Below are 72,089 nucleotides of genomic sequence, written 5' to 3'. Positions count from 1 at the left end.
TTAGATACAAGTAAGTAAAAAAAAGTCATAAAATGGGTAATTATGCATTTCGTAGAATGGACAGGCAGCTCTGATTGGACGAGAGCTGCAGATTTAGGCCTCCTTCATATATCCGTGTTTCTGGTATGTGTAGTGTTCACATGCACCGGAGACATGTAGACCAATTAAAATCAATGGGGTTGCTCACACATTCGTGTTTTGACATGTGCTGTGTGTCCGTGTGGAGCATACATGTGTCTCTGTGCCCCGCACGGCGACATGTCCATTTTTTGGCCGTCAGCATGGATGTCATACAGACCGCACACTGATGTGATCCATGTGACATCAGTGTGAAACGTACCGGAGGACACCCATTCATTGAAATTAAATGTAATTGCATACTTACCTGTCTCCAGCGCTGCTTTCACACTTGCTTCCCCCGCTCATTATGCCTCATGAATATTCACTGCACTAACTGCGGACCCGGAAGCAAGTGTGACAGCAGCGCGAGAGACAGGTAAGTATACAAGCACACGCTGTCCGTCTGCTATTCGGATGTCGCACGGATAGCACAGACATAGACACACGGACGGCCACCAGGGACCATCACACATGTGCACAGACGTATGAAGGGGGCCTTACCGGTCGGTATTTTAATGACAACTTGTTTTCACCACTTACTCACCCATTTTAGGCCCCTTTCACACATCAGTATTTTGCCGTCAGTCCCAATCCGTTTTCTCAACGGATCGACGGATCGGTCGCAGATTGTGGCTAAACTGATGCGACAGATCCGTTTTTCGACAGATCTGACTAACTGAGGGCTAAATAATAATTGGAGCATGCTCAGTTAAAAGAACGGAATCGGTCTCTGGATTCAGTAATTTGACAGATAACGACGGATCCAGCCCCCATAGGCTTCCATTCGACCAAACGACGGATGGCGACGGATCCATCGCTGTCCGTTTTTTCAACATACACAAAAAACGTTACTGTGGACGTCGTCTCCATCCGACGGACAAACATTTTTCGACAGATCCGTCGAACGATGGATGAAACGTGAGGCCATCCGTCGCTAATAAAAGTCAATGAGAAAAAAACAGATCCAGCGGCATTAGTCGCCGGATCGTTTTTTTTCATAATTATACAGATTGTGACTGACGGCAAAAAACTGATGTGTGAAAAAGGCCCTACTGGGAGCAGTTTACAGAATCTCCAAAAGTCTTGGTCTAGGGGAAAATATTATTAACTTTTATGTAATACTCAGTTTTACTTTAGAAAGAAAATTGTAGTCCCAATGTTTGGAAAATCCAGAATTTTGTAAGCTCCCATTTGGCTGAGATGTTTCTGTGCCGCCCCTGCAGTGGTCGAACCGCTTGGATCCGGGGGGGTCTCGTGGCTGTGGCTCAACGGTCTCCGGACCATGGGGCTCGCAGACACTCTCAAACAGAAAAGGGGGGGATATATTTACAGGGGAGAGAGTTCTTGACACCACCTGTGGTGTGCGGTAACAGGGAGTACCGCCGCTGCCGATGGGAGTACCTGGGGGCAATGGAGTGGGGCAGCCAGATGACATTTCCCTCCATGGGTAGGGGAAGGCCCCGGGACTTTAAATGCTGGAGTCGCTGAGGCAGGGGAGCACAGGGCTAGTGGGCAGCAGGGGAGGACCATGTAATCACTCAGACAGCACCGGTGATGAAAAGCAGATGCTGACAACAAGGTGAACCAAGTCTCTGGGTGCCACTGCCCCCTTGGGGGAGCCCGTTCAGGTGTCCGTCCCCTACAGTACTGCCGGGTGATCCGGAGCCTGCCTCCGTGCACAAATTATAAGTGTTCTGGTGGCCCGTTGGCATAAAGCTGTCCGGGCCCCGCTCCCTACTGTTGGTAGAGGAGCTTGCTCTCAAGGGCTCACACTTGGGATTTCTGTGGGCTGCGTGGGTTGGAAAGTCCTATTCCCCCTGATATCTGCGCTTTGTGGAGACAGTCCATAAAGTCACTGTCCTCTTTAGGTTAATTGCCGGGCCGCCTGAAGCTACTCCCTGACCTAGGGTCCAGTACCCCGCCGTGCTTTCAGTACCGGACCAGCTATTGGACCCGAGCTGCTGACTGTCCTCCAAGACTAAGTCTAGGCACCCAGTCCCAATACCCCGCGACCGTGTTTCCGACTCCTCCGGGCCCAGACGACCACCTGCTACCCAACCTTTAACTCCCCGGGAGCCACACACTCCCCTAGTTCCTTACTGTTCGAGGGCTACTTCTGTTCTCTTTGCTCCCCTGGAGCTTACTACTCTGTCACCTCCCACCAGTCTGCCTAACCCCTAGCTGGGCAGCCCTATTCCAGCTCAGCAGCCCATGATAAAGAGCGTGTGTGACGCCCTGGCCTATCAGGTCGTTACAGGGTATTGTGCAATCTGCCCTTCTGTGCAATATCTACCTCCCCCTTGGTTACGGGTCCCTAACTATTGGTGTTGCCAAGACCAGCTAATCAAAATCCTAGGAACAATCTGCATCACACCCACCACACACACCAGTGGACGGCCTGAGTGGAATAGGGTCGCCGACTTGGGGGGTTGGTTAAGGGGGGGGTCAGGACTGTCAGGACACAGTCAGTGTAGTGTTGGAGGAGAGAGAGAGAGAGGAGGTCAGGAGTTGGGCTCCTTGGAACTACTAGGTAGCAGACGTTGGTCTGGCCCTGGTAGGAGCTGGAACCCCGGCCGCAGGGGATCGTGACAAGGAGCACGGACTGTCAAGGAGGACAACCGGCGGTATTGTACCATCACCAGGCAGGGGCCAGGGTACGACGGGGTACGTGGACCCTAGATCAGGGAGTAGCTTCAGGCGTCCTGACAATTTACCCGACGAAGACGGAGCCTTCAAGATCCGTTCTCCACCCGCTCCAAAATCGGGGTATTAGCGGAACGAAGGGGATAGGACTTTCCACAACACGGTCCAGAAAATCCCAAGTGTGAACCCTGAGAGCAAGCTCCCTCAGTTAGCCACACTGGGGAGCGGGACCCGATAGTTTCAAGCTAAAGGGACCAACTAGAAGACAAGGTGCCATGGGAAAAGGTCATAGACTAACAGGCAACACCAACAGAAACGGGACCCAGGCGTGTTCCCCCCTCAGCGGCAGCAGTGTCCAGAACTTTGGTTTACTACATTTGTCGGTGTCAGCGTTATTGGACTGAGTGAGTACGCAAGTGACCCCTACATCCCAAACGGCACATCCCCATCACCATCACCGAGTTCCGGGGCATTCCCCCTACCCGTGGAGCGGTTTAATACCTGGCTGCCCACACCATCGCCACCGGGAACTCCCAGTCGCAGCGGTGGTACTCCACCTTACTACACACCACGGGTGGCGTCACGAACTTTACACACCATCCCTTGTAAATATTCCCCCTTCGTTTGAGGAGCCGCATAATGACCACCCCACCGGACGGTCCGGAGCCCTTTCGAGCCACCGTGGATCCGGATCCGAGCAGCCCGGCGGCTGACGCGGGGGCGGCACACATGCAGTACTCTGTGACGCCCTGACTAGTCCACGGGCGTCACATTTCCATCTGCAAGTGCTTGAGTTTGTAAATGTGAAAACTTGTACTCAGTGGAAAAACAAGTTTATGGAGGCCAGAAACAATAATGAAGAAACCTAATGAACTACGATAATGTTCTCCTCCACCGGTCCCATCACCTTGGAAGAGGGATCACCTGGCTGGCTAGAGAGATTGTCATTTCAAGAACCATTTTAGAACATCTTAGAAACATTTCTCCCATGTTAGAGTTGAAAGTTTATTTCTGGGCTCATTGCCAAAGAAGGTTAAAGTAATCCAAAAATATTCTTCAGCTTCATAAACAGTAAGAAACTCAAAATTGATAGCATTGGCCCCCCTCAAAAAAAAGTCTGATGAAATGGAGGCAGAGGATGAAAGAAAAGCCAATCTACTAATCACACCTGACCCTAGGTTTCCCTAGTGCTGCACCCTAAATAGGGAACGAATGGGATGAGCTCTTCGTCAACCCCACCAAACGATATAGATGATACAAGGAGGACACACAGGGGGAAAACATGAACTACTTATCTACAGATGACACAGGCAGGAGTTCAGCAAAGTTTTCAGCAATAATACCAAAGAGGAGAACAAGCCACCTGCTTGCAACCTCAGCTTAAAGGAACTGAAAGTATCACCAGCACCAGTCCAAGCAAGGAAGGGGTATTTAAGCACTAAGAGAATACTGATGATCAGCAGCTGGGTGGAAGGCGAGCTCCTACTGGGTCCAAAAGGGAGAGATGAATCCAGCAGGAAAGCTGCTATACCAATGAATACTGATAGCAGGAACAATGGAAAGTCATTCTGTGCAGCCAAACGCTGTGACCTTCTATGACCAGAAACCACATGACTGGCTGTCACCCGTGACACACCTGTGACAGGTGGAGTGGGGAAGGAACTTTTCCCTTTTATGAGGCAATTAGTCTCTGTCTCAAGGGGGTTTTGCCTTCCTCTTTTGTAATATGTTACCATAGGTTGTAGGTACAATTTGATGGACTTGTGTATTGTTTAAGTTATTTCCAGGTGAATTGGCCATCAAGGAATATAAATGTAGAGTCAGTAGGGTCATGGAAATGGTCACGTGCCCCAAGAGATATGAATATGAAACCTTAAGAAAATGATTCATGAATTTATTTATTTTTATGAGTTATTTGTGATAGTCTTGGCATTGTCAGACATATTTCAATGGTGGAGATGTAGAGATAAATACAATGGAAGCTGAGCCATTTCACCATGCCTTTATCTAAGGCTTTGACAAGTATCACACATCATTTTCTCAAAACGTGGGAGTTGGCGGATCGCCCTTCCCATAATTTATAAAAGTGTTACGGTCTGTCTGATAGAGATATAACTGTGTCAGGGTCAAGATGAAAGATTATAAACAGAGAAGAGTTAAAACTTAGTCAGGGTCAAGACGAAAACCTGGAGAAATAGTGAAGAAATAAGCCAGAGTGCCGGAACGTCAACCTGCGCGAAAGAATATAACAACACCGGTGATGCCCCCTTTGGTAAAATCCGATCTTCTATCTAAGATACCACCGTGTGTTCAAAGCAAATTAGTCTTTAAACAAACTACATTTAAATATGAAAATACGACCCCCGTTGGGGTATTACTAGAAGAAGCCGGGTATTCCACCAGTAGAGTACACCATGTGTTATTCATTTATTTCACAAGATAAATGAACTTAAATAATAACCATCATTTTAATTTTTATTTTATAACTCAATAATACAGAAGAAAAGAAGCAGCTTTGTAATATATCGTATCAGAGAAATCTGCTTCATCACCTCCTGTATTCTTTCAAATCTGGAAAGCGAAGGATTTTCTTCAGCTCACCTGCCGCCCGGGCTGCTGATCCTTGCGGGTGCCTGGAATCTACCGGTAAGTCCCAACCTGTTGGAAGTAGTGGAAGGAAGGAAAAAGATCCGGCACAACCTCTTCTAAGATAAAATCATCCAAACTTTATTTGTGAATATTAAAAAGTTCCATCCGTGAAACCAAAGGAGTTACTCCATGGAAACTTTACGCGTTTCGGACTACCGTATTAAAACAAAAAAGAGTTATGATTAAGGACTCTTTTTTGTTTTAATACGGTAGTCCGAAACGCGTAAAGGTTCCATGGAGTAACTCCTTTGGTTTCACGGATGGAACTTTTTAATATTCACAAATAAAGTTTGGATGATTTTATCTTAGAAGAGGTTGTGCCGGATCTTTTTCCTTCCTTCCACTCCATTCTTTCAAATCTGCATTCATTGAAGACAGGTTTTTAACATTGAATTAAGAAGTTTGAGAATGAAAGATCAGTCTTGGAGTAGAAAAAAAGCAGATTTATTTAATAAAGTATATTACAACGCTTCTTATTTTTATGTATACTATTGAATTATAAAAAAAAAAGACAACTGTGATCACATTTTTACACCATATTCCTGCACCCAATCTACACCTCCTGGCAAAAAAACGCATGCGGTAGTGATGCAATGTTTTTTGCCAGGAGGGGAAGATTGCGTGCAGAAATATGGTGAAAAAGTGTCAGAAACCAAATCTGAATCTCTTGACAAAAAAAACCCCGCTGTTTTCTGCAAGGAGATGCAGGTCAATCAATTCACTGAGTTTGCTAAGGTCACCTGAGGTCAAGTTACCTGCGGTCATAGGTGGAGGACTGTGGGAACCTCCAGCTGTGACTGCAAATAACCTGAGTTGTGTCACCGCTCATCACACAGCTCAGTCTCTGCCTCAAGCTCACAGCGGGTAGTCATGTTCTATTGTTGTCATGTTGATTTTTTTCTTTGAATTTATGTCTTTTTCAGTGAATCATTTTGAATACAGTGTAGGGACTCATAAGCATGAAGACCCTTGACGTTTGGGTTACGAGCTTATGTATTTTGGCCAAAATATGGACCAATACCTCACATTTATTATCATTTTACTGTATATCATTTTTTATTGCACAATTTTCTGGGTGTCTGTCCTGTGTGCTAGTGAACTTATAGTGCTGGGCACCCACCTGATCTAATAGAAGGGCGTCATCAATAGGCTGTAAGCCGGACACTGTGCATTGCACATATCTGTGTGACTGGTCCCCTATGTTAAAACCTATTAGTGTGCAAGTTTAATACCAGCAGCCACCCCCTCCATGATTTGGTAGGTTGAGAGTGGCTGTTTCATCGGCATTCCGCACCTGTGTTACCTATACCTTTATCATGGGGGGCCGGCTGCATCCTGCTAGTGCATTTGCCATTTTTGACCTGAGTTGTCTGGTGGCTTTTTTGTGGTGAGTTTTTTTAAAAATTTTTTCCCTGAATTCACTGAGTTTACTAAGGTCACCTGAAGTTAAGTTACCTGCGGTCATAGGTGGAGGACCGTGGGAACCTCCAGCTGTGACCGCAAATAACCTGAGTTATGTCACCACTCATCACACAGCTCAGTCTCTGCCTCAAGCTCACAGTGGGTAGTCATGTTCTATGGCCACCCCTTGTCACTTCAGATGTAGGAGAGCTGGAATTGTTGTGGGACCTCATGTGGATTATATTGGACCTGGGTGTTTTGGGGGTTCATAAATTGGTGGAAAATGGTATTTTTTGTATTTTATTTCAAATAAAGGATTTTTTTGGTGTTTGCGTTTATTTCTTTTCACTTACAGATTAGTAATGGGGGGGATCTTATAGACGCCTGCTATTACTAATCTAGGGCATAGTGGCAGCTGTGGGCTGTTATTAACCCCTTATTACTCTGATTGCCACCGCACCAGGGCAAATGGGAAGAGCTGAATTAAGTGGCGGGGTTGTCACATCTAATGGGTGCGACAATTCTTGGAATTTGGGGTTGGGTGAGGGCTTGTTTTTTTTTCTCATCCATTGTTTTTATTGATATTACTTTGAGGTAGATACAATGTTTTGATTCCTGTTACTGTTACATTTTATTGTTGTTGTGGTGGCTGAAAAACGGCAATTTTTCTTTCGCTACGCTATTTTACCTATCGGATTAAGTTACCGTATATATTATTTGATATTTTGATCCAACTTTTTCAAATCCAGCAATACCAAACATATGTTTTTTTATTTTTTTAATGAGAGAAAAGGGAGATTTGAATTTTTATTGCTTTAATTTTTCCATAACAGTTTTTTTTACTTTTCACTGTATTTGTTAGTCCCATTTGGGGACTTGAATCTGTGATCATCTGATTGCTTGTGCTATATACAGCAATTCTAGAGTATTAGTATAGTAGAAATGATGGTCTCCTATGAATACCGGCCACAAAATGGTTTTCACAGAAGTACTGTCATTACAGCAGACTCCCACCTGTCATGGAAACACATCAGCATCCCAAAATCACGTCACGGTAGTGCCGATGGGCTGAAAAACACATACATCATCTGCCAGAAAAGATGAGGGCTCGGCTTGCAAGCCCCTATGAAAGTCAGGGAGCTGGAATATGACATACCGGTACATCATATGCCGGTAAGGGTTTAAAAAAGATCATGTCTAGCCTGGTGAGGTTCAGGTTTAGGCTACATGACAATGGCTATTTTTGGAAAATCACTATTTTATGATTTTAGTCTCATTATTGAGTAATCTCTCTGTTATTCTTCTAGAGTTGTATGAATAAATTGACAATTGGGCGTTACCAGCTAGGGCATGTCCTTACGCAATCTGACTATCCGGCTCTGCACACACCTACTGGCACGGATTCGTCAGAGTCTTCACACCACAGAGCCGGACAACCAACCTGAGGCTTCTGGATTGTTGAGCCAGAGCCGGGCGTCGGCTGATTTTGGTTCACTGATCTTTACCTCTGCAGGAGTTAATTCCTGCAGACTTGTGAGCAGAACCTAAGTGCTCAAGTTGTTAATTACCTTGTGCAGCTGTCTCCTCCCTATTTTAGGCATGACTTTCTTCCTGTATGCACTGATGATAGGTTTAGCAAAAGCTCCAGCGATCCCGGTCTTGGTGATTCACCTGTTAATAGTGATCTTTGTTTCAATATTGAGTAGTGGGAATGTAACCCTGTTGTGTGTTACTTTCTTCCCTTTTTCTTTGTTCCCCTGTACACATATCTCTACTGTGTGTTTTCATTGCTGTATGTATGAGTTTCCTTTCTCCCTTGTCCATGTCATTTTGTGGGGCTTTATTACTGTGTTCTCTGACCCACCCCAAGCGTGTGGGAGAGGGGGAGTAAGATCAGGATTTGGACAGCAGTTAGGGTCACGCTGGGAGATCGGACCTGGCTACCATCATGCCTACCATCGAGATCAGTGACAGTGCAAGGTCTCAAGTCTGAGGGCCAGCCTAGGGGCCCCTGTCTTGTTATTACATACCCTCCGACACAATGACCACGTCCAATCCATGTGGCCAGTTTCAGCCTGTGTAGGGAGGGACACATCTTTGCCTAGGGGAATGACCATTCCACACCCAGTTGCCATTTTTTTTTTCATAAATTTCTGAAGAATGGCACAAAGGAGAACTCTTAAAAAGATGTTGTAGAATAATTATATTCTGGGGAATACAAGTATCTACTATCACAAACTTGTCAGGAGAGTTGACAAGTTCCCTTTAAATGAGAATAACTTTTCTGGAAAAGCTTTGCATAAAGAATTTCGGCTTTTTTGGGGGGGTTTGTCAAAGACAAGAAAAACTCTGGGGTGAGCGTCTAGAAGATTCCAGGATAACATCCACAGGTCACAAGGAAAACACAAAACTTAATAAAAACAAACATTCCTTCCGATAAACTCTGTTAAAGCCTCTTATATGTTCACACGTTCATAAAAATTGGCCCAAGATGAGTTATTTTTCTTGGGCTAAACTTTATTCCCACATTCTTCACTTTGTAAAGGAAGAGATCGTAAATAAAGATATGAGGCGGATCAGGTAGCGGGTCATTGTGTAAAATATACATAATACTCCGCAACAGAAAATACCAACCTCAAAAGCGCCAAACACAACCTCAAGCCGTTTCCTTCAAGTAAGTTTTTGAAAAAATAAACAAAAATAAATGTTGTGCTTGTTTATAATTTTATTATTTTTTAATATTCTCAGAGTGATTCTAAGGATAGAAAACTGTTGGAAATGCCACCAGGTTATCATCATTTTAGTGGATCATGACACGGAAATTACAACATCCAAGCACAAGTCACGAGAAGTGGCGGCATGAAACAGTTGGGTGTTTACGTAACTTGTATCTGTTTCGATGTTTCTGGAATTACAATTAATTTATATGGGAGTTACAGAAACAGTGTAGCAAAGACAGCTTAAGTAAGCCCATAGCTCACGATCCTGTGGCAAGAAACTGGATGCTGTTACTCCTGTTTTCGGCATGAACAGCTAAAATGAAGGAAGTAGCAACTTCCAGACTGTTTCACTCCTGTGCCAGGTATCTCAGGTTCCGCTTCCTTCCCCTGGATTCACTGCCCTCTGCTGTACTCCACAACAGGTTTTGCAAGATGACTGGATCTATGACATCATCTATCTAGACCTATTTAATGCCCATTTAGACGTAATCTTGTGCCTTGGGATTGTGTCATGTTCATTTCCTTGTCTTTAGAGACCAGTGACAGCGTTTGGACTGGAGCCTCTCAGTTGGCTCTCTACATTTAAATGGTTTCGTTTCTCTTAGTACTGAAATGGTTAATGTCATTTTTTTACTTGCAGCTTTTCCAAGCAGTTCCTTGCTGAGTGTTTCAGCTGCACTTACTTTGTACTCCTGCCCTTCAGGTTCAAATAGTGATTATACCCAGCAATCCCTGATGAAGATACAAAGTCATTTGTTCTCTGGCCACCTTGGAGGAAGGTTCTGCTGTGAACATTTCCTGTTCTCAGGCTTTATCCTTTTGGTTGCTTTTTCCCACTGTTTGTAATTACTTACCTTGTGTCTTGCTAGTGCAGTGGTGAGGTCTAGTGAACCCCACCTGCCCTTCACTAGTCAGAGCATCTATCGGGTCTTCTGAAGGTCTCAGATTCCTGCTCAGCGACAGTTGTGGAGACTGTATATAGACTGGCTAGGAGAGGGGGGACAGCTGCAGATGAGGAAAGGAGATGTCCCACCAACCCCTTTCACTAGTTCCAGGGCCTCAAACTATTATTGTGTCCCCTATTTTTTGTTGTGTATCAGATGCATGTATGTCTGAGCACCCCATGTCACGCTTGATACACCAGGCAAGCGAAGCAGATTGAATCTCTAGACCTCTGTGTTTTGTGTGTTCCATCTTCTGTCTTTTGTGCATACTGCTTTTTACTTGTTTCCGTCTTCACTGCTTTTTACTTTTATTCTTCCAGCTGCTCTAGAGATTCCTGAGTGTGTCAAGTCCTAGCTGGCCGAATGCTTTCCTGCTTGCTGCATCAATGCCCGGGGTCCGGGTGGTGTGCCCACCTCGACATGAGGCTTAGGGGTACTTTGCACGTTGCGACATCGCTGGCATCGGCTAGCGATGCCGAGCGCGATAGTCCCCGCCCCTGTCGCACATGCGGTATCTTGTGATAGCTGCCGTAGTGAACATTATCGCTACGGCAGCTTCACACGCACTTACCTGCCCTGCGACGTCGCTCTGGCCGGCGACCCGCCTCCTTCCTAAGGGGGCGGGTTGTGCGGCGTCACAGCGACGTCACACGGCAGGCGGCCAATAGAAGCGAAAGGGTGGAGATGAGCGGGATGTAAACATCCCGCCCCCCTCCTTCCTTCCGCATAGCTGGTGGAGGCAGGTAAGGAGATGTTCCTCGCTCCTGCGGCTTCATACACAGCGATGTGTGCTGCCGCAGGAACGAGGAACAACATCGTATCTCCTATTGGTGCGACATTATGAAAATGACCGACACTACACAGATCACCGATTTACGACGCTTTTGCGATCGTTTATCGGTGCATCTAGGCTTTACATGTTGCAACGTCGTTACCGGCGCCGGATGTGCGTCACTTTCGATTTGACCCCGGCAATATCGCAGTAGAGATGTCGCAACGTGCAAAGTACCCCTTAGAGGACCATCCTCACCTGGTGAGTCAAGCATAGACATTAGTAAGATGCAAGTATCACAAATTAAAGTTATCTAATCTTCCCATCGAGCTGTCCAAAAGAAAAGTGGCCAATGCAGAGTTTGTGGGCTTCTTCAGTCTCAGAAGTTAAGTACTGTCATTGGAACTGATGGCTTACCATCGGAGATTATGCAAACCTTAACTTTTAATCTGGAAAACAAGGACCTTTTAAAAGGAATCTTTTACTAGGTTTTGGCTACCTCATCTGAGAGCAGCAAGACGTAGTAAAAGAGGCCCTGATTCCAAAGATGTATCACTTAGTTTGCTGGATGGAGCAGTTGTGACACAATCGGTTTTTAGATATAGCATGTAGCAGGGCTGAGATACTTAATCCCACCCACAACACAGCTCTCTGTGTACGTTGTCTATAAACAGTATTCTGTTCATCAGAAGAGGGGTGTGGTCAGTGTACCATGTGGGTGAGCTATAATCTCCTGGTGATAAAATAATCATTGCATGAACACATCAGCACACAGCCTAATAAGTTACACCGCTCTGAAATCTGTGACTCAGACTCTAAATTATGCTGACCTCAGATTACATGCCGACAGATTCCCTTTAACATACTGTATGACTTTAAAAATATTAAAGAGTAATTAAACTTTTTGAATACTTTTCTCCAGGATGGAAAATAATTTTGGAAATGACCTTATTAGGAAATTTTGATTTCATTCCAGTTAGAAAAATGCATCTAAGTGTCTTATGAACCCCTGATTTTCTCAAGACTATTTGACTTATTTTACCTGCATTGAATCATTGCATCAGATTGTACTCCTTTGGAGTACAAATGATGGAAGTTAAAGGGTCAGCACCTACGTCTCACCAGATCTGGGGACAAAAAGCTGCAGGAGATTGTCTGATAAACACAACAGTCAGAGAAGAAGGCTGGTGCTGACCCATCACTGCCATCATCTGTACTCCAAATAAGCATGTTCTGATATCACTGCAGCTGAAGGCAAATAGACTGGGAAAAAGCCAGGGTTTGGAAGATACTTACAATTTTTTCACAGGAATGAAGACAAATCCCCTAATAAAGCAATTTTCAAAGTTTTATAACTTTTTGTTCTGGACAAAATAATATTAATAATTATACTAATAGTTTAAAGTTTCATAATTGTAGTGTATACGGGTTTGTATTCATGATTTTTTTTAAAGTTTTGTAAATTTTTTCTTTATTCTAACGCACTTTCTTGTGTCACCCACCAGCCCACCTGCCAATTTGCAAAGTTTATTAACTTTTCATGCTGGACAAAACAAAAAAAATAAAATAATGGAAAGTTTCATAATTGTAGTGTATAGGGAGTTTGTGTTTATTTATTGATTTTTTTATTTATTTGTTTATTTTTTTTAAGTTTTGTACATTTTGCTGTAATTACTATAACATGCTTCCTTGTGTCACCCACCACCCTGCAAATTTGCAAAGTTTAATAACTTTTTGTGCTGGACAAAATTATAATAATAATGTAAAGTTTCATAATTGTAGTGTATTGAGGTTTGTATCCATGATTTTTTTAAGTTTTATTCAATTTTCTTTAATTATTCTAACACGCTACCTTGTGTCACCCACCACCAATTTGCAAAGTTTAATAACTTTACGTGCTGGGCAAGATTACAAAAATAAAATAAATAAATAATAATAGTGTAAAGTTTCATAACTGTAGTGTATAGGGGTATTGTATTCATGTTTTTTTTTAATAACGTTTTGTTCATTTTTCTTTAATAATTCTAACACGCTTCCTTGTGTCACCCACCAGCCCACCCCGCCAATTTGCAAAGTTTTGAAACTTTTCTTGCGGTACAAAATTACTAAAAAATAAAAATAATAATAATATAAAGTTTCATAATTGTAGTGTATAGGGGTTTGTATTCACATTTTTTAAAAAAAGTTTTGTACATTTTTCTTTAATTATTCTAACACGTTTCCTTTTGTCACCCACTGACAATTTGCAAAGTTTAATAACTTTTCGTGCTGGACAAAATTGCAAAAATAATAATTATATTAATGTAAAGTTTCATAATTGTAATGTATAGGAGTTTGTATTCATGTTTTTTGTACATTTTTCTTTCATTATTCTAATGCACTTTCTTGTGTCACCCACCACCCCTCCTCGCCAATTTGAAAAGTTTAATAACTTTTTCTGCTGGACAAACTAAAAAATAATAAAAAATAATTATTATAATAATAATAATGTAAAGTTTCATAATTATAGTGTATGGGGTTTGTATTCATGTTATTTTACATTTTGTACATTTTTCTATAATTAATCTAACATGCTTACTTGTGTCACCCACCACCCCACCTCGGCAATTTGCAAAGTTTAATAACTTTTTATGCTGGACACAATAATAATAACGACAACAACAACAATAATAGTAATAATAATAACAAGTTTTATAATATAGTGTATAGGAGTTTGTATTCATGTTTTTTTAAGTTTTTATACACTTTTCTTTAATTATTATAACTTGCTTCCTTGTGTCACCCACCGCCAACTTGCAAAGTTTAATAACTTTTTGTGCTGGACAAAATTACAAAAAAATATATAAATAATAATAATAATATAAAGTTTCATAATTGTAGTGTATGGGGGGTTTGTATTCATATTTATTTTTACGTTTTGTACATTTTTCCTTAATTATTCTACCACGCTTCCTTGTGTCACCCCCCCCACCCGGCCTCGCAGTATTTCTGTGGTTTCATCACAATTTATTATTGGATTCTAGTTATGGCTCAGCTTCCCATCCACATAAACATCTGAGACAAAAATCTTTTTGTACTGGCGAAGAACTCTTAACACAAACGTCTTCTTTAGTGTAATCTGGCGTCTTTTTATAAGTTTTATTTTACTTTGCGGTTGCCGGTTTCTTATTTTACTGATGAGTAAATATTTTGTGGCACCTCTCGGAGCCTGAGTCGTAGTGTTTGCATTCCTGGAGATGATGTGGAATGAAGTTTTTTTTTGCTCAGAGAATCAGTGTCTATATTACTGGCAGTGCTGAGCATCCGTGCCTTTTATTCAGTGCCAGATACACTCCTCTGCGTCCAGCTCTCACTTTAATACTTATAATAACAGGGATTTTGCTGAGTGATTTCGGCTTTTATAACTTGTTGATTTCCTGACTCATGATACTTGGTTCAAATGCGTGAAAATCAAGTCAGGTTTTTGAAGTTTTTTTTTTCTATATGTTTTGTCTATAGATCACACAGAAGATTGTGGCTTTGTGCTGGATTCTCTAGACATAAATACCCCTGATATTTTTCTGACGTGAACTCCTTTGACGCGTGGCAGCGACAATGTTTTTCTTTAATTTTCTTAATTATTTTCTTTATTTCTCATTTTAGAGTAATAAATTGAAAACTAAGAACTGACTCATATACTGAAGGAAAATGGCATAATTAAACTTAAAACTTAAATAAACAGGGAAAAATAGGTAAAAAAAATTATATAAACAAATGGAATAAAATTTGATTAATTTTATCTTTTTTCTCTTCTGGGCCTAAAAGGAGTTGTCTCAATTTCTTAAAGGGAATCTGTCAGCAGGTTTCGGCTATGTAATCTACGGGGAGCATGAAGTAGGGGCTGTGACACTGACTACAGTGATGTGTCACGTCTGTGTGCTGTAGTTTCAATACAATAAATGTTTTATCACCAGGAGATTATTACTGCCAGGACTAAAGTGCATGTGAGCCCTAATCCAGCCACGCCCCTGCCCCTGCTTAGCAGCTTGCTGTCAATATACAATGTACACTCCCTGACAGAAGTTCTGTTGCTTATCCATGTTATGTAAATAAAAGCTTATAACCTGAGTTTAAATTCATCCATTGGTTTTATAAATTACTCTTTTGAAAGCTGAAACCCTCCCAAAGTTGGTTTAGGTTATGAAAATAAAGTTGCTGCAAAGCTGAAATATTGATCATTTAATGAACACAGAAAGGTCAGATTTTGGCAAGACAAAAGTTTTGTCGCCTTGTCATATAATGCACCCAGTCCTAGTTTACGTCCTCACCTGTGCTCACTAAATGATCGGTTAATTAGTGGGTGTGTATAAAAAGAAATCCAACACCCCAGACCTGCAACTTGACCTCTGACAACATGCCAAAAATCCACCCTGCGACCAAAGCCTTGATTATCAAGTGGCTGAAGACCAGATCCACTGCAGAGGTGGGTGGCACCTTTAATGTGTCTCAGCATCAAGTACAAAGAATTAAAAAAAGATTTGAAGAGACTGGAGATGTTTTTGACAAGCCCAGGTCCGGCAGACCCCGCAAGACAACTGCTCAGATGGAACGTTTGTTGGTTAGAAAATCCAAAGCCAGCCCCTCTTCCACTGCAGCAGAGCTCCAACAGGCCTGGTCACCTCAAGTCCCTGTGTCAACTAGAACAGTTTGTAGGATTCTGTCTTGAAATGACCTCCATGGTTGAATCAGTGCCCAGAAGCCAGCACTAAACAAAAGGCAATTAAAAACCGTGTGGCATTTGCTAAGTCCCACAGCCTGCTAAATAAATGGATGCTGGAAAAGTGGCAGAAGGTGGATTTCTCTGATGAATCTTCAGTTGAATTACACCCCAGCTGCCGCAAATACTGCAGGAGACCTACTGGAGCACGCATGGATCCAAAATACACCCAGAAAACAGTTAAGTTTGGTGGTGGAAAGATCATGGTCTGGGGTTACATTCAGTATGGGGGTGTGCAAAACATTTGCAAGATGGAAGGCAATATCAATAGCCTAAAATATCAAGAAGTATTAGCTACCTCTTACATTTCCAATTATAAAAGGGGTCAAATTCTGCAGCAGGATGGTGCTCCATCTCATACATCCATCTCTACAACAAAGTTCCTCCTGACAAAGAAGATCAAGGTCCTCAAGGACTGGCCAGCCCAGTCACCAGACATGAACATCATTGAGCATGTTTGGAGTAGGATGAAAGAGGAAGCTTGGAAGACAAAACCAAAGATTCTAGATGAACTCTGGGAGGCATGTAAGATGCAATCTCTGCTATTCCTGATGACTTCATCAATAAATTGTATGAATCATTGTTGAACCGCTGGATGCAGTCCTTCAAGCTCATGGAAGTCACACAAAATAATAAATATGGCTCTAATAGCCCCACAACTTCATTCACCAATGTTATGCAACATATCTTTGTATTATAAGTTCATTATTTGTTTGAATTTCACATTACTTTCTGTGGGTGACAACATTTTTGTCTTGCCAAAATCTGACCTTTCTGTGTCCATTAAATGATCAATATTTCAGCTTTGCAGCAACTTTATTTTCAAAACCTAAATCAAATTTATGAGGGTTTCAGCTTTCAAAAGAGTAATTTATAAAACCAATGGATGAATTTAAAGTCCGGTTATAAGCTTTTATTTACATAACATGGATAAGTGACAGAACTTCTGTCAGAGAGTGTACACAGAAAGCTGTGTTGTGGGCAGGATTATCTTTCTGAGCTTTGATACATGCAAAAACTTTGTGTCACAACTACTGTACCCAGTAAACTAAGTGATACATTAATGGAATCTGGATCTGTACCCCAAAGTTATGCTGCTCTCAGAGTAGGTACATTTTAAATGGGTAAAATTGTAATGTGATTATAAAAAAAGCAACTTTGCAAATTACCTCTTATTTAAAATGAGCGTTTAAATGAAGAGCAGTGGTATAGAGGAGCCATGATGATTTTTACCCTGCTGGAGCCATATGCAGCCTTAAAGGGATTTTCTCATCTTATTATATGGATAAAATTGATTACTGCTTGTAAAAACTGTGTAATATACTTAATTAAAATTCTTCTTTGGAGGGATTTTATAGTCTATATTTTCCTGCTCATTGTCTACATTAGCAGTCACCTCTAAAATCTATCAGCGGTGGCCGGAATTAAAGAGGATGTACAGGACTACTTTATTTTTTTGTTTTACTATGAGCCTGGGACCTAACAGTTTTTAACTACCTGCCTGTTCTACCTGGCACTGCCTCAGAGCACTCATGGACCGCTCCTGCTGGCGATTCTGCTGCTTCACGTCAATAGAGCAGCTCTTCCTCTTCCGAGCTGTTTTATTCATGGACATGACTGCCAACGACATGCTGAGTGACAGCCGGATCCCCACAGTTAGGAACACTGTAAGAGTTATTAATCTATGCATTAATCAAATGCGTCTTCATCAGGATAAAAGCCAAGTCCGCCTTGAAACATGTAGATTAGAAAACATCACAGTATTTTGAAGATTTTTGGGACCTATCTCGTCTGGTTATTCACGGTAGCGCAGAGGATCCACTTAGCACTCCATCGAGCACCCCTTTTCTTTTTGGTCACTAGGGAATGTGGGACTTCCAACTCAAAAAGGAGGTGAGCGAACCTTTGGAAGTCTGGCTTGACAGGCATATTCAAACCTTAAAAAAAATTAATTTGTAACCTTTGTTATATACAGCATCTATGTCCCTGATGAAGGCTCTTACCTGAGTCGAAACGTTGGACAATTTTTCTTTGTGAACCTTTTTGGATTCATTTCATTTTTGCAAACTGTTTATTAACTAAAGACACAAGCACTGCTCGTATAAAGCGCTATCGCTTGTTTTCTCATCTAAAGCGTGCCGAAGTTCTATATTTCTGGTTTGTGACCCGGACATGATCCAAACCTGAGTGAAATCTGTAATTGTTCACTTTATAGCTCTATCCACATGCCAACCATAAGCAGAACACTTCCGGGGGTGAGTTAAATTTTTTTCTCAATTTTTTTGTGTGTGCACACTATATCTGATCACGCTGACTTTACCCGCAGTGCGAGCCAATCACACACTGCAAGCGGCTCAAACAGGGCTGAGTGTCACTCATACTCAAGCACAGCGCTGCTCGCTTGAGTGGTTTGCACTAGTATCTTATTTGAACTTCAAACCCGAACTTTGGGTTTTTTTGAAAATTGGTTTCCGAACCCAAACTTCGAACATCGAATCTCAGGGTCTCTCATCTCTACTTGTAGTAAGAATAAGACGCTACTGGAAATATAATCAATGTACAATAACATCTCAGAAAGCCTTGTAGTTGTTGAGTCACACACTCGACATCATCACCGCCTCTACCACAACAAGCTGGGGGTACAGCAAATGTTATTTTCACATTGGGTATTATTGTAACGTCATATGCGTTTGATTTTGGGAAATTACAATGACACAGCGCATGAATCCCAGCAATAGAAAAACCATTGTTTTACTTAGCTTTTTTCCAGTCTCAAGTCAAAACCACAGGTAGTTAATGGCCTGGAATCCTATACCCATTATCCGAATGGCATAGAACTATATATCACATTAACAAAGGCGGAGGATGGGGGAAGGGCGCGAGAACGCTGGGCTGTTGTTCTCAGAGAGAGTTCTGAGCCTGACGAAGAGCAGAGGAAGAAATCTGCCGAGGTCTTGATGACAGCTGCAGTGACGAGGGCTGGCATGGTGTATCTCATAATGAAAATCGAGTTGGAGCGGGGAGGGTAACATAAACACATTCTGAATTCCCCAGGACGCCTTCAGACTACATCAGCTTGAAATTACACAGCAAAGTCTCATGATATAAACTGTGAACAGGAGAATAGTGTAAAAGCCATCTCAACACTCTGCAAAGATTTACAGCTCTTTTTTACCATAAAGAGATCAATAATCGAACCATTAAAAAAAAAAAAAAGAGGGCACACCTTGAAGGCCATGTTCACCTTTGCACTTTTTTTTTAACATTCACTTGCTTCCTAATGGCAAGATAAAAAAAAAAATGTGTGAACCGGTTATTTACAAAAACAAAAAAACTATAATAACTACAAACAGCAAAAACACTAACGACAACAAAAAGAAACGTTCCAATGCGAGTTAACAGTCCCATGAATGAAAAAAAAGAGGGCACACCTTGAAGGCCATGTTCACCTTTGCACTTTTTTTTAACATTCACTTGCTTCCTAATGGCAAAATAAAAAAAAAAATAAAATGTATGAACCAGTTATTCACAAAAACAACAAAAACTACAATAACTACAAACAAGAAAAACAATAACGACAACAAAAATGTGAGTTAACAGTCCCATGAAAGAAAAAATAGGACAGCATGCGGATGTCATCTGTGTCCTGTCTGTTACTGTTTGATGATGTGCAGGAGAAGCTATGGATTTTCTTTTTTCAAACGAGAAAAACAGATGGATTGTAAAAATGGACATGGGCAAAAATGGATTCAGCACATTAGCAAAAAGAATGGACCATTTTTCTCGTATGAGATACAAAAACCTGATGTGTGAAACCGGCCTCAGTCCCTGATGTAGCTGATGGATAGAAATATTTCTGAGCTCTGCTCCTGGCTCTGATGGCTCTCTGCTTCCCTCCTCTCAGTTTTACAGATAGCAGAAGGCATTGCAAGAAATTTGTTGTCATGCGCTGTCCGTATCCGCACCCGCAGATGACAGCAATGGCGTCATACCCTTTTCACATTGCAGACTCCAAAAGGCAACCTGGTTTCTTTTAAAAGCTCAGCTCTACCGGGCATCGGCTGAGTTGTGTCCACTACTCCCAGCCATGCAATAGTTAATCCTTCTCTGAGTAATTTGGGACTCTTCTAAGAGTCAGGATGCTGATTACCATCCAAAGCTGGCTTCTCCCTACTTAAGGCTGGGGAGTTTGTTAGGAGATCGCCGAAGATAGCATCTGCTCATGCTCTTGTGAATATCCAGTGTCCATGGCGATCTTCTTTTGGTGATGTGTGATCTATTGCTAGTGTGGTGTGGAAGTTTCCCTTGGAGTGCCTTACTTCATACCTTATATTTTATTCCTCCTGTGCCTTTATTGTCTTCCCTTTGTGGTTATTTGCAGAGTGAATGAGTTTCGGTTCTTCCCCCTGTCTGTGTCTTTTTGGGAGATGGGTTCTCTTGGTGTCTCCTGCCCAGCATGGGGGTGAGAGGAGGTGCAGGAGGTTAGGTCAGGGCATAAATAGGAGACAGGGGCATGCTAGTGGCCCAGACCTCACTACCCTTAAGTATACCTCTGGGTTGAGGGTCAGCACAAGGATCCCAGTCTTAGGGCCAGTTCAGGTCTCCCAGCTAAGCTAGCCCATCTGTGACATCTGCACACTGCAGATTAGAGTGCGAAGAGGGGGGGAGTATCTATGTTCTCAAGGAAGGTAGAGAAAACAAGAATGTAGATAAGGAAGAAAAATGAAGAAGTATATGACCACTCCCATATTTTTTTCTATTTGACGGCGGAGTGGTATATAGGGGTGAAACTATAATAGGTACATTCCACAACTAATCCCGTATAAATACGTCCCCCTTTTATTCGGAGTGTCCGCGCGACCCCCGGGTCCAGAGAACCCCTCGAGCCGCACCGTAGATCCAGATCCAAGCAGCACCGGCTGCTGGCACGGGGGCGGCACACCCCGAAACCTGGCGTCACGAACAGGATTCTTACCCATTCACTTACCCAGTGGGAGTGCGCCTTGTTCTGGACTGTCAGCGGTACTCCGCTGCAAAGTTTTTGAGGGCCGCCATCTTTGCCCCCATTTTTGGGCGTGAAAAACAACAACCCAGCGTCTTCTTCCCCGAGAAAAGGCGCGAAGCTGAAGCCCTGCCCCCTGGGAACAAGGCCGGAAGGAAAACCCTGAGGCCGAAAGCGAAACTAGCAAGCCGCATAAGAGGACTGCTCCCGAAAAACCAAGGGGGAGCAGCGGGAAGATGTCGGCGCCAAATGTGAACGGCGGAGCAGTGCCTGTTGCTAGAGTGGCGACGCTGAGAAGTGGCAGAGGCGGAGTGGCGTTCCATGCCGAGGAGCAAGAATCAGACCACTTACCACAGGGACCGCCGCCTGGCTGGAGCGAAAGATAGCAAGGTTCTGTGTCCAGGTGCAAGCCCAGTCACTGCAACAGGTGCTGGATTGGAAAGCGGTGGTCCGGAGGATGGTGGTCGTGGTATGGGCCCGCGAGAGTCAAACAGCCCAGATGGCGTCGCGTCAAGAGAAAGGAACGCAGACCCTCCCGGCCACGCTGACCTGCCCGGAGCCAGAGCCCATCCCCGATGTGACTGGAGGACACTGGTCGGCGCAGCTCCTGGAAGAGACGGTATCAGTTCCCGATGGAGGTCCACAGTCCTGGGATGTATTGCAACTGGTCCAGGGATGCTGTTTCCAGGCCGCAGGGTGAGCCGTATGGCCCTATGCAGCAGTGGTAGCGAAACCCGTAAGTCTACCCGCAAAGAGTTTTAAAGTTAAAAGTTAAAGTTTGACTGTTTAAAATAACCAGCCACCCCTGTTGAACGTCCTCATGTTCCCCGGAGGAGGCCATCTGCACAGCAGGTGGTGGGTACCAGGGCAGTTGAGAAGTTAAATGATGCAGCACTCCGTTCTTGTTGAACGTCTTCACCCCTGCAAGTTGAAAGTGAAGAGGCCATCGGGGGTCGGAGCCCCAGGTGGAGGACAGAGCCCGGTCCGGAGGAGCAGTCGTACCCGCACCGTCGGCAGCTGAAGACGAATTCTTTTGGACAGTGCCGCCTGTGAGTGAAGGTGGCACTGGGGACTCGTGCTGTCCGGTGGTGGTCCGTGGGAAAGCTGCAGGAGGAGGCTGTTCCGGCAGCTGTATTTAAAGGTTTTAAAGAATTGACGGCTACCCCTGTTGCTCACGGCAGCCACTAGAGAGGCAGATTGGAGGAAGGGCCTGTGGTGGAGTCGGCCGAGGCCCAATCACCACCAAAACCGGTGACTAACCTCCAGGCCAGAGGTCCCTGGACTTGGGAACCCGTGACAAGGACTGCCGGCCGGGTAAGGAACTTTTTACCCGGCCCGTGTGGGCATCACCCGCACCCGTTCCTGGACTTGGGAAAAGGGGTGTGCACCAGTGTTTAGCGGTGGCACCAGGAAGCAGGTTGTTTGGGTGGGAGCAAGAAGGAGGTGGCCCGGTCCATCCCGTTCCGTTTAAATATGCAACGTTTAAAAAATGTGCCTCCCGTAAGGTAAGAAAATGTACATATGTTAGTATATTTGTAAATTGTTCCTTTTTTTCTATTTTTCCAGCTCCCGTAAAAAATAAATGGTGGTGGTCGGACAGCCCGCAGACGGTCTGTATTTAACCAAGGGGGTATGTAGCGCCATGGAAAACCAGGTAGTTGCACACGTAGGCCCCCGCATAACACCAATCCCACGAAGGGTTAAATCAGCCTACCTGAAACCCTTGTCACCCCCCTCAGGGAAGGACGGACACACCAGTGGGCGGGACCAGGCAGTAAGGAAACGCCCTCCTAGGGGTCTGGAGAGCCTGGGACGGGAAAACAGTCAGTTGGCAGATAAGTTAAAGAGAGTGGAAGTCAGGAGGTGAAGCCTGACAGGTGCAGGGTTGGAGCCCTGACACATTGACTAGGTGGCAGACGGTAGCCAAAGTCTGCAGGAGACGGGAAGAGAGCAGGCGGAGCTCCGAGGTGGACCGGGACAGGGTTGGAGCCTGCCGGTACTGACACCGGAGAACCGACCTGGAAACCGTGTGAACAGAGGGGGTACTTGGACCCTGAAGCCAGTACCGGCACCGACAGCCTAGCTAATTAACCAATTGAGGGCAGGATTATAGGTCCCAACCTAAGTCACGAAAAGTAGACAACCACCCAGAGAGAGGGATAGGGCAACCGCCAGGGCCCGTAGATCCCAAGGGTCAGCGCCAGACGGGCACGGCTCCCAACCAAAGGACCGGGAGCAGACTCCCGTGTTTCACACCGGGAAGTCCTTTCTACAAAAAAATGAGTGCAGAGGAGAGAGACTTTGACTACCAACCCGGGTGTGGGATCAGATACACCCGTCTGCGGCAGCCGGCCACCATCACCTTGGTTTACCACAGGACTTGTGTGCTTTATTTGACCGTGAGCAACACCCCAGGCCTGGCCGGGTGCGCCGGCCCCTGCAATCACCATCCTCAGCATAGAGACACCGGGCCCCGGGACATCTATCCCTACCCATGGACGGGTTAACATCCAGTTGCCAGCCCAACGTCCCCGGGAGCCCCGCAACGGCAGCGGTGGTGCTACATCTCACCACACACCGTGGGTGGCGTCACAGACATTCCACAAATTAATCCCATATAAATACATCCCCCTTTTATTCGGAGTGTCCGCGCGACCCCCGGGTCCGGAGAACCCCTCGAGCCGGACCGTAGATTCAGATCCGAGCAGCACCGGCTGCTGGCACAAGGGCGGCACATGTGTGTGTGTGTTAGCTGAGGCTGCATAGGGTGTGTGTGGGTGTGTTTTGCTAGCTGAGGCTGCACAGGGTGTGTGTTGCTAGCTTTGGCTGCACAGGGTGTGTGTTGCTCGCTGAGGCTGAACAGCATGTGTGTTGCTACGTGAGGCTGCACAGGGTGTGTGTTGCTAGCTGAGGCTGAACAGTGTGTGTGTGTTGCTACGTGAGGCTGCACAAGGTGTGTGTGTGTTGCTAGCTGAGGCTGCACAGGGTGTGTGTGTGTGTGTGTTGCTACGTGACGCTGCACAGGGTGTGTGTGTGTTGCTAGCTGAGCTGGCACAGGGTGTGTGTGTGTTACTAGCTGAGGCTCAATAGTGTGTGTGTGTGTGTTTACTACAAGAAGAAGACATGCATGGGGCACATTGCTACAAGGTGGGACCAGGATGGACACATTACTACAAGAAGGTGTCCTGCATGGGGCACATTACTACAAGAAGGGGAGCTGCATGGAGGCATATTAATTCAAGAACGGGAGCTGCATGGAGGAACATTAATACAAGAAGAGGACCTGCATGGGGCACATTGCTACAAGGGGACAAGGATGCGCACATTTTTACAGAATGGGGAACAGGATGGGGCACTACTACTAGATGTTGGACAAAATTACTATGCGGTGCTTATTGTAAAACCGTATTACTTACAAAAAGGGAAAAAATGTAAAAAAAATGTGTGTATATATATTTATATATATACACACACACATTAATTTTTTTTTACATTTTTTTCCCTTTTTGTAAGTGTATGTAAAGCGCTGTGGAATTAATAGCGCTATATAAATGAATAAAATTATTATTATTATCCCGTGATCCCAACGTATTGTTGCCCCTCTATAAATCACTTGTAAGGCCACATCTGGAATACGGGATCCAGTTTTGGGCTCCACATTTTAAAAAGGACATTCAGAAGTTAGAGTCAGTTCAAAGGCGGCAACTAGATTATTACAAGGAATGGAGGCCGCCCGTATGATGAGTAATGGAGGCCGCCCGTATGATGAGTAATGGAGGCCGCCCGTATGATGAGTAATGGAGGCCGCCCGTATGATGAGTAATGGAGGCCGCCCGTATGATGAGTAATGGAGGCCGCCCGTATGATGAGTAATGGAGGCCGCCCGTATGATGAGTAATGGAGGCCGCCCGTATGATGAGTAATGGAGGCCGCCCGTATGATGAGTAATGGAGGCCGCCCGTATGATGAGTAATGGTGGCCGCCCGTATGATGAGGAATGGAGGCCGCCCGTATGATGAGGAATGGAGGCCGCCCGTATGATGATTAATGGAGGCCGCCCGTATGATGAGTAATGGAGGCCGCCCGTATGATGAGTAATGGTGGCCGCCCGTATGATGAGTAATGGAGGCCGCCCGTATGATGAGTAATGGAGGCCGCCCGTATGATGAGTAATGGAGGCCGCCCGTATGATGAGTAATGGAGGCTGCCCGTATGATGAGTAATGGAGGCTGCCCGTATGAAGAGTAATGGTGGCCGCCCGTATGATGAGTAATGGAGGCTGCCCGTATGATGAGTAAAGGAGGCTGCCCGTATGATGAGTAATGGAGGCTGCCCGTATGAAGAGTAATGGTGGCCGCCCGTATGATGAGTAATGGTGGCCGCCCGTATGATGAGTAATGGAGGCTGCCTGTATGATGAGTAATGGAGGCCGCCCGTATGATGAGTAATGGAGGCCGCCCGTATGATGAGTAATGGAGGCTGCCCGTATGATGAGTAATGGAGGCTGCCCGTATGATGAGTAATGGAGGCCGCCCGTATGATGAGTAATGGAGGCCGCCCGTATGATGAGTAATGGAGGCCGCCCGTATGATGAGAGGTTGAAAAAGTTAGATATGTTTAGCTTAGAAAAAAGACGTCTCAGAGGAGATCTCATTTATATGTATAAATACATGTGTGGTCAATATAAAGGACTGGCACATGACTTATTTCTTCCAAAGACAATACTAAGGACCAGGGGGCACTCACTGCGGGGGAAGAAAAGCGATTCCGGCAGCTAAATAGGAAAGGGTTCTTTACAGTTAGAGCGGTCAGACTGTGGAATGCGACCACAAGAGGTAGTAATGGCAAATACTATAACAGCTTTTGAAAAAGGGCTGGATTCTTTCCTCAGCAAAAATGGCATTGTGGGTAATAGATAATTCAGTGACAAAAAAATGTATATTTTTTTTCAACCTATATAGCTATGTAACCTCTTGTTCATTCCTCTGCAAACAATAAAAATGGCTTCTATTTTTCTGGATTTACACTAAGCAATCACAAAAAAGTCAGGTCCAAGTCATTAAGTCTATGGGGACCGCGTCCGGCCAGATAACCGGGATCAGTCCCAGGCCGGAACCAGTTATCTGCGAGTCCCCCATCACTATTCATGACATGACTAATAGGTAACTGCCAATTAGGAAACATTGAGGAGTTTTTTTAAAGGGTTTTCCAGGATCACCCCAGTAAGTAAATAATAAAAGGTATTTATTCCCAGACACATTTGTGTTCCCATTGCCCATGTCCATTGTCAGTGGTTTATAACCTGGAAGTTGGTGATCTGATGAACATTTCTATTATTATTTCTCCAATCCCCTATATATTGTCAGTCGTGTCTTGTCCAAGTAGGGAAGAATACTGACTACAGTCATGGTTGACATATAGAACTAGAAAAGTAACTATAAGGGATGATCGAATACTTCGATTATTCGGCTTCGCGAATATTTTCTGAATACCTCGCCGCTATTTGACTATTCGATGCGCAACGTAAGTCTATGGGAAGTCCGAATAGTTCCGAATAGTTGTTATTCGGGTTTCCCATAGACTTACATTGTGCATCGAATATTCGCGAATAGTCGACGAGGTATTCGGAAAATATTCGCGAAGCCGAGTAATCGAAGTATTCGATCATCCCTAGTAACTATATGTTGGGGGTGCCACAACTTTCTTCCGATGAGAGTTCTCAAGGGAAAAGGGTGGGCTGGTCCAATACAACATGCCTAATCCTTTTGTAGTCTGGAAAGATAATCCCCCCCCAGAGTGATCCAAGCTGATCATGGATGATCTTCAAGTTGACATGTAACATTTTTGGAAAACAACTTTTTGTCATCGGGGTTTGCCTAACGGCAGGAGGCATTCTTTACCAAGGGCAAGCTTTGGTATAGACCATATGTACTTGATAAATATTTGCTGGCCCCAAGATTAGGAATCCCAAGCATGTCCTCCGATAGGAAATCCCATATTTAGCATAAATAGGACTTCAACCCTCAAGAATCATTTTCATTCTTTCTACCTCCGCGTTCAGGATTCACTTGTCACCTCACTTCCTTTCCAACAGCTAAAACAACAAACAGGACGACTAAAATGTTTAGTTTGAAAGGATCGGGTATATCAAACATGCTACTTTCACTTTCCTCACTTTCCGTGATCATCGTATTCTTATTGATTGTTTCCATCTGTCTTGGAAAGTTGCCTCGAATCTGCTCCGGAGGCTCAACAATAGATTATAGACGGTAACGAGTAAACCTGCCATTTTCCATCTCAAATCTTGCAGCCTATGTCTCGGAAATCAAAGACATGGAACCGAGTAGGATCTGCCCTTGAAAAACTGGAACGAAACCGGAGGCTTGGATTTAAATATATTATTAATAGTAACAGTGGATTGTGCCAAAGGGGGTTGTTGATTTAAAGAGTGGCTCTGAATAGTCTAAAATGTTAAAGAATATATTATCATGGAGATATAAAGTCTAAGAAAGCTTTTCCAGAATCTACGTCCTTCAGGAGGTTTTTTGAGGATAGACTGAAAATGTCAATTGATTGACTCACATTTTACATTTTAACATATTTTATGATTTTCTACTGTACAGCATTCTTCTGCATGATTTTCAATAGATTTTCCAGCTCTTGTAGGTTGACCATCTCAAGAAAATCTCCTGCCATTCACCATAATAGTGTCCATAGTGGAAGTACATGGAGTACAGGTGCTGCTAAATAGGTAAGCCTAGCAAAAATAGGTGTACCTCAAACCAGACATCTGTAGCAGCAGCCATGGCATCAGAAATGGTGTGAAATTTGGTACCCTTGAGGTGTTTCATCAGGTTTGGAAACAGATGAGAGTCGGAGGGAGCTAGATCTGGTGAATAGGGTGGGTTGTCACCAGCTGGAAGTCCGGCTCTGCCAGTTTTGCCGTGCTCGCTTGTGCAGTGTGAGCGGAGGCGTTGTCTGGCAGGAACAAGATTCCTTTGGACATCTTGCCGCACCTTTTGGCCTTCAGAGCTGCCTTCAATTGGTCCAAAAGTTCAATACATACCTTGCATTGATGGTGGAACCCTTTTGAAGGTAGTCCACCAGCAGCACGCCCTCCTTATCCCAGAACACAGACGCCATCACCTTAGTGGCTGATTTTTGCATCCTGAACTTCTTTGGACGAGGAGAACCCCTGTGCCTCTGCTCTTTTGACTGCTCCTGTTTTCAGGGTCATACAAATAAATCCCGGTCTCATCCATAGTGACCGGTCGCTCCAGGAAGTTCTTATCAGTCCGAAAACGCTGACAAATGGACCGAGAAGTCTTCACTCGCTGCTTCTTTGATCTGTTGTCAGACATTTCGGGACCCACTTTGCAGATCACGTCCCTTATGTCCAAATGTTCATGGATAATGACACAAACACTTTCACGGGAAATCCCCATGATGTCTGCTATTGCTTTAGCTGAAGTTCGTGGATTCTTCAGTATGAGGTTGTGCACAGGATCGACCATCTCCGGAACAACAACCCCTCTCGCTCGTCCAGGACTTTCCTCATTATTAGGGCTGAAGTGGCCCGTTTTACATTTGGCAACCCAGATCTTCAGTGTTATCCTACAAAAAGATCTAATAAAATATTTACAAAAATCTGGGGGTGTAGTCACTTTTTTGATCTACTGTAAGAGCTGCAATTGAATCTGGTTGTCAGATACCTTGGCCACAAAAATTCAATATATTTACCTCCCAATGAGAAAGCTGCCATGTGGTTTTTATGGCTAAAGTCAATGATAAACAGTTTTTTTAAGGCTACAGTAAAACATTTCAGTATATTAAATATATATGCAGCCCCCTGTTATAGAGGAACAGGAGCTGAACAGACTGATATATAGTTTGTTGGAAAATGTTTCAGTATAACTTGTAATTTATTGATTTTTCTATGCTTAGGAGTCCAGGGGGCGGTCCTATGCTCAATCACTGCATAGGACCACCCACCGGACTCTTAAGCATAAAAGCAGGGACTGAGATGAATAAAATATAATTTATGATAAATCTTTGCCCACTGCTCAGCTTCTTCTGCTCTCTAGCAAACTGGTGCAAATATCTGTAAATATTTTAGCTCATTGTCATCTGAGCCCACGAAGCATATGTGGCGCCCCTGAGGTTTCCGTCGCCACAGAAGATATTGCACTTCAGCCAGAGGTGTGGTATCCCATCCTGGGTAAGAATGGGGTCAACTGCCGGTCCACAGACAAAACTTGCACACACCAATTGATAGGCATACACCGGGTCAGGGATAGTGGCAGCAACCCCCATAGATTTAGTCATGGGGCCGTAAGTCCCATTCCTGGTCCCAATGGTGTGGGTGGGGTCTAGTCAGTGGGTGTGTGGGAGGAGTCAGAAAGTGAGAGTAGACAAAGGGAACTAGAAAGTTCAATTTCAGTCAGCCTGTCAGGCAGTGAGAGAGAAGGAGTAGAGGAGAGAGGAGGTGGGCTGTGAGGAGAGGACAGCAGGCAGAAAGGACAGAAGCAGAAAGAGGTTCCTGGTGGAGATCCTGAGGTCTAGCTAGGCCCAGGTGACACCCAAAGAAAGAAAGGATTCCAGGGCCACGGAAGGGCAATTGTCCCGTGACCTGTTCCACTGATAACATCGGGTGGAGGGATCTGGCTGCATTCAGGGACGGTCCCTAGACAGAGGGAAGAAAGACAATTCCTCAAAAGTAAAACCGAAGGCCTGGGAGAGAGGCGTTGCAAGCGCCCAGGGCCACATCCCGCCACAGACCCCTGGTGAAGAGGGCAAGATACGACTGCCTTCAGCCCCCTTTGTACGGGCCCTGTGGTGGAGGCCAAGACCATCTAAAACAGTTGAAGGCTAGGAAGCCAGTCAGAAAAGGACACACACAAAAAGGGGTACACCAGGACTGACCCTTGACCTATCCGGGATCGGCAGTGGCCCCTGACAGTGGATCCTGGCATTCCGTGGGTAACCGGGTAGCTACCGCATTGAACTTAACAGTGAGTAAACATCTTGACTGCAAGCCCTGTGTCGTCTGGTTTATCTTGCACCTCGTCCACAAACACCATAGACTTTACCAAGCACCAAAGGTTGCCCCGGGGTACCCGCTCTACCTGGGGAGAGCAAGAAACACCTCAGCTGCCATAACACCAACCCCGGAGGTCCCTTCCAGCAGCTGCGGCTCCATAGCTGCAAGTTACCACAGGTGGCGTCACGAATCTTAAATAAACATTATCATCAGCTCTCCAATATTGTCGCCACATTAATTGACTCCACCAGGGTCACGGAATCGGGCCCCGCCACCGCTGACTACCCCGGACTAGTCTGGCCCGACACCGAGTCACCTAAGGCCCTTGGGTGGGCGAGTCACATACAATTACTGTAACTCCTACAGTGGTATACGCAAAATGCGGAGCATTATACCATGGATACAATGTATAAAGTCAAAAAGTGTGAATAAAAAACGCATGACTTTACTAATGCTAATGTAATCTTACCATAAGCTATGAGAAGCCAGAACAATCCCAAAGGAACGCTTTTGTTTTTTCTTTTAAGTATATTCTCTATTTGGTAGTGCATTAAAAACATATCAAATAATGGAACAGTGTGCCGCAACACAGAAAACATGATAGTCAGGCCCTGAGGATATTAAACCAATACAAACCTAATAAAATAAGAAAAAAAATATCCAAGTGGAGGGAAAAAGGATTTATTACATAATTTTCCAAAAACATAATCAGCTTAGTATAATGCACATTACTCTGTGCCCGGAGCGTGGGCGAGACGTCCATGTATTGTATGTCTTGCCTATGTTTTTTTTTTTTCAAAAAGAGTTTATTTTTTAGACCATTCAGTATAGTGGATCAATTTTTCCTGAAGTCAGAGGTTTAACGTGAAGTCTCTGAGACCCACTACAAAAAATCTAAAGTGCATCATGTGTGTGTCTGTGTGTTTGGCCGGTTTCAGACGTTTGGTACAAGCCACATGCATGGGTATGGTCATATGTGTGTCATCTGTGTTTGCATACGTGTGACACGTACCGGAGAAATCACATTTCTTTGAAATAAAAAGATTTTCTATATTCACCTGTATCCAGCGCTGTTTTCTTCGGCTCTGCTGTCTCCTGCTTCTGACTCCTGCTAATTATATTCACTGCAGCTCAGACATGGAAGCAAAAGCATCGCCGGGGACAGCATCGCTGGTGACAGGTGAGTATCTAGCAAGCAAGTGTGTGCAGTGACGTCCAGGAGGTCATCGGAGTTCCCAATGAACTCTGATGACCTCCTGATGATACCCCCGCGACACCCGCGCTACAGCGGGTGTCACGACGGTGACTTCAAGGGTTCATCAGAGTTCATTGGGAACTCTGATGACCTCCTGGATGTCACGGCACACACATTGCTTGCTGCATATTCACCTGTTACCGGCAATGCTGTCCCCGGCATCGTCCCCAGCAATGCTGTCCCGGCGCTGTCCCCAATGCTGTCCCCGGTGATGCTGACACCTGGCCCTGTCCCCGACGATGCTGTCCCCGATGCTGTCCCCATCGATGCTCCTGCTTCCAAGGCCGAGGTGCAGCAAATATTATATGATATACTATGTAAGGGCGGATTGCAGGGAATATCAGCCTCATAGACCACCCAGTTAACACGGCCCCTGAACCCTCGTGCCAGAACTGCAACCATGACAGATCAAACATTTGGGGTCGCCTGTTCCTGTGCTCTTACATGTGTATGTCTGTGTGTTTTTGTGTGTGTCTCTGTGTGTATGTCTGTGTGTGTTTCTGTGTGAGTAAAGCCTGCTTTACACGTGTCGATATATCGTGCGATCGCATTTGCGATCGCACCCGCCCCCATTGTTTGTGCGGCACGGGCAATTTGTTGCCCGTGCCGCACAAAGTCGTAAACCCCCGTCACACGTACTTACCTCCCGAAGGACCTCGCTGTGGACGGCGAACATCCTCTTCCTGAAGGGGGACGGACGTTCAGCGTCACAGCGACGTCACACAGCGGCCAGCCAATAGAAGCGGAGGGGCGGAGATGAGCGGGACGTAAACATCCCGCCCACCACCTTCCTTCCGCATTGCCGGCGGGACGCACGTAAGCTGTGTTCGTCGTTCCCAGGGTGTCACACGGAGCGATGTGTGCTACCTCGGAAACGATGAATAACCAGAGCACAGAAGGACGTTAGATTTTTAGAAAATGAGCGACGTGTCAACGAGCAACGATAAGGTGAGTATTATTGCTCGTTCACAGTCGCACATAGCTGTTACACGCTACGATATGTCAAACGATGCCGGATGTGCATCACTAACGACGTGACCCCAACGGCATATCGTTAGATATATCGCAGCGTGTAAAGTGGCCTTTAGTGAGTGTGTCTGTGTGTGTGTGTGTGTGTGTGTGTGTCTGTGTATGTGTGTGTCTGTGTGTGTGCATAGGTTAATCAAAAAGGTCCGTGGAGCCTCTGTTAGGAGTCTCAACACAGAAACCAGCCAGATATCCCTCCGGGAAGGGCCCAGCCAAGGGATGACTCTTTTTAGGAGACCACCATAACCACCATATTAAGTGGCCCTTTTAGTCAATATCCAACTTTTTGACAAGTTTAAAGATATGACAAGGGAAATACCAAGGCCAGGTATCCATCCACAGACAGCTGTTTCATCGTATTGCCCCTCATCAGTGTGGAGTAGGATTCTGGCCAGGTGGGAGCAATGCCTAGGAGACCAACAAGACAAAAACAATCACTGATCTCGGGGAGACCAGCCAGAGAAAACACTGCCGGCAGCCAACGAGGGCGCTCAAGACAGCGAAATCCTAGGTACATTGCCCCCTGGGAAATATGCAAATCAAAAAGGTCCATGGAGCCTCTGTTAGGAGTCTCAACACAGAAACCAGCCAGATATCCCTCCGGGAAAGGCCCAGCCAAGGGGTGACTCTTTTTAGGAGACCACCATACCACCATATTAAGTGGCCCTTTTAGTCAATATCCAACTTTTTGCCAAGTTTAAAGATATGACAAGGGACCTTTTTGATTTGCATATTTCCCAGGGGGCAAAGTACCTAGGATTTCACTGTCTTGAGCGCCCTCGTTGGCTGCCGGCAGTGTTTTCTCTGGCTGGTCTCCCCGAGATCAGTGATTGTTTTGTCTTGTTGGTCTACTAGGCATTGCTCCCACCCAGCCAGAATCCTACTCCACACTGATGAGGGGCAATACCCCGAAACAGCTGTCTGTGGATGGATACCTGGCCTTGGTATTTCCCTTGTCATATCTTTAAACTTGTCAAAAAGTTGGATATTGACTAAAAGGGCCACTTAATATGGTGGTCTCCTAAAAAGAGTTACCCCTTGGCTGGGCCCTTCCCGGAGGGATATCTGGCTGGTTTCTGTGTTGAGACTCCTAACAGAGGCTCCACGGACCTTTTTGATTTGCATATTTCCCAGGGGGCAATGTTCCTAGGATTTCACTGTTTTGAGCTCCCTCGCTGGCTGCCGGCAGTGTTTTCTCTGGCTGGTCTCCCCGAGATCAGTGATTGTTTTGTTTTGTGTGCATAGGTTGACAGTTTATCGACTATAGGGACCTTTCCATTCTCCCCTGAGAGATTATTTTGAGAAGAGGCTTGGATAGATTCAATGTTAACACTTGACACTTTAGTTATTTAGGAGATAAGTCTCTGCCAGATTCCTTTTGGCAGAGGCCTTCTCCACTCTCACCTTTAAGAATACATGAATGCTCCACTAAGCCAAATGGTCAAATTTATTGGGGAATTGGGAGATATTGCTGACTGAGCCCTCAGCCATCAGTTGTATGTGGATGGCTAAACTCAGCAAACCTTCTGCATTCTGCATAAACCTGTTTGAAATCGCATGTGATCCAGGGATTCTAGAGGAACATGGTGTAGAGAGGAGAGGAATAAACATGCACCTTCAGCGGCTTCACGAAAGGGGTATGGCCCTAAAAGCTGGCAATCATGCCCAGAGCCCATCTAACATGATAAAACCCACCTTACTATTGATGAAGCTCAGAGATAGGGAATCTGGTTACTGTACAAAGATTTTAAAGCTCGATCCAAACAAATGCTCAAACTTTGACGTACAAGCTGTGAAGTCGGCACGGGACGCGAGATTTGACTCTACACCGAGAATAAAGTTGTTCCACATTAGAATATAAAAAGGATGATGGATTTTTCTGGGATTCACCTAATCTTCTCCTGATGGAAAATATTACACGCATGGAGCAGCTAGTGCAGGAGGAGGAAAGAGAAGGCTTTCTGAAGTCGGCCGTGCCAACAAGTGCTCACATCCTCGCAGTGCTCATCAGATTGCATCCATCATATGTCATAGTGTTGTGGTGTGTGGAAGTCTCGGGAAGCTGCAGCCGGAGGGAACATTTTACATTTCACGCTGATTTCCTGTAGAAAATCGGAACTAGCGAAGGTACTAAAGATTCAGCTTGGCCGGACAAATTGTACATAAGGAGCTGATTGCTTTAAAATTCACAGATGGTTCATGTTCCCGCTGCTGAAAAAATAAGAATTACATTACGTATTCGTGCCGTCCACGTGTCACCAGCCGAGCTGCTCGGATCCACAGTGGTTCCAGGGGCGTACGGACCCAGGGATCTCGCGGCCACTCGAATGAAGAGGGGTATTTACAGGGGGTATGGTATACTGAGAGTTTGTGACGCCACCCGTGGTGTCTGGTAAGGTGGAGTACCACCGCTGTGGCTGGGAGTACCCAGTGGCGATGGAGTGGGCAGCCAGGTGTTTAACCCTTCCATGGGTAGGGGGGATGCCCCGGGGCTTGGTGATGGTGACAGGGAGGTGCCGTTGGGGAGGTAAGGGTCACTTCCGTACTCACTCAGTCCAATAACGCTGACACCGACAACTTAGTAAACGAAAGTTCTGGACACTGCTGCCGCTGGCGGGGGGGGGGAGCACGCCTGGGTCCCGTTGCTAATATCATAAAAAAGAAGTTTTGGCAGCACTCTGCGGTGTCAAGAAATCTATTTTATTTTTCTTTTTTGCAGACAGGTGATACAAACATGAGGGAGCAGGGGGAGCGGAGCACAAGGACAACAGTACCGTTTCGCACCTCTAGGGGTGCTTTCACGGGTCCACACGCATGCAAAAAAGAAAAATAAAATAGATTTCTTGACACCGCAGAGTGCTGCCAAAACTTCTTTTTTATGATATTGGTACTTGCTCTGGCTTCTTGGCATTTAGCACCACGGTAGTTCAGGACTTCCACTTGCCGTCAGCTGTTTTTTTCAGCCAAGTCCAATGTGAGGATACAGCAGCTGATCTGCACTTCAAGCACCCACAAGACAGGCTCTACATGGAATTGAGCCAAAGGACTTTCTTGCAGCATTTTCCACAGAGTGGTAAGCAGTGCAGTGCACAACTTTTGTTTTTTTCTTCTATTTTTATCACTGGGTCCCGTTGCTGTTGGTGTTGCCTGTTGATCTGTGACCTTTCCCTTGGCACTTCGTTTCTCTCTGATTAGGTCCCTGTAGCCTGAAACTAGTCGGGACCCGCTCCCCAGTGTGGCTAACTGAGGGAGCTTGCTCTCAGGGTTCACGCTTGGAATTTCTTGGACCGTATTTGTGGCAAGTCCTATCCCTCTCGTTGCGCTAGTACCCCGATTTTGGAGCGGGTGGAGAGCGGATCTTGAAGGCTCCATTCTTGTCGGGCGAATTGTCAGGTTGCCTGAAGCTACTCCCTGACCTAGGGTCCACGTACCCTGTCATGCCCTGGTCCCAGCCCGGTGATGGTACAAGGCCGCCGGCTGTCCTCCACGACAATGCCGTGCCCCTTGTCACGAACCCCTGCGACCGGGGGTCCAGCTCCTACCAGGCCCAGACCAACGTCTGCTACCTAGTAGTTCCAAGGAGCCCAGCTCCTGACCTCCTCTCACTTTCACTTCCAACACTACACTGGCCTACTCCGGACACTGCTGACCTCCCCTTAACCAACCCCCTAAGTGGGCGACCCTATTCCACTCAGGCCGTCCACTCGTGTGTCTGGTGGGTGTGGTGCAGAGTGTTCCTAGGATTTTGATTAGCTGGTTGTGGCAACACCATTGGTTAGGGACCCGTAACCAAGGAGGAGGGGAATATTGCACAGAAGGGCAGATTGCACAATACCCTGTGACGACCTGATAGGCCAAGGCATCACATATTAATATAACATACTGTTATGATACATAATAACTGTATAATATACAGAATAACATAATGCTATTTTGTTTTACAGTTGGTGTGAATCGCTTTGCAGGAACCTGTCCACCAGCCGTGTCGGTAAACTATGACCACTTGACGAGTGCCTCGAGAAGCGCCATGTACCTCCCGCCATCTGTGGCTCTTCTTTTGATTAGCTGGCCTGAAATCTTAAGTAGCTGAAAAGTTATAAAGGAGTGAAGTCACTTTTTAGTTTTTGCAGTTACTTCCTTGTAATTAAAGGGACTCTGTCAGTACTGAGTAGCCGTTTTAACCGAGCACAGCCGCTCGGGGCATCATTGTGTGGTCAAACATATAAGTCCACCTTCCAAACTACTTGTTTCCTCTCCATCTCCACCCCTCACCATGTTTGATTTTCAGCTCTGGCTTTATAGAACCAGAGAAAAAGTAAGATTGAAGTTTACGCATTTCTAGCACCATAGAAACGCGTTGGGCTTTGTAATTTTACTTCACCTGGATTTACCTTTTATGAAATATTGAATAAATTATATTTTTACTTGGATGGATGTGCCACTGATTCCTCGCACCCCTGCGATTCTTGTAGCTGTGCATGGACAGCGGGACTTGGCACCCTCCCTGTGATTGCTGGATGATGTGAAAATCTTCATTCAACTGGCATGGTGAGCTCAACCTTTTTTCTGCTTGTCCTAAATTTACTGATTAGTGGGGGTCCAAGTGCTGGCAACTGTCACGCTAAGTATGGGGAAATACCAAGCGAACAGCAAAAGGGAAGGGAAACCCTGTGTCTAGAGAAGGTGGAGACTGTGACCCCTGACCAAGCCTACTGCTGGCCTCTGGCTCCCCTGACCACCCTATATTGGTTCTGCTCCTATGCGCCGAGCCGGATACCTGACCCTGGCTGACCCTGAAATCGGTCTTAGGTAGGGAACGGATGGGATGAGCGCTTAGTCAACCCCACTAAGCTCTAAAGAAGACACAGGGATAACAAACAGGGGAAAGAAACAAAGAACATCTCCAGATGACTCAGAGAGAGGAACTGCGACACGAAGTTTATCCAGATAAGAACTAGGCAACTGCTTGCACTGAAGTCTTGTTAAGGGTATTGGATCTATAATCAGCACAGAGTAAGGCTATGTGCGCACTTTGCTTTTTACCTACTTTTTATCTGCTTTTTTGCTGCTTTTTCAACTGCAGCGTTTAATGCCAAAATGGTTGTGTTCTGCTTTTCAAGCAAAGTCTATGGGAATTTGGGTTTCTTGTCCGCACTATGCAGTTCAAACTGCAGCCTTTTTGTTGCAGAACTTTGGTCAAAAACTCAGCTTTGCAGTGCAAAACCCAAATGGCAAAAACAAAAACATGACAATTGTTTTTGCCATTTGGGTTTTGCACTGCAAAGCTGAGTTTTTGACCAAAGTTCTGCAACAAAAAGGCTGCAGTTTGAACTGCATAGTGCGGACAAGAAAACCAAATTCCCATAGACTTTGCTTGAAAAGCAGAACACAACCATTTTGGCATTAAACGCTGCAGTTGAAAAAGCAGGTAAAAAGCAGGTAAAAAGCAAAGTGCGCACATAGCCTAAGGGGAAATGAGGGTGTATAAAGACACAAAGGAATTGCTGAAGATTAAACAGCTAAGGAAGTGAGGAAATCTGCAGGGTCCTAAAGAGAAAGGGATAAACCCCAAGCAGGAAAAAAAAGGAAAGTCAGAGAGTAGCTTGTGTAGCCAAAAGCTGTGACCTTTTACAGCCAGAGACTACAGGACTGTCTGTCATGTGTGACACACCCGTGACAGTAATATCCACTAATCCTAAGTACATGGAGTATGTGTTCAAGTCATTCTCCGTGGGACTGCTGGAAAAAGCTGACCAATTCCATTTTGTAACCTCACTGAGTCATGTATGGTGTACTGCTCTTATGACAGCTCCTACTCAACATTACTTTTTTGACATGTGCGGGGATTTTCATGGGCTTGCTGCCGAAGCCCGCGGTGACTGGAGGGAGGCGACCAAGGACGTACCAGTATGCCCTTAGCCGTAAAGGGGTTGAAGCGTAACCGTCATTTTAATTTTTATTGCATAAATCAATAGTACACATGGAAAAAATAATTGATCAGCCATTATCAAAATTCTTAATTCTGAGGTAAAATCTGTATTCAGTGAAGACTCTCCCATTACTGAGATAGGAGATGGCGGTTGCTATGGATACAAATCTACGTAGACCGGAGGAGGTAGGAGCTGAAGGCCGAGCTCTTCCTCCTCATCTTCCTTCTATCTAGCTAGAATCGTACCAGCAGCCGCTCTCATCTCTGTCTTCACTGAATACAGATTTTACCTCAGAATTGACAATTTTGATAATGACTGATCCATTTAACCAGAGAAAGAAGCAGATTTCTCTGATAAGACATATTACAACGTTGCTTAGTTTCATGTGTACTATTGATTTAAGAAATAACGTTTTAAACGACGGTTACACTTTAAGCATTGCTTTCCTTACAGTAATTTCCTATACAGGTATACCTTAACATTACATTACATACATCACATTGCCTTCACAATGACACACGACACAATTCACATTACAGGACAATACAAAAACGCAATTGGTGTCTTCAAGAGAAGGACCGTGACATCCAGAGTCCCCTTCCTTACATACTGACCGTACATTATTAGTTTTGCATACTGACAGCCCTTGGAAATTAAGTACATAGTCTAAACGAGCCCTTAGGCCCAAATCTTGAATGTGAGATCCACTTTTGAGCTTCACATTCTACAAAAATATTAGAACGCTAGAGTCGGTGAAGGCCCCATGCACACGCTGCAGATTTTGATGCAGTTTTGGTGCAGTTTGTGGTGACTTTTTAGTCACCACAAACTGGATGCTTTTCCTTCCCCAGCAAATTCTATGAGATTTCAGAATTACCGTTGCTTTTTGGGGGGGGGCTGCAGTTTTGTGGTGACAACAAAACTGCAGCATGACAATTCCTTTTGCGTTTTTACCTGCATTTTTCACCTATTGATGATAAAAAAAACACATCAAAAACACATGGTTGAAAAACGTATCAAAAACACACCAATAACGCATCAAAAACTCACCCGGTTTTTCATGTATTTTTTGGCCACAAGATACGGGTTTTTTTGGCCACAGGTTGCATTTTTGTGGTTACAACAAAACTGCAGCGTGCGGATATACTCGAAAAGAAACACCAAGATTATTACAATTGATGGAAGGCCTCTCCTTGGCTACGTTCAACCAATGGTGTGAAAAATTGGCCCATTTTCATTCAGAAAAAAATGATGATTTTTCATCCGTATGCCATTGTAGCACCCCTGAATGCATCAGGGTGCTACAGGGAACTGCATCCTGTCCTCCAGGGTGCAGGGCCTACCTCCCATGGTTCCAGGTTCCCAACAACGGTGTCACTAACATCCGCACTACAAATGCCAACCACACCTCACACCATGACCTGTACAGACACAACAGTGGGTTGGTCAAGTTGGAGCAGGGCCGCCCACCTAGGGGTCAGGCAGACTAGTGGGAGGAGAGACAGGGTTGTTGAGTGTTAGCCCTCAAAGAGTGAGGAGCTGGGGAGTTGTAGCTCCCAGGGAGGTGACAGGTTGGGTCGCAGACGGTGGTTCAGGACCACAGGAGTCGGGGACCGGTGGCAGTGACATTGGAGAGGGTGCGGCGGACATAGTCTAGGAGGACTGTTGGCATCAAGACCCCAAAAGAACTGACCAGTACTGAACACGGCGGGGTACAGGACCCTAGATCAGGGAAGAGCTTCAGGCACCTTGATAATTAACCTGTGGAGGATAATTTCTTTATGAACTTTCCCCAAGAGCTCAGAGATTGAAGGCATCAGCACAACGCGGGGGATAGGGTTTTCCAAAATACACAACCCACCAAAATCCCAAGTGCCAGCCATCAAGAGCACAGCTACACTACACATAGTGAGTGGGGCCCCGAAAGCTTAAGGCCAAGGGGCCACAACGGTCAATCAATTTGTGCACGGAGGCAAGGCTCCGGACTTAGCAAGTGACACCGATGTGAGCGGGACCTGGATGGGCTCCCCCTGCAGAAACTGCGATACCTAGAGACTTTGGTTTACCATCTGTGTGAGTGTCTTCTTATTCCACCTAATCCGGCACCAAGACTACTGAAGTGAGTAACTGGACCCCTGCACCCTGCTTTCCCAAGGCCAAGCTGTCCGCTCACTAAATCCCCCCCCCCCACGGTCCGGGGCCTTCCCTACCTGCCGAGGGATTGACACCTCACTGCCTCACACTATCAGCCCTTGTACTCCCTTCAGCAGAGCCGGTACTCCCCTTACCGCAACCCGCAGGTGGTATCACGAACATTTATCCCCTGTAAATACCCCCTTACATTCGAGTGGCCGCAAGCCCCCGGGTCCGGAGACCCTCGAGCCACAGCAACCCCGGATCCGAGCAGTTCGACTGCTGCAGGGGCGGCACACCATCTGTAAGTCTGCTCTTTTTTTCAGCTATACGACATCCATTGTTAAATATTAGCAGAAAACAACATTTACAAGACCAAATATACTTTATGTGAATAATGGCATCATGTTCATAAAAGTAAGATACTGTATGGTTGATTTGTTTAGGATCCGATTTTTCCTTTTGGAGCACCAATAGACTTGAGTAGGTGAGTCTCAACTAAAATATGGAAGATACTAGTGCATTGCTGCGATATTTATTCTTAGGAATATTCGATACGTGAGAAAAAACTGTCATCTGACACAGCCCTATTGAATAACACTGGTCCGAGCGCTGTAAGTTAGTTTTTTGCATGGATGACACTCGGACTGAAAATAGGTTCTTGTATATGATCCCTTATAATGAGAAGATAGATAAAATTTTAGCTTAGAAAAAAAAGATGCCACAGAGGAGATCACATTTACAGTACATGCATAAACAGGTGTCGTCAATATAACGGACAGGCACATGACCTCGGGATTCAGCATCTAAATAGGAAAGATTTGTTTCCAATTCGAGCAGTCAGACTGTGGAAAACCCTACTACAAGAGGTGGTAATGGCAGAGACTCTATACCGCATTTTAAAAAGGTCTGGAAGCTTTTGTCACTTCCCATGGCATTGAGGGTTGTAAATAATCTAGTGTTAGATAATTCTATTGATCAAGAACGGTTTAATCCAAATCTTTTTCCAACCTGAATAACGATGCAATAATTTACTGAATATTTGACACTTTATAAACTTGCCAAATAATGGTGAAGATGATGAAGTGATTACATAAAGTTCATAAAAAAACAAACCATGACCGGTTCTGTGACCTAATCACCGCGGAATGTTCCGTACCGGTCCTGATGTCAGTTATTTCTTCAGAGATTCCAGTGAAGATACATTGATTCTTTATAGATGGAATCCAGTCCTTGATGATCCTTACATAATGGGGACAAGAGAAGGGCCGTTTGAGTGGCTGTGCGGTTGGTGCGGCCACATCTGCGCATGTTGCAGGAGTGTTTGCTGTGCTCCATGCTCGTATTGCTCTTGTTGCACCTGCCACTGCACCTGTGTGCCCCTGCTCTGTCCGTCGGCTGCAGACCAATTAGAAATCGAGGAGATCAGTGCTGACGATTACATCGATGAGGACAGGAAGGTGACCAAGCCCAAAATCAGAGAGGACACCCATACTAAAGTTGCAGTGAGACGCTTTGCAGGATTCTGTTCCGGCATTTTCCTCACCAGCCTGTATGCCATGATTGTCCTGTTTGTTAAAAATTACAACCTATGGTTCTGCCTGACAACGAGCATCGTCATCGGATTCTTCCTAACACTCGGCCTGGCATTTTCCATAAGAGTCCGAATAACTGTTCTCCTAATGATGCCGCAGATTCTCTCAGGTCAGAGCATTAGGATAAATCATATACATACATATATGCTAATATTATGCAAATCATTAAGAAGTGGAAAGAAAATGATCAAAACATCCCAATATATTCAGACGTGTGTAGAAAAAACACTCACTTGCCTTGGCTGCTGTTAATGAGGTTATTAATGGTTGGTTGAGGAATGTTCTGCCGTGTTGAATGTACTGGAGAAATCATCAAGATCCTGTGCTGGCAGCTTCCCTTGCACTTTCTGACCAATGACATCTCAGATGTGCTCTATGGGAGACAAGTTCGCCATAGTGGCACATTTAGGCCATGCAGACTGCTCACAGTAGCACGAGCAACATGCATCCTGGTGTTGTCCTCTTGAAAATGGCTCCTGGGATGTTTTGGAGAAATGGCCTTATCTCTGGTTCCACAATCAAATCAATGTAATACCAAGCTGATAGGGAACCTGGAATGAAGGGGTCTGGCTATTGTACCTTATTTCCACCCATACGATAATCTCGAGAATAGGACCACTGTGATGTTCCCTCATGAAGACTGCTTTTTGACGTTGCCCAAGTGGTCTCCAAATCAATCTTCAGCTCTCATTGCTTCCAAGAAAAAAAACAGGACTCATCGCTGAAGAGGACAGACCTCCATTCCAGCCTCTATTGCTGTTTTGCTATATACCATGATAGCTTTTGAGACAGGAGACATAAGGTCAAAGGAGCACCTGTGGCCAGTGGTGTAACATGAAGCTTTTGGACCCCAATGCAAAAGCTCCAACGGGGCCCCCAATTATTATTATTACAAATCTTTAATAGTATTGGTCTTTTTATATAGGTGAAAGGGACTTTTGTGGCCTCCAGGGCCCGGGTGCGGCTGTACATACCCCCTGTACCTATTGTAGTTATGCCTCTTGTCTGAGCTATATGCTCATAGCAAAAAATAGCCAATACACAATATAAAATATATAAAGTTTATTAATACATAGAATAAAAGATAGAATAAAAGAACAAAGTAAAAAGTAATGAAAGTAGTGCGAAACAGCACCACAAACGGCACCGCAGGGGACAAAAAGAAGGACAGCTGAAAAATATCTCAAAAGCAGTGTCAGTGCACCACAAAAAACATATATTGGTGTATAGTATGTATATAGTTATACAAAATATAATCCAAAGAAGAGGGGGGTATAACAACCTCAATAAATACAAAATAGCAAATCTAGCCAATACAATGTATAATAAATGTATGAGATATAAATCAACTATTATAGCACACCAAAATGGCCAGCGTATATCTGTATATCACAATATGCAGTTAAGTGAAATATACACTTAAGTAAAATTTTAAAGTTTTAAGTTAAGTGAAATATACACCTTTGGACTTTGCAAAGGCATTTGATACTGTACCACATAATAGCCTTATACTAAAGCTCCAGAAGCAAGGACTAGGGGAAACTATATGCAACTGGGTAAGGAATTGGCTAAAAGATAGGAAACAAAGAGTAGTCATAAATGGTACATTCTCTAAATGGGCTATAGTCAGCAGTGGGGGCCGCAGGGATCTGTACCGGGAGCAGTGGGGGCCGCAGGGATCTGTACTAGGACCAATTCTTTTTACTCTCTTTATTAATGACCTTGTGGATGGGATTGATAGTAAAGTGTCAGTCTTTGCCGATGACACCAAACTATGTAGGATATTAAAAACTGAACTTGATAGTACAATATTACAAAAAGATCTGGATAAGATGTCAGAATGGGCAGATACTTGGCAAATGAGATTTAATGTTGATAAATGTAAAGTAATGCACCTAGGACGGAGTAATCCTATAGCTGCGTATACATTAAATGGAAGTAAACTCGGGACTACAGAACAGGAGAAGGACTTGGGTATTCTCATTACAAATAAGCTGAGCAGCAGCATCAATGTCAAGCAGCAGCTGCTAAAGCAAAGAACATTCTAGGGTGTATAAAAAGAGAGATTAGATCCCGGGATCCCAACGTATTGTTACCCCTCTATAAACCACTTGTAAGGCCACATCTGGAATATGGGATCCAGTTTTGGGCTCCACATTTTAAAAAGGACATTCAGAAGTTAGAGTCAGTTCAAAGGCGGCAACTAGACTACTACAAGGAATGGAGACTGCCTGTATGATGAGGAATGGAGGCCGCCCATATGATGAGTAATGGAGGCCGCCCGTGTGATGAGGAATGGAGGCCGCCCGTATGATGAGTAATGGAGGCTGCCCGTATGATGACAGGTTGAAAAAGTTAGATATGTTTAGCTTAGAAAAAAGACGTCTCAGAGGAGATCTCATTTATATGTATAAATACATGTGTGGTCAATATAAAGGACTGGCACATGACTTATTTCTTCCAAAGACAATACTAAGGACCAGGGGGCACTCACTGCGAGTGGAAGAAAAGCGATTCCAGCAGCTAAATAGGAAAGGGTTCTTTACAGTTAGAGCGGTCAGACTGTGGAATGCGACCACAAGAGGTAGTAATGGCAGATACTATAACAGCTTTCAAAAAAGGGCTGGATGATTCCTCAGTACACAACATTGTTGGTTATAAATGACTTGGTGACCAAATGTAGAACTGGTGGAGGAAGGTTGAACTAGATGGACCTAGGTCTTTTTTCAACCTTAGTAACTATATAACTATGTAACTATGTAACACTAACCACAAAGCAAGCTAAACATTAGATGGTACACATGCTCCTTCAAGAATATTTGGCCACAGACATAATAAATACATGATATAATATATAAAACAATGTGCTCCCAAAGTTGGGTATACATGAGCTGAATAAAGTGCAGGATAATATATATATAACATTGGTATGTAAAGATGATAAGTAGCTAAAATAGCAAGTGTTTACCTGAGGGCATGTCCCACTATTGCCCAGCCGACACCAGGACCCTACCCGTGTTTCAGTGTGTAGCCTTCATCAGCGGATTGTGGTGTCAGGAAGGGGGGTAACAAATATATATATATACCCATAGCAAAAAATAGCCAATACACAATATAAAATATATAATGTTTATTAATACATAGAATAAAAAAACAAGGTAAAAAGTAAGGAAAGTAGTGCAAAAAAAGCACCACAAACAGCACCCTTGTCAGTTTGGTTTATAGTCTTTTTGCCACCTTAGGGCGGCTTTGCACACTACGACATCGCAGGTGCGATGTCGGTGGGGTCAAATTGAAAGTGACGCACTTCCGGCATCGCATGCGACATCGTAGTGTGTAAAGGCTCGATGATACGATTAACGAGCGCAAAATCGTCATAATCGTATCATCGGTGCAGCGTCGGCGTAATTCATAATTACGCTAACGCGATGATCCGATGTAGTTCCTCGCTCCTGTGGCAGCACACATCGCTGTGTGTGGTCGCAGGAGCGAAGAACATCTCCACCGCGGCTTCCGTAGGATATGCGGAAGGAAGGAGGTGAGCAGGATGTTTACATCCTGCTCATCTCCGCCCCTCCGCTGCTATTGGCCGCCTGCCGTGTGACATCGCTATGACGCCGCACGACCCGCCCCCTTAGGAAGGAGGCGGGTCGTCGGCCAAAGCGACGGTCGCAGGGCAGGTGAGTGCATGTGAAGCTGGCGTAGCGATAATTTTCGCTACGCCAGCTATCACACGATATCGTACCTGCGACGGGGGCGGGGACTATCGCGTGCGACATCGCAGCATCGGCTTGCGATGTCGCAACGTGCAAAGCCTGCCTTAGGCTCGACATGTGGAATCCAATTTCACCTAAAGTACAAAATGGATCAATTGTGCAACCAGTGGAAAGACCATTTCTTCAATATATCCCAGGGACCATTTTACCACACAACAACCGCAAGCTGCATATTGCTCGTGCCACTGAGTAGCTTCTTTTCCCTAAATGTGCTTCCATGGTCTGCAGTGTCTCTAGATTTTTCATGGCTCGTATCCTGGACTTCCTTAAACAACAACAGCAAGAGATGCTGCCAGCAGCGGATCTTGATGATTTGCCCAAGTGCATTCACAGTGGTAGGACATTCCTGAGATAACCGACCATTAATATCCGCTAATAACCTCAATGATATAAGCCAAGGTTCTAAGTTTGGGGATTTCTGCACCTGGAGCTCATACATGATACTGAATAAATCGAGATGCTTTGAAAATGTTCTTTCCGTTTTTTCATCATCTGCAGATCGTTATCACATCTATCTGTCGCGGGCGGGGAGGAGGGTGTCAGCACACCGCGCTCACCCCTTCTGCTCGGGTCCGGCAGTTGCTCCTGGTGGCTCGAGCTGCGGGCCGGATCCCGGGGTGTCTCGAGCGACACTCCTCGCCCGTGAGTGAAAAGGGGGGTGTTTGTTGGGATTATAGTTCGTGACGCCACCCACGGTTGTGGTGATGGCACCACCGCTGCTCAGTGTGGGGGTCCCGGGGATGGTGATGGGAGCAGCCAGGTGTTGTGTTACCCCTCCGTGGGTAGGGGTTGGTGATCCCGGGGCCCGGTGAAGAGATGCAAGGTGTAGGGCCTGGAGGGCGCAGGGACGCGGGGGCAGCGCTGTGCCTTGCGGCACTATGGTACTCACTCAGCCTGACACGGACACAGTTTGTACGGTAAACCAACGGCTGGTAGGACGGTCCCACAGACGGCTGCACCTGCACTCCCGGTAGGTGACGGTGACGTCTCTCTTCCTTGCACCTGTGTGATCTGGTGGTATCGGTGGATTCCCTCCGGTTACCCGCTCCCCGACTGCAATCTGGGCCGGAGGAGCTCTACACTTTGCCCGCAGGCGCTGGCCCTGGGGAAACTGGTGCCTTGGCGGTGGCGGTGTCTCCCCGTTAATGGTCGGGCTGTTGCCGTCAATCGGGACTTTGTTGTTGGGGGATCTGCGTCCCCGTCACTGACGGATTCGGCAAATTGGGCGACTCCTAGCCTTGCCGGGGTCCGAGAGGCCCCTGCCCTGGTGCTGACTGTCCTTCGGAACACTGCTCCAGACCACCGGGCACACAGCCAACGGGGTCCTTCCAGGAACTTCCGAACTGTCCCACTCCGGACAGTCACCGCCGTCGCTGACCTTGCTGTTCTAGCCCTACACACAGCTGGGCTCTCAGGCTTTGCACACTCTCTGCGCTGTCACCACTTCTTGCTTTCCTCCTTTTCCACTTTCCTTTCCTTCACTTTCACTTCTGGTTGTTTCCTCTAGCCCCTGCTTGGGCTACTCTGCTGTTCACTCCTTCATGTCCCTGACAGTTCTGCCTGGTTACTTCCTGCCTCCAGAGTTGTGAGCTCCTTGGTGGGCGGAGCCAACCGCCTGGCCCACCCCCTGGTGTGCATCACAGACTCCTGGAGGGAGGCAACAAGGATTTCTGGTTAGCAGGTGTGCCTACCTGGAGTGTGGGGTGTAGTGGTGTTGTTATCTGTGTCCCCTGGCTTGCCCAGGGCGACACATTCCCCCTTAGCAAAATGCAGACCGTCCGCGGGCTGCCGTCCTACACCGGTTTTATTTTTCTGTAAAAAGGGGATAACAAGGGTTAATAAAACATAAATAACATTTTTTTAATCAACTCTTCCCAAGACGGGAGGCACATTTTACTTTAAACGTTGCAACGGTGTACGGTCACGGTTTCCGCTCTCTCCCACCCAAGCAACCTGGCCCTGATGCTGCCCCTAAAACCCAGGCAGCACCCCTTGACCCACAGTCCAGCACAAGTCACCCGAGCGGGATCTGTCCTTCCCTCCAGAGGGTAGCCACCGGTCCCTTTGGTGGCTGGGCCCTGGCCTGCTCTGCTCAGGGCCCTCCCTCCAACCTGCCTCTCCGGAGGCGGCATTGCGGAAACGGTAACGGTACCCAACATATTTACAAGCCACTAACGTTTGTGGTTGCCCTGCAGAGTTCACGGGCTTGTCCATGGATAGTTCCCATGCATTTTAAACGGTCCCCACGGGGACAACGGTGCCGGCTCCTGCCGGTTGCAAATCACTGCAGCAAATCAGGTAACAAACTCGGGTAATCATCTTTCATCATTGCAGAATTTTCAAAAACTTTCAAACAAATAACTCAGTGGTGGTCCCAACGGGGGACGGTGCAATGAGCATCCGCTGCCCTACTCCGGTCCTGCTGCTGCTTCCTCCGAGGGAGGGGGTGCAGAGCTCACCTTGCTCTCCGGGCTGCCCTTCAGCTTTACGTCCAGGGCAAACCACCCCCTCTCTCCGCAGTGCCGAGTGTAACGCACCATGTCCCCTGGTATTAGGTTGCGGCCAGGATGCTCCTCGGGCAGATGGGCATGCACATCCCGCCGGGCTACAAACACCTCGGCCTCCAGGCCCGGTTCGTATATGAACCCGTAGCCCCGGCGGATATCGAAGCGCCGCACCTGCCCTTCATAGAACGGGCCCCGGACACGGAAGGTCGCTTGCCGCAGGTTCTCCTTTTCCCGGATGGCTCGGGCTACCAGCTCGGCTTTTCTTCGCTCCCTCTCCGCGATTTCCAGGCCCAGCTTGGTCGGCTCCCTGTCCCAGTATGGCTCCGGCGCACGGGTTGAGCCCCGCGGGACATCCAGTACGTTACCCACTGTCAGGAAGGTGGGTGGCGTATCCCGCGGTGTCATGGCCTTGGGCGCTGCCTTGCAGCAACAACCCGGCGCCACCTCAGCCGAGGTGTGGGGGATGGGCACAGGGGCTTTCCGCAGTTGGGCCTTCGGCTCGGAGCGGGTCATCGGCTCCGGCTCGGGGAACTGCTCGGGGACTGTCTCTGGCGCAATCTTCGGGGCCTTCCATGGCAATGCCTCCGGTTTGCTTCGGGCTCCGGCTACAGGTCGGTCCGCTGGGGCGGACGGGCTGGGTATCGCTACCGGTTGCGGTGGTAGCGGGCCTAGTGGCGGGGTCACGGCCTCCGAGACGGGTGGCGAAGGAGGCAACGGGGGGAGAGGGCTTGGACCGGGTCCCTCAGCCGCAGCGACCGGTCCCTCCGGGACATAGGGGCGTGGGTCACTCACCCTCCCTTCCTCCGCTTCCTCCTCGCGTCTCCGCACGGCTGCCACAACGTCCGCCATGTCGGTCTCCCACTCCTCCATGAGGAGCTGCATCTTGACCTGCAGCCTTAGGTGGAGCTGCGCGGTCCGGATCTCCACCCACGCTGCGGTTCCCGGTGCGGGGGCCACGGTGTTTCGGGACGGCATCCACATGGTATCTCCACTGTTTGGTTCCAGGAACGGTTTTCTGGCAAGGTCCTGGCGTCCTTGCTTTTATAGCGGCGACTACATGCCGCCTGCCGCCATCGCGTCCCCCTTAGCTCTTTCCGGCCCCTCCTCTCTCGGGGCGGGGTTTTGGCCTTCGCGCTTCTACTGCTCGAGAAGACGCTCGAGCGGGAACTTTTCGCGCCAAAGATGGCGGCTTCTGAAATTTTTCTGCCGGATATCTCCGGCGGTCACAAGGCGCACCTCTACCTGACGGCAGAGCGGTAAGATCCTGTTCGTGACGCCAAGTTGTCGCGGGCGGGGAGGAGGGTGTCAGCACACCGCGCTCACCCCTTCTGCTCGGGTCCGGCAGTTGCTCCTGGTGGCTCGAGCTGCGGGCCGGATCCCGGGGTGTCTCGAGCGACACTCCTCGCCCGTGAGTGAAAAGGGGGGTGTTTGTTGGGATTATAGTTCGTGACGCCACCCACGGTTGTGGTGATGGCACCACCGCTGCTCAGTGTGGGGGTCCCGGGGATGGTGATGGGAGCAGCCAGGTGTTGTGTTACCCCTCCGTGGGTAGGGGTTGGTGATCCCGGGGCCCGGTGAAGAGATGCAAGGTGTAGGGCCTGGAGGGCGCAGGGACGCGGGGGCAGCGCTGTGCCTTGCGGCACTATGGTACTCACTCAGCCTGACACGGACACAGTTTGTACGGTAAACCAACGGCTGGTAGGACGGTCCCACAGACGGCTGCACCTGCACTCCCGGTAGGTGACGGTGACGTCTCTCTTCCTTGCACCTGTGTGATCTGGTGGTATCGGTGGATTCCCTCCGGTTACCCGCTCCCCGACTGCAATCTGGGCCGGAGGAGCTCTACACTTTGCCCGCAGGCGCTGGCCCTGGGGAAACTGGTGCCTTGGCGGTGGCGGTGTCTCCCCGTTAATGGTCGGGCTGTTGCCGTCAATCGGGACTTTGTTGTTGGGGGATCTGCGTCCCCGTCACTGACGGATTCGGCAAATTGGGCGACTCCTAGCCTTGCCGGGGTCCGAGAGGCCCCTGCCCTGGTGCTGACTGTCCTTCGGAACACTGCTCCAGACCACCGGGCACACAGCCAACGGGGTCCTTCCAGGAACTTCCGAACTGTCCCACTCCGGACAGTCACCGCCGTCGCTGACCTTGCTGTTCTAGCCCTACACACAGCTGGGCTCTCAGGCTTTGCACACTCTCTGCGCTGTCACCACTTCTTGCTTTTCTCCTTTTCCACTTTCCTTTCCTTCACTTTCACTTCTGGTTGTTTCCTCTAGCCCCTGCTTGGGCTACTCTGCTGTTCACTCCTTCATGTCCCTGACAGTTCTGCCTGGTTACTTCCTGCCTCCAGAGTTGTGAGCTCCTTGGTGGGCGGAGCCAACCGCCTGGCCCACCCCCTGGTGTGCATCACAGACTCCTGGAGGGAGGCAACAAGGATTTCTGGTTAGCAGGTGTGCCTACCTGGAGTGTGGGGTGTAGTGGTGTTGTTATCTGTGTCCCCTGGCTTGCCCAGGGCGACACATATCCATCCCGTGATTTCCATATCTACACGACTTGTGCGTCTTGATGTTACAATCTCAGTATTGAGTAGTGTATATATGGCCGTTATAATATCTCTTCTCTGTCTTTTGATTTCAGGAGAAGCAAAGACCGTGATCCTCCTCATTGCCTTCACTTTGGTCTTGCAAGGTCCCAGTGCAAATGTGGTGGAGAATGTCCAGCGCTCCACAGCATCAATGGCGTGTGGCGCTGAGCTAGCGCTAAACGAGACCAGAGAGCTGGCGAGCAAAATCACAAAGCCGCTAATGAGTAAGTAACAAGTAACTTCCAGGCTTCCCATAACATCTGCAGCAGCTAAGATACCGTATACACCATGGTGCTCTGCCGCAGCTCAGGCACAGAACAGCAAAATGCACAGCTGCTGAAGAACCTCTTTTCCTGCCTCCCTTAACCCCCGCAGACAATATTCGCTTGTGTGCTTTCATTTCTGCTCGCCTTCCTTCCAAGAATTATAACTTTTTTATTTCTATTTAGACATAGCTATTTATTTTAAGTCGTTTTTTTATTTGTGGGACAAATTGTAGTTTTGAAGGAGACTTCATTGTACAGCAACATGGGAAAGATCATTCCAAGTGAGGTGAGAAGGTACAAAAAATGAAAATTCTGCCTTTTTTGGGAGGTGTCGTGTTTACAGCGTTCATTGTGCAGTATGGGGAAGTACCAAGCGAACGGCGAAAGACAAGGATGAGAAACCCTGTGTCTACGGAAAGGAAAGATGGTGACCAGTGACCAAACCTACTGCTGGTCCCTGGGGTCCCTCACCACCCTAGATAGGTTCCACACCTATGCGCCGAACCGGATACCTGACCCTACATATCCCTAGTGCTGGGAACTAAATAGGGAACAAATGGGATGAGCTCTTCATCAACCCCACTAAACACTATAGACCATACAAGGAGGACACACAGGGGGAAATGCATGAACTACTTATCCATATATGACACAGGTAGACGTTCAGCACAGTGTTCAGCAACCATACAACAGAGGAGTACAAGCCTCCTGCTTGCAACCACTGCTTGAATGAACTGAAAATATCACCATCACCAGTCCAGGGAAGGAAGGGGTATTTAAGCACCCAGAGAATTCTGATGATCAGCAGCTGGGTGGAAGGCGAGCTCCTGCTGTGTTCAAAAGGGGGAGAGATGAATCCAGCAGGAAAGCTCCTATACCAATAATACTGACAGCAGGAACAATGGAAAGTCAGGGAGCATTCTGCGCAGCCAAACGCTGTGACCTTCTATGGCCCGAACCACATGACTGTCTGTCACCCGTGACAATCTGCCATCATCATTTTCCAAGTTGGTATGATCCTACCAAACTAGCATAGTTTTTTATTTTTAAAGGGTTAAACTGATTTTGGAAATTTTTAAAAAAAAAAATAAATAATAAAATAAAAATAATTTGTTTGTATCTCTATTATCTGAGATCCATGTGATGCTATTATACTCTGTTGTTTTCTAGGTGCTCTGAACGCTTTAAAAAGCATCGGAAAAAAGCTTCGCTCAGGCACGGATAGCACATCCAGATTCTTCCGCAGATTCTTTGATGGGCTCAAACATACCAGTAAGGATTGGGGCGTGCATAGTTGTGGATGTTTGGAGAGGAGCGACTGGTCTGTGGCAGTACTGTCTATAGGAGATGTCCCAGTTGGATGGTCATGGAGGGTCTCGTAGCTGGAGACTTTTTATGTGACCTGTTATAACATCTTCCGTGATTGTCCGTACCATCCTGTATGGCCATTGCGCTCTCTGGTATGCAGCTGTCACGCCACGCTAGGTACGGGAAGTACCAAGCCAACGGCAAAATGAAAGGGAAACCCTATGTTTAGGGAGGGGGTAGAGAGTGACCCCTGACCAAGATTATCACTGGGCCCTGGCTTCCCTCACCACCCTAGATAGGTTTTGCACCTATGCGCCGAGCTGGATACTTGACCATGGCTGACCATGAAGTAGGCACTAGGTATGGAGTGGATTGGATGAGTGCTTAGTCAACCATACTGGGCTCTAAATAAAAAACATGGATAACAAACATGGGAAAAGTAAACAAGTCACTTATCTCTAGATGACTCAGGGAGAGGAACTGTGACAACACCATTTCTCCAGAAGGATAGCAGCTGACTGCTTGCATTGAAGACTTGATAAGGGTATTAGACTTATCACCAGCACAGAGTAAGGGGAAATGAGGGTATATAAAGACACCCAGGGAAGTGCTGATGAAAAGCAGCTGAAAGACTGAGGAACTCTGCAGGGTCCTAAAGGGAAAGGGATGAAAACCAAGCAGAGGAGATACATAAGATACCAAATACACCAAGCAGGAATAATAGAAGGTCAGGGAGTAATTTTCACAGCCAAATGCTGTGACCTTCTATAGCTGAGCACCACAGGACTGTCCGTCACCATGACACACCCGTGACAGCAGCTCTTGGTCTTTCCTCACATGTAGGTCAGAGCAGGGGACCCACTATAATAACTAAATCTTTACCAAATGGGCATGCATAACCCACATTTAGGCTATTAGAAATAGTGTATAGATTGTCACATCAGTCCTCCTTCTATACCAGACTCTGCCTTATTTCTCCTATAGTGAAGAACCTTCGTGCCGTGTGGGCATTCATCGCTAACATCGGTGATATCTGTAGTGAAGAGCTGGAACGGCCGTATATAAAGTGCAACAAAGCCTTTGATGAAGCCAAGAATAACTGCTTCAAAGTGATGTCCTTCATGGGCTTCCTATGTTATATCCTGGATGTATTCCGGCCACTGTGCGGCCTGGCGAAAAGTAAGTATAACATCATAGAATTATCATCATGGAATAGCATAGCACCCAACTCCGAAGGACAAGAAAGGTGGGAAATCAAATAGGTACAAGGCACTCTAAAGGGTTAATTTTCATATAATTTATTCCAAAATAGTCTTAAACATGTGACGTTTCAGCCACTAGGTGGCCTTCATCAGACAACTGGTATCATAAACTGGCCAAAATTGGAGTGTCAAGGCAATGGTGTCCACCGTTGCCTTGACACTCCAATTTTGGCCAGTTTATGATACCAGTTGTCTGATGAAGGCCACCTAGTGGCTGAAACATCACATGTTTAAGACTATTTTGGAATAAATTATATGAAAATTAACCCTTGAGAGTGCCTTGTACCTATTTGATTGACTTACGGTTTGGAAACCAACAAGTGCACCTCGATATACCTCCACTATGTTGGCTGTGCCTTATCCTTTTAAAAGAAAGGTGGGCACACCGATAATCCCAACCACTGCTTTACATAAATTAACACAAAAAAGTTTCCCTTCTGAAACTCCTAAGTGTTTCCACACTATTAAATATCCCTTTTACGGCCCCACACACGGTATGGAGCACCAATAATACCTCTCCACACAGTGGGATGTTCAAAAATGCCCTCGACAGACAGATTATTACCAGCAAACATTGTATGTAAATGCCACCCACATTGTCTGTCTGCAGACATAATGTGATACCCCCCCCAATGCACCACAACATGGTATGATTCTCCCAGTGTCCCTCAACACAGAGTGATGTTCCCACAAAATGGTGCTCCCCATTGTCCTCCACAAAGTATAAAGCCACAATTGTCTGCCCCCATACAAATATACCCTTCACACACATTTTCACGCAATGATGCCCAACATAATATGGTGCCCCTAGTGTCTTTCCCTCTCACAGCATGATGCCCCAAAGGCTTCCACCATGGAGTAGGATTTCCCTAGTCCCTTACATAGTATGATGGCCCTTTACCCCCTGTATGGTGCTATATATAAATAAATCCAATGTGCAGGACATGTAAGGATAACACATCACCTCTTGGGAGAAGCATCAGAAGACAGTACAGGAACATGGTGGAGCAAGGAGCTGACACTCCATACTTCACCATTCTATTCAACTGTATATTGGGTGCTGTGTATTATTTCTTCTGATAAGAGCTAATTCTAGAACATCACATGTAAGTCAGTGAATATATTTGTGTCTTCTGCGGTGACATCACAGTTATTTGATAGTTACACTTTTTTCTGACAATATCTATGTCCTTCAATCAATAACACCCATATTCTTGTGTTTCAGTTATTATCATCCTCTGTCTCATCCCTGACTATGTGCAGGCATTTGTAAGAAAACATGTAAAAAATCGTAAGTATATGACATCTCTTACAATGATCCATTGATTGATTTTTTTTCTCCTACATCCCTCATTCTGCTGCCATTTTAAGAAACATGAAAAGTGAAATCTGGAGGAGACATAAGGCGCAAATGTTGTCTTATCCAGGTAGAGCTAGAATGTAGAGCTCAGATACACTCACCTCTGGGAGTTGTGAAGATCACAACTACCGATAATGTATAGTACCAAACCACGTTGGCTGCCGAGGACACAGCAGTTGCAGGAAAAAAGCAGAAAAAAGGAAAGGGTTAAACCCCGCTGCGGTGAAGAAAAAAAGGAGATGACTCTGTGAGTAAATTCTATATGATTTTTTTTTCAACGCGTTTCAGAGTCTAACTGACTCCTTCATCAGGAATCAAAAACCACATGTACATCAGTGGTTTTAGTGTCCTGATGAAGGCGTCAGTTAGACTCTGAAACGCGTTGAAAAATACAAATCACAAAGAATTTACCTACAGTCATCTCTTGTTTATCCCCACGGCACAGGGGTTTAACCCTTTCCTTTTTCCTGATTTTAAGAAACATGAAAGATCTAAACAACTAGTATGGAGAATCCCCGACCTGGACTGTGACTTATGTAGATCATTGCAAGAAAATTTGTTAGGGATTTGACTTTGTAGTTCACTCGATGAGAACTGAATCTCTCCAGACCTCAGAAGGCAATAAATGAAATGTGAAAAAATAAAGATACTCACCTCTCCCCAATCCGGTCTTCCCATCGGGTCTTCGGCACATCTGGCAAACACAAGACCTTGAGAAATCATGACGTTGAAGCACAACTCATCATGATGTCAAGTCAGTCTAGGTCTCCCTGGATGTGTGCATAGGATCAATACATCATGAAGCTTAGTTGATGCCCTTTCCTGACCTTTTTGAATCCAGCAAAAGGAAGATCAGCCAACGATCTTTTATGGTGGATCTAGTCATTTTTTCTGGTGGACCACAGTTTTTTGTAAAACTCGAGGCAAATTCCATTCACTGCGAAGTGAGGCTGTCATCACTAAAAATAATTGCTCTATATATAATACATTGACCCAGAATATATACAGATAATGGGAGTTGGATGCCTATTGACAAGCAATCAATTCATTGGTAGGTGCGCTTGTTCTTATGTTGTCTCCCTACAGCCATCCTCTCCGCAATCAGGAACTTTAGGAGCCAATTTGACTTTAAGATATCGGTGATCCACGATTTTGATGCAAAGTTGAATGTCAGCTATTTTGAAATCGCTTCTGGTATGATCAAAGAAATAAAGGAAGACGTGGATAAGTATATGGAGATGCTGAGCATGTTCAGCTATTCGATGGTCTTCGTCTGCGTCCTCACCTACATCCAGTAAGAGCCGATCTGATCATCTATTCGCAGTACATACAGTGGATATATCTACAGTAATGTATATACTACTTCTATACCTTCTGTGTCTTCCCTTCAGGGCCCTGCTCTATCGCAAAAAATACCTGACTAACAACAATCATGACAACATCTACATCACCCGCGATTTCATTGAACTGGATGTAATGAGAGCAAAACAAAACCGCAATACTCTGCTCCCTCTGTCATCAAGCGAGGCGTATGGATTCATCCGACCTAGTGAGAGCACAACGCAATGTTATTGTAATGTACAACCTAGAGATGAGCGAATAAGACAAAATTTAAATTTGGCAGATTTCTTGGGATTTGTCTGGAAAATGTAATTCATGGTAAATAAATTTGGGTTTAATCAAATCTTCTGGGAAGTTGTTAAAAAAAATCAAACTCATAACTTCTTAGCTCTCCACAAACCTCCATCGCTCTTCCTTCGAAAAGCTCCTCTGTCTTCTATCCGAGCCTCCACTGGTCTTCACAAGGCTCCATGTGGGGCACAACGTAAGTCATTGACATCGATGATGGGTATCTCTCCCCACATGATGGCATGGAGCCTTGTGACGAATAGCAGCACTAGAAGTGTAAGAAGAGGAAGAAGGTGGAAGAAAAGTGACTGGGAAGGGCCAAAGAGAGATGAGTACAAAGTTTACCGTTTTACCAACCATTCTAAGCCCTCAGAATCCAGCAAATTGGTTGGATTTTGTTGGATTCCTGGAAATCTCCTCAGAATTTTTGGGTGAAATTTGAAGCAAATCCAATTAATTTAGAATCAATTCGCTCATCTCTAGCACAATCAGGAAATACAAAATATTCTCATCTTAAAGCCTATAGGTAATGTCTAGAACTTGTATGCAACCATTTATTCTCACATCTCTTCCAAGCCTCATTATCTCTAACTAGGAAAGAAAAAAAAGGATATGTCTTCGAAATTATCAACGTCTTTCGGAGCTTCCTCGTTGCACTGCTCGCATCATCTTTGGATTACCTTTTTTTCTGGGTACTTGATGTTGTGGACCACATAATGAAAGGAGACGTAGTGACTCGTGGTGAGTTTTCCAGATTTCTCCTTATCCTCCATGACCATACCACAATGGTGGCAAGAGATATAAAGAAAATAAGTGATCGTGTTGTGTCTCTAACATGCCCATCCCTTCCTTCCTCTTGTTTCAGCTCCTATTATATTTTCCATGCTTGTCAATGGGTCTGGATATGCGGATGACATCTACACGACCATGGTTTCTGCTTTTGAAGCTATTCAGGCCTCCAATATCACTGTGCAAACTACAAAATGCCAAATCCGTCCCTCAGAACCAGACTACCATGAATATATTCTTATCGGTATGTGTCTATCAACAGGGAAGAAGTTGTAGTAGGGTAAAGTATAAAATGGTCTGAAAAAAGAATTACTGATGTTTTTAGCAAGTATTTTTGTCTTAAAAGGGGAAATGCAAATTTGTAATAAGACATTCTACTCTTCCGTAAAACCATAGCATAGCGTGTTTTCCCAGATTTCCTCCTCTTCTTTTCCCATCACTTCCTTATTGTTCTCTTTTTGACACTAACCAGTTGCTCTTCTCATTTTTCTTCAGCGTTCATGCATGGATTTGCATTTTTTATTTCCATTTTTGGGATTTATATGAAGAGACTCAAACGCTACATATGTGCCTATTATTATCCAACCCGTGAGCAGGTGAGACAATACATAACCCATTGTTTATTGAGAGACATGAGAGAGTAACATTTACCCCTTCCCGATATAGGACTTATTGGTACATCCTATGTATGGGTGTGGACGTGTGGCGCAGGCTCATTTAATCAGCCAACTTCATACTTGGCAAGCGCCATCTGTGTTATACAATCACTGGCCCTACCTGCTAACAGCAGCAAATATCATGTGGAGAAGATGAGCTGTCATTGCAGCTGTTGCCCTAAATAGCCACCATCTTTGTGCCTATTTGAAGCCCAGCCTGAGGCTGGCCTTCATGAGAGATCAGTAAATGAACCTTGTGCACATTCAAACTTCTGTACAAATTGGTCCAAAGTTGGACCAAAATGGCACACTGGCTGCAAGTCTCTCAACGTTGGCCTTCAATAGCCGCCCTGCTGGGGCTTCTATGAAGCCTAGCTTGAGGCTGGACTTCATGGGAGATCAATAAATACATTTTGTGCACATTCAAACGTCTGTACAAATTGTTCCAAGGTTGGACCACAATGCATGGACTAGCCACAGGTCTCTCGAAGCTGGCCTTCAATAGCTGCCAACTTAGTGATCATATGAAGCCTAGCCTGAGGTTGGGCTTCATAAGAGATCAGTAAATAAACCTTGTGCACATTCAAACGTCTGTACAAATTGGTCCAAGGTCGGACCAAAATGGCACCCTGTCCGCAGTCTTTCAACGTTGGCCTTCCATAGCCACCTTGTTGGGGCTTCTATGAAGCCTAGCCTGAGGCTGGACTTCATGGGAGATCAATAAATGAACTTTGTGCAAATTCAGATGTCTGTACAAATTGTTTCAAGGTCGGACTAGCCGCAGATCTCTTGAAGTTGGTTTTCAATAGCTGCCAACCTAGTGCTCCTATGAAGCCCAGCCTGAGGTTGGGCTTCATGAAAGATCAGTAAATAAACCTTGTGCACATACAAATCATTTCAAGATCGGACCAACATGCATGGATTGACCACAGGTCTCCAGACCTGAATGTGACGGCTTCATAAAAATATATTAAGCTGTCACGGTCGCTTCGAGAGACTCGTGTCCAGCTCGAGCATTCTGGTCTAATCGTGGGAACCAATTTGAATGCGCCCATATACTGCAATACTGTAGTATTGCAGTTTGTAGAGGAAGCAATCAAAAGATCACAGGTTCAAGTCTCCATGGCCAACTACTGTAATTAATAAAGCAAAAAGTAAATGAAAATGTTAGAAGCATAAAAAAATTTAAATCACCCCCATCCAAATAAAATAGATAAAAAATGAACATTTTTGGTAATGTCGTGTGTATATCAAAATTATTTGTGTCCATAAAAAATGATTTAATTTATACATTAAACACTGAAAACAAAGGAAAAACTGAAACAGGAAAATTGCTGCTTATCAGTTATCTACTGTAGCTTACCCCAAAATGCAATAAAAAGATATCAAAACATGTATGTACCCCCAAAAATGTATCAGTAAAAAACACATCTCGCTAAGAAAATAAAAAAAGCTTATAAAGCTCCATCTCCAGAAAAATTGCAAAACAAAACCCTTTTTTGTAAAAAATTCTAAATTCTTTAAACCACTAAAATAAAAAAAAAAAAATAAAAGAAAAGTTTGATACTATCATAGTCGTATTTACTTGGAGTATCATATCGCCAGGATATTTTTACCGCACAATGAACGCCGTAAAAACAAAACTCAAAAAACAATGACCGAATTGTGTTTTTTTTTTGTAAAGCTTTTCATTTTTATTTTTTCAGCACATTATATGGTAAAATGAATTGTTTAATTAAAAACTAATTAATACAATTCTATCAATGAAAAATAATTTTAAAAAAGTTATTGTTCTTAGAAACTAGCAGAGAAAATTAAAGCACAAAAAAAAGGAAAATTTGCGTTACATGTCCTTAGATAAAGAAAAGCTGGTTTTCTATAGGACAAATGGTATCAATAATAAATGTATTTTTCCTTTCCTATTAGGTGCGGATTTGTTTCCTCTATAATAAGTTGCTAACTAAGCGCTTATATGTGGAGAAGGCTCTTCTTCAGACGATCAAAAGCAACGCAGCAGACAAGGGACACAACAGCATTCTGCTTATACTTGCTGCAAAGTAATTACATCTCCTTTATAAATGTACATGCATGTACAGTACAGACCAAACGTTTGGACACACCTTCTCATTCAAAGAGTTTTCTTTATTTTCAGGACTCTGAAAATTGTAGATTCACATTGAAGGCATCAAAACTATGGATTAAAATATGTGGAATGAAACACTTAAAAAAGTGTGAAACAACTGAAAATATGTCTTATATTCTAGGTTCTTCAGAGTAGCCACCTTTTGCTTTGATTACTGCTTTGCACACTCTTGGCATTCTCTTGATGAGCTTCAAGAGGCAGTCACCGGAAATGGTTTTCCAACAGTCTTGAAGGAGTTCCCAGAGATGCTTAGCACTTGTTGGCCCTTTTGCCTTCCCTCTGCGGTCCAGCTCACCCCAAACCATCTCGATTGGGTTCAGGTCTGGTGACTGTGGAGGCCAGGTCATCTGGCGTAGCACCCCATCACTCTCCTTCTTAGTCAAATAGCCCTTACACAGCCTGTAGGTGTGTTTGGGGTCATTGTCCTGTTGAAAAATAAATGATGGTCCAACTAAACGCAAACCGGATGGAATAGCACGCTGCTGCAAGATGCTGTGGTAGCCATGCTGGTTCAGTATGCCTTCAATTTTGAATCAATCCCCAACAGTGTCACCAGCAAAGCACCCCCACACCATCACACCTCCTCCTCCATGCTTCACGGTGGGAACCAGCCATGTAGAGTCGATCCGTTCACCTTTTCTACAAAGACACGGTGGTTGGATCCAAAGATCTCAAATTTGGACTCATCAGACCAAAGCACAGATTTCCACTGGTCTAATGTCCATTCCTTGTGTTCTTTTGCCCAAACAAGTCTCTTCTGCTTGCTGCCTGTCCTTAGCAGTGGTTTCCTAGCAGCTATTTTACCATGAAGGCTGCTGCACAAAGTCTCCTCTTAATAGTTGTTCTAGAGATGCGAAGGTGTGTCCAAACTTTTGGTCTGTACTGTATATGTACCCAAAATGTACATGCACCGCTTATCTATAGATGACTTGTCTCTCGTAATATTTTTAACAGGTGCCCACTCTTATGCGGTGGGTTAGCGAAATATATGGGAGCCTCTGAGGAGTATTGCATGGGATGTGCCCAGATACGTACCAACAAGAACATTGAGGAATACAGCGCCTGCAGCACCCCTGGCTGCAAAGGTAAGAAGCCTGCTCAATGTAAGACATTACTCCAGTGATAGAATGTGAGGGTGGCCAAAGTGGGTGGTTGCCTGTGGGGTGATATGGGGCAAAATGCCATCGGTGTGCCATGTACTGTCTTCATGGGCTTACACTTCTTTCTAACTATAATTAGGGTAGGGGAAAGCAATTTGTTTACATTTAGGCTTAGGGCTAGGGTTATGGTTAGGGCACCCATAATACCGATGGGTTCAGCCAATAGTCAATGTGTTTGGGGGCACTGGACAATTGATGGTTGGGATAAATGTTGATCGTGCATGTCCAATTTTGGACTAATGTTCCTATTGCTCTCCCAGAGATAAGCTGACACAGGCCAACGTATCGGTCGGTGGCTTTTGCATAGAGAACAAGAGCACTCAGCCAAATTAATGTTCCTGTGTATGGGAGAGTGGGCTAAGGCCGGTTTCACACATCTGACTTTTCGCTGGTTTGCCGGATCTGGCGCACGCCAGTACAGTGTATTCAGTACAATGTCAGCGCCGCAACTTCCGGGTCACATGCTCCGGTCACATGACAGCATGTGAGCGGCGCTTGTCGTGCTGCCATTGTACTGTATACACTGTGCTGGCATGCGCCGAATCCGGCAAACCGGCGAAAAGCCGGATCTGTGAAACTAGCCTAAGATGACTGTTACGCATCAGTCATCCAACAGCCATCTAATATGTATGACCAGCTTTAGGCTTATGGTTAGACTTAGGGAAGGAGTAATAAAATTGTTATATACAAAAAAACAAAAACAAATATTGTTAGAACATTATTATACATAAGTTTATTTTACCAAAAAAATGAAAAAAAACTAGAAGGTCAATATACAAACATCAGAATTGACCTCAAATTACAATGAATGCACACAGGTTCAATATTGGGTTTGTGAAAGGGACCCGAGGAGTGCTAACCATCCATGGAAAGGGGAGGCGCAGGATACTTACACTACACCCTGGCATTATCTGGATGTAGGACTACCACATATCTCCAGTGGCCAACCCACTGTTACCACATACATACCTGCCATTGTATGACAGACACATACACACACACCCCCACCCCCTGTGAGGTCGAAAGGGAGACCTGATGCCTCCCTCAGGGCGAGTAGAGCACACCAGGTGCACCAAGGTGGGCGGAGTCAGGCGGAAAGACACGCCCACCGAGGAGACTACTGTCCTGGGGCAGGAAGTTCAAGGAGAAGAGTTTGTACAGTGACAGTGAGTGGTAGTGAAGCAGCTGTCAGGGACCCGGGTAGGAGCCTGGCCCCTTAGAGAACGTTAGGCAGGCAGGCAGTGGTGGCCGTCTGCAGGAGTACCGGTGCAGCAAACGGCGGAACCGTACGGACCGGGCCTGGGTTGTGGCCCGCCGGTCCCGAACCGGTGAGTCAAACGTGTATCGGAGCACTAAAAGAAGGGTACTCAATCCTAGCTTAGAAGCCACTGAATATAGGCGAATTGACTGATTGCTGGCCGGACCTCATGGGTTTATCCACAACCAAAGTCCCGAAAGAAGGCAAAAGCCCACCGAGACCGGGTGAGCGCCACCGCCAAGGGCCAAACACCCGACGGGCCAGTGCCTGCGGGCAACCGAGGGCTCCTCCGGCAGCTCAATGCCGGGGAGCGGGCTACCACTGCTCAGTCAGGGAGGAGCCGAAACACAAACATCTAGAGGTGCACGGGAAAAGGGGCAACCATAAACCCCGCAGGGGGACATCAGCATCCGGTCGCGGGAACCGACCAGACCCGAACTTTGGTTTACCAGTGAGTCAGTGTGAATTAATTGTGAGTACACCAGTGCCATGCGGGCGCGACACACTACACCGCGGCACGGCGCCCTGCACCCCGACAACAACAACAACCAACCCTTACAGTCTCCCACCGGGCCCCGGGACACGCCGCCCCAACCCACGGAGGGGCTAACATCTCGGCTGCGGCCGCAACACCGATCCCGGACGAGCCCGCCATCACTTCAGCCGCAGTGGCGGTGCTTCTCCCGTCACCACGACCCGTGGGTGGCGTCACGACCCATTACACGACCACCATCCTCCCACCGCCTACCCCTTTAACAAGAGTGACGCGGCCCCCGGTCCGGAGGCGCTTGTGCCACCGACCACCTGAGCCCGGACCTCGAGCGGCTCGGCCCGAGCAAGCGGAGGAAGTAGCCGGGCCCCTCTCAGGGCGGTACACTTCCATCATATAGAATAACCAAGCTTTCTAGCCTCATGTATTGTGCCCAGTTGCACCAGAATACAAAGCTTTGAAAAATGATGGATATGACTGTAATCACAATTTAGTCTAATAAATATTGTCGATCTTAATAGGCATGTACTGTGAAGGTTGCTCCAAGATATTGAAAAATGTCTGCACCCTGTGTATGGGACCTCTACTAGACGATGATGTAGAGGATGAAGAAATGTAAGTCATTTGTATGTCTGTAATCGTTCCTGTAGTTACATAGTCAGTATATATCTCACAGATTTGTTTTCTCCGGTGTAGTGATCAGTTCTATACACCAGCAGCAGACTCAATCGTTGGCCTCCATTCATTAAAGTGGTTGTCCACTACTAGGACAACCCCTTCTGATTCCACTTGTTTCCCCCAGGGAAAATAATAAAACCTACACTCACCTCCCATACCTGCATCCTTCCAGTGGTGTCTGGACTTGATGTTACGAGACTCACGTGGGGTTGTGACGTCATAAGAGCCCCTATATTCAATCAGCACCGGTTGTGTTTCTCCACCTTTGGACCGAACTAGTTAATCAGCAGGAAGTGCGCGCTGTGGCTGCCTCTCACTTTTCGTTGATTAGTCATTTGGTCCGAAGGCGGGAGAAGGAAGCTGTTGGATGCTGGGCTCGCGTGATGTCACAACTGCACGTGAGCCTTGTAACCGACAGCCTGTAATCGCCAGCCCCGACACCCCTGGAAGGACGTGGGTACGGAAGGTGAATATAGGCTTTATTATTTTACCTGGGGGAAATGTGGAATCAGAAGTGGTTGCCCTAATAGTAGACAACCCCTTCAATGAATGGAGGTCAATGTTTCTGTCTGGCATTTTGATTGCTAATCTTAAGGCGGCGTTACACGGTACGATATATCGTGCGATATGTCGTCGGGGTCACGGAATCTGTGACGCACATCAGGCATCGTTAGAGATGTCGTACCATGTGACACCTCCGAACGACTGTTAACGAGCAAAAATACTCACCTTATCGTTGCTCGTTGACACGTCGTTCATTTCCATAATGTCGTTCCTCCTTCTGAGGGCCGGTTGTTCATCGTTCCTGTGGCAGCACACATCGCTACGTGTGACACCCCGGGAACGACGAACAACAACTTACCTGCGTCCCGCCGGCAATGAGGAAGGAAGGAGGTGGGCGGGATGTTTATGTCCAGCTCATCTCCGCCCCTCCGCTTCTATTGGGCGGCCGCTGTGTGACGTCCCTGTGACGCTGAACGTCCCTCCCCCTTCAGGAAGAGGATGTTCGCCGCCCACAGCGACGTTGTAAGGGAGGTAAGTGCGTGTGACGGGGGTTTAATGACTTTGTGCGACACGGGCAATGAATTGCCCATGACGCACAAACGGCTCATGCGATCGCATGATATGTCGTCTCGTGTAACGCCACCCTTAATGAAGGGTGCACTTAATGATTTTGGCACATCTTAAACTCACATGCAACTCACCAAAATCATTACTTCAGTCATGGACCTGAATACATTTCTGTTATAATTTATCCCACTTTTGTGAAGCAAATTATCATGATTTGACAGGTGGGCTTTGCCCGCTTTTCTAAAGTTGGCCATGTCTGGGGTAGAAATTCCAAATGTCGCAATTTTTTGGGACGACTTCAAGTTGCATCAATTTTGCAAAATTTCAAGGAGTTTTACAGCAGAAAACAGGCAAAAACTCCTTGAGGAATCAGGAATCAGGACCGTAGTGTTCGCCATAAGAAAGATACCACTAACAGTTTTTATAAGCAGAAAGGTTATGACATCATGTTTTACATCACTGCAGAGATGACATCATCAGAGTACTGTAGAACTGAGCACATTTTGAGATTGGGGTTGGAATTTGATTTGGATCAAATAAAATTGATGTAAACTGTATCACCGGAAAAGGGTTAAGAAAAAAAACGTCTAAGGCTATGTTCACAGCTATACGTCAGAGGCTTTATCGGAGCTTTACGTTTGGAGCATTGAAAAACTGGATTCAAAGGTATTTGCTGATGGGGCCATTGACTTTGATGAAGTAGAAGGTGTCATTTTGGGCTTTGTTGGACATTATTTTCTTGCCTGTCTGAAATAGGTGGATACAAAAAGTGGCACAATCTGCTGCATTAATGTCAATGGCCTTGTTGGTGGATTCAATCGAATTCCATTTTTCAGGGTTTCAGATCTAAACACCCAACAGATCCGCTGATGTTTGGCTAAAACACTGCTTCTTCTCGGATCAGCTCTTCCGTCATCTATCTTCAGTCTCGCTCATGAACGCCAGCCGCTTCCAGTGGGATCTTTTATTCTCTAAGCCCCATATCATCACTTGAGGTGCGATGCATGGTCTTCATGTAGGGTGCAATGCACATCTTTGACATGCATCAGGTCTCAGAAGAGCTGAGAGGAGGACATAAGCCAAAGATTGTTTTTCTTTTATTTAGTAAGCCACACATCAGTACATTGGGCTCAATGAGCAGCAATCACTTGAGTTGCACTGCATGCGGTCACTTGGGATGCAACAGAAGCCATTGATTTGCAACACGCCAGGAAAAATGATCGTGGGATAAGTGGTGTTGGGGCAGGTACAGGGAGGGCCAAGAAGAAGTGAATGAGATTTTTTTAACCCCTTGCTGGTTCTCTGTAATCCCGCGAAATAATGGTTGGCTGGGGAATAAAAAAATCCCGATTCTTGTGAATCCAAAATTTTGTATAATTTGAGTCATCACTAATAGATATGATCCTAGTTATAAGCTCCATGATAGTTTTTTTTTGTCTTGTTTCTCAGTGACTCCAGTGATGATGAAACACTCACTTTATGGATGGAAGCAGCAAAGTCCATCAAAAAACAGGATTCATCCAAAAGGGAAAAACTGAAAAAAGTAGTTAAAAAACGATTAAAAGAAACGATTAAAAATCGAGGGAAAGACAACGACCTTATAAAAAAATATAAGTCTTTAATGCCCAGTGACTCCGAAGACTTTTCTGGGCCGAGCGATGATGATGATTCTGAGTAAGTCATGTTATCACTGCATATCGATTTCAACCGCTCTTTATATACAGCTCTGACTAGTACAGGATACTCTTGGTCTCCAGGTCCACGTTCTTACAGCTTCATAATATCGATTTGTTTAACTCATTCTTTATGTCTTCCCAGTGAAAGTGACTTTGAATATCAAAGTTCTCAGGCAAGTGAAGAAGTCTTCGATGCAGACTGGAAATTACCAACTACGACCAAGGGGCAGAACCTTGATCTGATTAGTCTATCTGATGTCTTGGGCAAGAAAAAAAGAAATTACAGAAGCAGAACAGAGGAAGTGGATGTGGAGAAGGGTCTTTACTAATAATAAGGCCCTCATCCTCTTTACAGTGTCATCACTGAAATATGCTTCAATACCTCTGCCCATCTCTGCTTGGATTTGACCTATTAGAAGACTTGACTTAACCTACCGAATGTGACTATACCACCTTACTCAACCCTACCATCGAATTTGACTCTAGCTACCAATCATGACCTTAAACTTTCACCTGACAGATATGACTAATATCATATACCATCCTTCTAATAACATCTTGAATACTGCCCCTACCCATGAGGTTTCTAAAGATCTAAACTTCTCTATAGTCCTTCTTAGGTCATGATAAGTTATCAATAAAGATGGCACCTGACTTAATTTCATATTCTTCAACTGTCATGGCACTCACATGATGCAGTTTGGCAATTTTCTTGGCCGAGAGACCACTATCGATGAGCAGGATGATGCTGTTTCTCTTTTCTTAGGAAATGTTCTATACGGCCGCTTCTCAATTCAAACCAGTGACCTTTCACTTGAGAATCAACCTAATAACACACTGAGTTATTAGGAAATGTGAGAACAGGTTGTAATTTGTAGTATACAAGAAGAAAAAGATTTTTCAAACACCAGGAGTAAAACAGTAACAATGCAGTTAATCATATGCTAAATAGTAGCAAGTCAAATTTATGTATGAGATAACCAAGATGGCCGTCTATAAAATGAAGGTCGTCTCACACTCAAAGCTGTAGTGGATGGTGAGATATGAAGCCTGAAAGTCAAAAGTTCAAATCACTGTTACTCTTTTGCTCCTCATTGTATGTCCCTTATTCTTTTATATATGTTCCTCATCCTGGCCCCTTCCCGGTATATTTGTCACCCATTCTGGTATTTTTTGTCTCCTATCCTGGGTCCATCCTACTAAATAGATCTCTCATCCCTTCCTGGTGTGTGTATATATATATATATATATATATATATATATATATATATACATGGTATATACATATAGGTATCCTAGGTCCATTATGACATATATGTCCCTCACCCTGGGCCCATCCTGGTATATTCCCTTGTTCAGCTGCTGTTCTTTAACGCATAAAAAAATACATGATTCTATGCCTCCTTTCCCGCCCCCACACTTTTCTTTAGCCGGTGCAGAAGTCAGCAGTTGACTTCAGCATGCAAACATGACGTCACTTCCATGTGCCACCTGGGATTTGCACAATGATGTTAGCTACCAGCCTGTGACTTTATTGTATTGTGAGGCAGCGAACCAGTAGGTGTCTGCACAATACATATGAGCTGAATGTGAGTCCGAGAATGCACATCTAGCAGAAATAGGTGCTGGCATTGTTGGGTCCCTCTCCCGCACAGTCTCGGTCATGCTCGCACCCTCTGCGACCGAGATCGATACGCCCCTATCTGTAGGCTGTGTTAAGGTGTGTTCCTCTTGCTTAGCTGGTGCTGTCTGAGATCAATGCTTATATGGTCTTGTGTCCGCATTACTTAAGTAAGGCTGGAATTTGACAGGTTTGAGAACTTTTTCCCGTTTACAAACTTTGTTTTTAAAATTCCGACTTTAGGCTCTCTTCCACATTAAACTAAAGTCAAACAAATCTACCGACATTGGTGAGTTCGGTGGACCATCTAACTTGTATGGTTGGCTTCTCGACTCTTCTCCACCAAACGATGTTAAGGCGTAATATTAAAATCCTCTTACACTTTGCACTGCTGGAGACAAACTGCTACCCGGAGTCTGTTACCGGCTTTCTCCTCTCTCCCAATTGAAAACACACTCAGGCAAATTGAGCATTCATGTGTGTAAAAGTGGCCCAGAGATAAATATTAACCAGTGATCGTTTGACTGAGAGCTACTTATGTGGATTGTTGGCTTTAGTGCTTGAGTGTGGGGTTGTCCAATATCTGAGCTCAAAGACTTGGAAGACCAGCAATTTACAGCCAATGAAGCTCTTGATTTTTCATGTTTAGCCTGAGAGGCAATGGTCAAAGCTGAATTACCCCGGACACCCAATAAAGATGTACATTACTGACAAATGTAAATGTTCAGTAACATAAACAGTGAATGGATTTACGCCGATGAGGGTATGGGTATCCGGAGGAATTCATGCACAGTGCTGCTTTCAGAACTCAGTCCTTTATTATCTGTAGGGCTTCCAAGTTCCAGGAGAAGGTTTTTGGCTCCAGAACGTTTCACACACCTTTGCCAATATAAACTGTCCAAGGCCTTCTCCAACCTCAGGCAAAAAAAGAGATACAGTAGATGCCTCTGTTATTATCTGAGCTCCTGTGGAGAAATGAATGAATTCGAGCTGCTTGCTCCATGCACTGAGTTCTAGTCCTCCAGCACTTTTTTTTGAAATAGAGAAATGTAAGCAAAGCAATAATGAGACATATACTCACTGACCTATAATGCAGCCATCTACACCGTGGGAGGAGAATTCCCCATTTGTCAAATGTTAATAAGTACAATTATTTATTCTGGAATTAATTTCATTTTTTTTTCAAGTGAAATGTTAAAGGTTAGAGAACAAAAACATTATTGGAAAGTGTAAACCAACCTCGACCATAGCAGTTTGTAGGGAATAGCATACAGTCATGGCTGAAAGTGTTGCCACCTTTGAAATAGTTCCAGAAAATGAAGTCTTTCTCCCAGAAAATTATTGCAGTTAAATATTTTGTTATACACAGGTTTATTTCCTTTATGTGTATTGGAAAAACACAAAAAAACAGAGAAAAAAGGCAAATTGGACATAATTTCACAAAAAATCCAAAAATGGGTCGGAAAAACTGTTGTCACTCTCAACTTAATATTCGTTTCACATCTCTTGGAATAAATAATTAACCATCCACAAGCTTCATCCATCTCTCACCAGGAACTTTGGACTCTTCTTTATAAGCTGCTCAAGGTCTCTCATATTTGAAGGCGTCTTCTTTCCCCCCAACAGCAATTTACAGGTGTCAATGGGATTTAGATCCGGACTCATTGCTGCCACTTCAGAACTCTCCAGAGCTTTGTTTCCATCCATTTTTGGGGCTTTTTAAAATATGTTTGGGGTCATTATCCTGTTAGAAGACCCATAACCTTGGACACACACCCAGCTTTCTGACACTGGGCACTACATTGCGGCCCAAAATCCTTTGGTGATCTTCAGATTTCATGATGCCTTCCACACAGTCAAGGCGGTAAGTGCGAGAACTCGCAAAACAACCCCAACACATCTTTGAAACTCCACCATATATGATTGTATGTACAGTGTTATTTTCTTTGTAGGCCTCATTCCATTTTTGGTAAGCAGTAGAATGATGTGCTTTACCAAAAAGCTCTATCTTGGTCTCATCTGTCACAAGAAAAATGTTGACTTACTCATGAACATTTTTTGCAAACTGCACTCTAGCTGTTTTATGTATCTGTGTCAGCAGTGGGGTCCTCCTGAATCTCCTCCATAGTGTTTCATTCAAATGTGGATGGATAGTTTGTGCTGACACTGATGCCCTCTGATCCTGCAAGACAGCTTGAATTTCTTTCGAATTTGATTTGAGCTGCTTATCCACCATCCGGACTAACCTGCATTGTAACCTTTCATCAATTTTTCTCTGCCATCCACATCCAGGGAGATTAGCTACAGTGCCATTGCTTATGTTACTCACCGTGGGCAAAGGAATATTAAGATCTCTAGATATGGACTTGTAACCTTGAGATTGTTGATATTTTTCAACGATTTTGGTTCTCCAGTCCTCAGACAGTTCTCTTCTCCTCTTTCTGTTCTCCATGCTTAGTGTGGCACACACAGACACACAACACAAAGACTGAGTCAAGTTTTCGATAACATTTTACCTTATACATTTTTACATTGAATATGTATTTATCTAATGAAATTTTACATTGATTGATTTTGATTAATAACAAATTGGGAAGACTAATTTATGGACAAATTGGGAAGACTAATTTATGGGCATGGAATACAACATGTACATAGCTTGAGGATTGTGTTTGTAGCCAAAATGTTATTAGAACATTATGGATGAATTTTTATAACTTCTCTTTTTGACGTAAAGATGGAGTGCTGTACTTTTTTTTCGCTATTTTGGATTATAATTCTCTGCACAACTGTCTTGTGGTGTAAACCAACATTGTTTTAGATCGGTAAAATATTTTTTTAGTTCTAGTATAGATGAGTAGATAGATGAATAAAAAAGGAGAATGAAAATAGAATGTTAACAGAAAAAACAGACAAAGGAAGGAAGAAAACATATAGAAAGAATAAAAAAATGAAAGAAAGAAAGAAAGAGAGAAAGAAAGACAATAAATATGTTCTTATTAATATTCATATAGAATTTCAAAATTTTAAATGAAGATTATGTGGAACCTTTCCGAGCCCCCTGCTACTTTCTATTGTGTACACAACCGTGATCTGTTATTCTGTAGTAGGATATTGTGTCTTTCCATTGTTCCTTTCTTGTAGTTCTTTAACTGTTCTCGGTATCATTTAGACTGACTCCTGATTTTAATGTTTTTACTTTACATCTAATGCATAATGTCAAAGTATTCTTAACTTAATGCATTAGTATAATTCCTCTTAGAATAAAATAAACCCAATAATAAAAAAATCTGAGAAAATCCTTGTAAATTCTTTTAATAGTCTCTATATGAATATCTTCTTTTTATTAAATTGGAAAGGTCTGCTATCAAGTTGGAGCAAAAGATTTTATTGTTTCTACACTTGTGCCCCCCGATTGCTTCTTATCTATTAAGTTTTGGCCATTATCCACCAGCATAATGGAATAATTTATCTTTCATACCTATGGTGGAATGTCAATAAAAACTAGATGAATGTCAACCGAAAAGCATTTTTTTCTAACCTGTCGAATTGTTTTTTCTTATAAAAGCATGCTTAATGAATGCAAAAGTATTTACCCGGGGGACCTAACACGCTCGTCCCTAAAACACTTAAGTAATAGTTCCCAAAATGCAACTTACTTTGCACGTTAGGTTCTACGACTTCGAGGACCTCAAAATGAATTTTTCAGGTCACCGTTGAGTGGATTTTTATCTTCGTCAACAAAGACATGCTCTTGTGGAATTTTAATGGAATTGGGGGAACCGTGCATTAGTCGAAATAATTTTCAACATGTCACCCCTAATACTGGGAAGTGTGTATAATATAAAGAACGATGTCACATTATTTTCTTG

At 45.1% G+C, this 72,089-nt stretch overlaps 1 protein-coding gene across 1 annotated transcript; it reads left to right on the top strand.

Annotated features, from left to right (window-relative positions):
* The first annotated feature begins 41,590 nt into the window (after positions 1-41,590).
* DCST2 (DC-STAMP domain containing 2) lies at positions 41,591-67,240 on the top strand. Its single transcript, XM_075321202.1, has 15 exons — positions 41,591-42,095; positions 50,904-51,074; positions 52,287-52,388; positions 53,409-53,603; positions 54,912-54,977; positions 56,133-56,340; positions 56,438-56,595; positions 57,252-57,416; positions 57,541-57,708; positions 57,960-58,060; positions 60,047-60,177; positions 61,218-61,348; positions 63,693-63,786; positions 66,370-66,594; positions 66,739-67,240. The coding sequence occupies exons 1-15, from the start codon at positions 41,642-41,644 to the stop codon at positions 66,923-66,925; spliced, it is 2,556 nt and encodes an 851-aa protein (XP_075177317.1). The 5' UTR covers positions 41,591-41,641; the 3' UTR covers positions 66,926-67,240.
* Positions 67,241-72,089: the final 4,849 nt, after the last annotated feature.

Source organism: Anomaloglossus baeobatrachus, chromosome 8 (genome assembly GCF_048569485.1).
Source record: "Anomaloglossus baeobatrachus isolate aAnoBae1 chromosome 8, aAnoBae1.hap1, whole genome shotgun sequence".
Classification (NCBI taxonomy): domain Eukaryota; kingdom Metazoa; phylum Chordata; class Amphibia; order Anura; family Aromobatidae; genus Anomaloglossus; species Anomaloglossus baeobatrachus.
Note: the sequence above shows the minus strand (reverse complement) of the source record. Positions and strands in the feature narration are given on the sequence as shown.

Coding starts and splice junctions, on each gene's coding strand:
- DCST2 (XM_075321202.1), top strand. CDS start 41,642: ATGGGGACAAGAGAAGGGCCGTTTGAGTGGCTGTGCGGTTGGTGCGGC. Junction 58,061..60,046: donor ATTATCCAACCCGTGAGCAG/GTGAGACAATAC, acceptor CTTTCCTATTAG/GTGCGGATTTGTTTCCTCTA. Junction 66,595..66,738: donor AGCGATGATGATGATTCTGA/GTAAGTCATGTT, acceptor ATGTCTTCCCAG/TGAAAGTGACTTTGAATATC.